A 71,909-nucleotide genomic window follows, 5' to 3' on the forward strand; every position below is an offset into this window, starting at 1 on the left:
TTATTAACGAAAACTTCTGCCGTTCACTTCGAAAAGTTACCACCCCATCTTCTGGACTCTCCCTCCGTACAGCTAGCGCCGAGCCCGTTGTTCCTTCTGCCGCTTGCACAGCACGTGTCGTCATCGCCGATGTTTTATATGTTGTCGAATTTTTAGTCCTCCGTGCAAGCTCCCATGACGTCATCCTTGGCTGGGACTTTCTATCCCGCCATAGCGCCGTCATTGACTGTGCCCGTGCGCAGGTCGTCTTTTCTCCGCTTTGTGATGCACTCTTCGACGAACCTCCGATTCGCTGTGATGATAAGCTTGTTGTTGCCGAGGACACCGATATTCCCCCTGAGAGTGCTGTGCTCGTCCCTGTGTGCGCCGCCTCTGTTTCTGACGCCACCGTTCTCTTCAAGCCTTCCCCCCTCCTTGCCTCTCGCCGACTTCTCTCTCTTCCTTTCGCCGTCATCGACATTCACCACGGTGCTGCCGCAATCCTCGTCTCTAACACCTCATTCTCTGCGTTTGCCCTGCTTCGTGGCGAGTGCCTTGGTCATTTTGAACCCGCTGACTTCATCTCTTCCTTCGACACCGATGTGCCCTCCTCCAGTCTTGACCTCGCTGCCCTCACCCCACGTCGCGCTACTCCCGATCACCCACTGCCTTCGGACATTTTCGACCGCTCTATTGATCCTGCCCTCGACACAGCTCAACACGCGCAGCTTCTTGTCCTGCTCGACCAGTTTCGCTCATCGTTTGACCACCAGTCCTCTTCTTTGGGCCATGCGACCACTGTCGAGCACCACATTGAAACCGGTACCCATACTCCTCTCCGTCAGCGCCCCTACCGTGTGTCACTTCCTGAACGCCGTCTCATCGCTGAGCAAGTGGACGACAACGCGGCGTTATTCAGCCATCTGCAAGTCCTTGGTCCTCCCCAGTTGTCCTGGTCAAAAAGAAGGATGGCTCGATACGATTTTGCGTGGACTATCGCCGGCTCAACAAAATTACGCGCAAAGACGTCTACCCGCTACCCCGTATTGACGACGCCCTTGACTGCTTGCAAGGCACCGAGTTCTTCTCATCTCTGGATCTCCGTTCCGGCTATTGGCCAGTCCCGATGTCTGAGTCCCACCGTCCTAAAACGGCATTCGTTACCCCTGACGGCCTATACGAATTCACCGTAATGCCATTCGGTCTGTGTAACGCTCCCGCCTCGTTCGAACAAATGATGGACAACATCTTGCGCGGCCTCAAGTGGAACATTTGTCTCTGCTATTTAGATGATGTTGTTGTGTTTTCGCCCGATTTTCCGACGCATCTCCAGCGCTTGCGCCAGATGTTGAGCTGCCTCACCCGTGCTGGCCTCCAACTTAACCTCAAGAAATGTCACTTTGGCGCCCGGCAACTGACAATACTCGGCCACCTCGTATCCAAAGATGGTGTCCTACCTGATCCTGACAAACTCCGTGCTGTGGCTGACTTCCCTAAACCGATCTCTACGAAACAGCTGCGCCGATTTGTGGGCCTCTGCTCCTATTTTCGGCGCTTTGTCCCTAATTTCGCCTCTATCGTCGCGCCCCTTACGAAACTCCTCAATGGTCCCGCCGACCTGTCTACGTGGGACTCTGCCTGCGATGAAGCTTTTGCTGCGCTCCGTCGCCTTCTTACTTCACCCCCTATTCGTCGGCACTATGACCCCAGTGCTCCTACTGAGGTGCACACCGACGCAAGCGGAATTGGCCTCGGTGCTGTCCTTGCCCAGCGCAAGCCCGAATTTTCTGAATACGTTGTTGCGTACGCCAGCCGTGCTCTCACCAAAGCCGAGTCGAACTACACCGTGACTGAAAAGGAGTGCCTGGCCGTAGTGTGGGCTCTCACGAAATTTCGCCCATACTTATATGGCCGCCCGTTCACCGTCGTTACTGATCACCACGCCTTGTGCTGGTTGGCCTCCCTCAAAGATCCCTCAGGACGCCTTGGCCGCTGGGCGCTCCGTCTTCAGGAATTCGATATTACCGTAGTCTACCGGTCGGGCCGCAAGCACTCCGACGCTGACGCCTTGTCACGCTCGCCACTGCCCTCTCCTGCGCCTTCTTCCCCCTTATCTGATTCCCTACTCGCAGCGCTCACTACTACGGACATGCCCAATCAACAACGCCAGGATCCATGGATTTCATCCTTGCTCGATGTCCTTCGTGCACACTCTACGTCCTCCTTCCCTCGGGCCCTTCGTCGCCAAGCTTCCCATTTTGCCATCCGCGACGATCTCCTATACCGCCGCAACTATCGTCCGGACGGCCGAAAGTGGCTCCTCGTGATTCCCCGACACCTTCGGTCTGAGATCTGTGCGCACTACCATGCCGACCCTCAGAGCGCTCACGCTGGATCGCTAAAAACCTACGAGCGCCTACGGCAGAGGTACTACTGGCGGGGCATGTACACCTTCGTTCGTCGCTACGTTCGCTCCTGCACAGCCTGTCAGCAGCGGAAGTCGCCACCTCGACCATCGACTGCCCCGTTACAGCCATTACCATGCCCGGCTCGCCCTTTCGATCGTGTGGGCATCGACCTATATGGGCCGCTCCCCTTCACGACCGCCGGGAATCGATGGATTATCGTTGCCGTGGACCACCTCACTCGGTATGCTGAGACCGCTGCCCTACCTGCGGCTACTGCTCGCGACGTCGCCTTCTTCTTTCTTCATCACTTCGTCCTGCGTCACGGCGCTCCGCGCGAACTTCTCAGTGACCGCGGCCGTGTCTTCTTGTCTGAAGTTGTTAGAGAGCTTCTCGATGCGTGCCACTCAGTTCACCGTACCACTACTGCTTACCACCCCCAAACCAACGGCCTCACCGAACGATTCAACCGGACTCTTGGGGACATGATTGCCATGTACATTAGCTCCGACAGCTCTAATTGGGATCAAGTCCTTCCGTTTGTGACCTATGCATATAACACCGCATCTCAGGCAACCACCGGCTTTTCCCCATTCTTTCTTTTATTCGGGCGCGAGCCTTCCTGTCTCCTGGACACAATCCTTCCCTACAACCCCGACAGCTCGGAATATACTTCCCTTTCTGACATTACCCGCCATGCTGAGCAGTGCCGCCGGTTGGCTCGCTCCTTCACCGCCGAACGTCAAGGACTCAGCAAACATGAGTCCGATCAACACACGCCCGCTGCCCAATTCTCCACTGGATCACTGGTCTGGCTCTCTGTTCCGGCTGCGTCCAAATTTTCGGCCAAGCACATTGGTCCTTACCGTATCTTAGAGCGTACGTCACCTGTGAACTATATCATCGAACCGGTGACACCTTCTTTGGACCATCGCCGCCGGGGTCGCGACGTCGTTCATGTCAGCCGCTTGAAGCCTTATTACAGCCCTCTCGTCGTCTCCTCGCCTTGAGTCGCCAGGATGGCTCCCTCTTTCCGCGGGGGCAGTTGGAATGAAGATGATGATACAGTACTACCAACGACGACGAAGCGCTAGCGCCGAGGTGAAGAAGAAGAAGTCCGTAGAAGGCTCGTGCTGGAGAACTGCCGCTTGTGTGCCGGTCCCTCGCCTCGCTGGTTCCCGGACTTCTTGCGCCAGGGTCTTTATCGCTGGTGCTTCAACGTGTCAATAAACCGCTCTACAGGCCATATAATACAATATGATCAAGAGCAGAGGCTAAAGGCGGCATACATAGCTTGCCTCCAGACGAGGCCTACACCGCTTAGGCCTGCATCCCAAAGTTTCCAATAAGCATGTTTCCAATAAGAAGAAAATCAGCGCTATTTTTGACGGGAACACAGACGAACCCACGCGACATAGATTAACACATTACATCTGTTTTTGCGGCTGTCCGAAAAAAACAGCGCTGCGTTACTTCTAACTGAAAACACTTTTAGGTGTGACTAATATTAATTACAAGCAAAAACAATTAAGCGCCCTAATACACTTTATTCCGTATATTGAAGTTGCAGAATGCCTAGAAAGGCACTCTTGTGCCTTTATGTGCAAGACCGATAGTCAGCGCACAGAGGGAACGGCTCGGCTTGCGGGTAGCGGGTGAACTGCATCTGGGGGCAGCCCAATATCTGGCGAGGTCTGCTCTGCGATACTCCGCTCCCGTCCTTGCAGTTTGTGCCGCCGGACGGGCAGTCGTCGTCGCAGTCGTAGCACGTCTTGAAGAGTAGCGTGGCTGCACTGATGCACAGACTCGAGGTGTCGTAAATCTTGTATACCACACGATTGCTCTGAGACGGGAGTGCTGCAAAATTGAAAACCCGTGCGCATTATTTGCGAATCGTGCAGCGGCACAAGTAAAAGAGACAAAAATAAGGCCGAAAACATGTTAGCCCCTGTCAATGTCCGTCAAGGGCCATGTGCATTGCAGTAGGCTCGTGGACTATAAAGTGCACGGCGTGGATGGAACAGTACGCGAGAGGGCACGCGTGTTGTGTTTTTCCCGAGGTATGTAGCTGTTACCTTCACCGCCTAGAAGTCTGAACCACTGCATTAATAAGACTATTCAATGCATGAAATGCTTAGCATCCAGGCAGGTATTGATGAACACCGATCTCTGAGGCAATCAAGTGAAGCTGTCGCTGCTGTCGCCGGGTGGGGATAAGAAAGTGGGGTAGGACCCAAAGAAATACATTTAAACAAAAGTTTGTGATGCAGTTCTCTGGTGTCACAGCGCACATATGAGGTCGTCCTTCCCTTACCAAAAGCCGACCAACTCCCCAGGTCAGAAGGTGTAAGTATGAAATGTCATTTCATAGCCAATGTACTTTTAAAACACCTCAAAATGTACGCGCCGGAGTTAGCTCTGCATGGGGCTACCGGGCGGAAGTGCGGCCTATAGACATCGATGCGAACAAAATTTAAAAAAAATCTTATTTCAGATGAGGCCCGTTCGTTAGCCGCCGGCATGTGCTTTGAAGAAGAGTATTGAAAAGTATGAAATGTCAATTCGAAGCGGTTGCCTCTTTTAGAACATCCCGATAAATGTGTAACAACAGCAATGTGTGTTGAGATGCTGTACGTACAGTCTTTGCCAAAAGTAACCTGGCACAGGTGGTTCGATTGCTAGCCGCGTGGCGAAGCACTCATTACAGCCCTTAAGCTCGTATTCTGTGTAAAGAAAGGTGAGACCTTGTCCTTACACTATGGCACCGTTCGGTCTTTAGGGCTGCTGTAAATGCTCCGTTATACGTTTGAGAAGCAAAAACCTGTTGCTCGGTTACTTTTAGCAAAGGGTACCTCCGGCGCTTAATCAGCTGGCTGCATCAAGGAATCGCACAAGCTTATAGCGCAGTTCGACATGCTGCCTCATGCGCTACACTTGCTCACATGTACTGTCGTTCAAAAAAGACAGCCTAGACAGCCCTAAAAGAAGGCAGTATTCAAATGGCGCGATATGCGAGCCGTGCACAGTAGCAGACGATGCCGCAGGCGATACCCCTGCCGCCTCCGGAGTCCGCGAGGAGCCCTATGTTTCCAGACATGATGTTAGTGTGCAAACAATAATGCCATTTTTTTTTACATTCAACTCCATTTTTTATCGTCCATCGCGCACACTGCCCCCTTCAAGCGACAACCGGGACATAACGTTTCATGAGTGTTTTGCGGTATGAGGAAAATCATCAAAATAGAATCGCCCTTTTACTGCGCCACCTCATACCTTTCTATCAATTATTCTTGTCCGCCATAGCCATCGACGTGTTTCAGCGATAGCGGCGGTGTGGCCCCGTTTAAGTGAAAGGCAGAATTCGAAAGGAATATAATAGAGTGCAATTGAAAGAGGGTAGTTTTGTTTCCATGGTCCTGATCTGCTGGTTGTCTAGTGCACTAAATTTGCGTGCATTAAGCACCGACCAGGATGTTTAGGACTGACCTCAGTAATCAGGAGGATCAGGAGGATCAGTAATCAGGAGCTACTGGTTAAGATTTGTAGAACATTGCGAGGTTAGAACTAGAGTGTGGCTTCACCGTGCGTAACTAAATAAATCGAGAACACTCTTCTGCACACTGACTAAACTTGAAAGCTATTATTTAGCGAGGCTATTTCTCTTTCAGATAAGTTACACATGGAAACAGAGCTGTTGCTAGTTAAAATATTGTTCTTCTTTACTAGTACATTATCGCTGTCCGCGTGATTCGCAGAAGCTCGTTGTTCAGTTCAGTTAGAGTGAACCATGTGTTGTCCTTGCATTGGGCACAGACTGCTCGCTGATCTCAGTCGCATAATTTCTAGTATTTCGTAATAGGCAAAAAAAGGAAGAATATTCACTATATTCCCATGTGTCAGTATTCAAGTAGACTCTCATCAAAATTTACTTACTGAGTTTCAGGTAATAAGCTTCACCGTTGTATGGTGGCAATAAAACTTCCAAATTTTCTGGCAGCTCTGCAATGTTAAACAATAAATACCGTCAAACAAATCGCACGAAAAAGTACTCGATCCTTTCTATAGGCATTCAATAACCCAGAATTCCATATCGTTCGTAGTTTTCTTCTTTTATAATTTTTTTCTTCCTCGCACGTAGCTTAAACGTTCTATCTAGTTCTACTATGGAAAAATAGTGATGAAAAGTTCTCCGCATTTTTTACAGACCTATGGCTCCATGATCACCTTCATGTTTACAGTAATTTTTTGTCAAGAAACTAGCACAAGCATGAGTACACCTCTAGTGCTCCCGAAATATCGGGTGAGAATAAAGCTTTGCTGCTGTATATGCAATGCTCGTTAATTATACCTGCTCTTCCACGCGACAATTAAGCCAGCAGCGCCATAATCTTTCTTGGTTTAGTCTAATATATTCAGCCATCGACTCAAAATATGTGATATAAAGGACTGAAGAAATAAAAATACATCAAAGTTCTGCCAACAGGCAAGAACTTTATGAAGTAGCTTGGCAATTAATTATATTCACTTAGGCTCTCGTAAGCGTGGCTCGTCTCATACCTGATGAGGGCTAGTTTTGTTAGTTTAGCTGCTTACCAGTAAACTGTTTTAAAGCCAAATAGCAGGTGCAAGAATTTATCTACCAACGGATGTTTTATTGTCTTCATAAAAGACAGTAATTTTCAGGAAGAATGCGTGACGCGCCGATCATTTTCCTTTCTTCAAATGCATTATAGCTAACTGATCCATTTTTCTCTGTCATTAAACTCCAAATTAGTTCTCTATATACTTTTTTTTTACTCCACGCAGCATTACGAGCCGGCAAAGAAATAGAGCAATTTCTAAAAAGCGAGCCTTCAGTGAATGCGTCAAGAATGTATTACTCGAGGATGTAATAATAGTAATAATAACTTTATTCACATCATGCATACATGATGCCGGAGGCCAGCGGAAAAAGCTGTCACAATGGCAGCTTGACAAGGCCACAGGCCCCCGCACTGGCAACATCACACAGTGGTCAGCAAAATATATAACTAAAAACAGAAATTCGCACTAGTTATTCTGAGCAGAGAGAGGGGGAAAAAAACAAAACGACGGCATTCAACGTTTCAGAAAACCGCGTTACAGGTCAAGAACTACAAGTTACATGCATTGAGATTCCACCAAATATCGGAAAAAAATAAATAAAAGTCAGCATTCACAATCAACAAAACACAAGTTATTACATTGAAACAGATAACCTATACAAAGCACCATTAGGAAAGAGAGCATAAAATTCCGACAAGTTTTTATCGCCGGAAATGAAACTACAACCAGAAAACTAGCGATATTAAGTTTTTTTTTTTAATTACTAAAGTGATCACGAAGTTTCTTGAAAGTAATGTTCTCGGGTTCTATATTGTCCTTATTCAGTGCGTTTAACAATCTTGGAAACCGGTTTTTTAGCATTTGCAAACCATACGTAGTCCTGCACGTGCCAACTTGTCATCGCTCAAACTTTCGCGTGTTATATGTAGTGGAGATAGTGTTTAGGTTTACTAGGTGGCTAAAAAACACGTATTATTCTTCACCTCCTTTTTATATTGTTTGCTGAGGCGATAACCATATGTCTTAGTAACAGGTAATACATTATATACTGCAAATAAGGGTCCAGAGGGATAGCACATAGCAAACTTTAAAACAGTACGTAGGAACCTTTTTTGCAGAATATGAATTTCATGAAGATTTTCTTGTGTTGTAGAGGCCCAAACTAAATGGCAGTAGTTAAGTCTTGAACAAAATAATGCTTTATACAGTAACATCATTGCATTACAGGGTAGTATACTTTTGTTTCGGTATATCAGTCCAACTACTTGAGATGTAATGTAACACTTACATGCGAATCTTTATTTTAGTTGCCATGGTGTAGCATTACCGTCAACCAAATAATCACCTGAGAGAAATGCGCTTAGAATAGAAGCTTACCACTGTTCAATAGTTTTCCAACCCCCGATGTTGGGTCGTACTCCGTGGTAAGGTTTCCTCTACAAGACACAAATGTTTAGGTTTTAGTTGCTTCATGAGGAAAGAATTTCGTACTACAAAGCACACTGTAGATCTACTTCGAACATGAGTACGTAAAGAATGGGTATTGCACAATATCTTACTTGAAGCTACACAACGCTCACAAGGTACGACGGATGCGGCTTCTAACATCTTACATGTGTATCGAAGGCGCAATGACAGCATACTGATTTGTTATGGGTGGTAATTTGAACCTTTGTGAAATGTTAATTACATAATTTTCTAGACTATAATCACACCTCATGTTTTATAATGGTTTGGTTACCAAAGCAACATGTCGTGAAAGTGCGTTGTGTTCATCTGCTACGATCGCAACGTTTATTATCTCATTTGACAGACTTCTTACGCTATCGGTTTTATGAAATATGATATAGAATGATTTATCTCATCTATAATATGCTAGACCTACCGTTTGGAAAGAAGGAACTTCGGGCGTGTCCGTCTGCAAACATTGGTCATCACGCATCGAGGTGTAACAGCACTACTACCCTCAACAAGAAGGCCTTTCTCGTTTCTCCGCACTGTCAATAAGGGTTCGAATTTTTCAACCATAATTTCCAAGCTCGTTGTCATGGGGTCCAAGAAACCAATCACCCACGGTTTGAATGCGTAGCGTGAATACTACGTCAAGCATGTGGTAGTACATAAGACTGGACATAGCTACTACTGCATGCCCAGCTTTTTTTTTAGCATCAGCAACTTGCTGCATGTGTACGGTGCCAACAGCGAACGCGGAGTGGTTGAATAGGATTATTTTCATTTGTTATCGAGGGATAACGAAACCCTCAGGTGAAATAGTGCGCGAACACGGTAACACTGATGGCCTAATCTTCCTTGTGGACTGCTGAATCTGATTTATACAATGTTTTCTGCACTCGAACCAAAGAGTTATTACGGTTTTTGGTGCTCATCGCCGCGCAGCAGCTAATGGCACCCACACTAACTAGCAGCGCTTCTCCGTAATCGATCGCAAGAAGTATTGCTTAAAAGTGCACACGCACAGCCTGTAAGCCAGTCTAGTCTGCGTGCACTATCAGCGAAATATACGGCCTATGTAATGCATTAAACCGCATGTCCATCAAAATGCGCCCAATTAAGTTACGGCGGCTCCTTTACGAGCAGAAAAACTGCTTTCGCATTCTTTTTTCTGAGCCACCTGGCCTTATGTAGCGCTCTGCGCACAGTCAGTTTTACTTGATGTTGCTAAGTGCTACTCTAAGCAACGACTCTACTCCGTTTCCTGAACATAAATCACGATGGGCGTGGTAGCAACATTGTTCTTTTAAAGTTATTCACGAGTGAAATGATAATACTTCTACGTCTTACCCTGTTCATAGCAGTATTGGTAATGCGTTTGTGTATGTCACAGCCCATCATTTTCCAATCTAAAAGCACAGCAGAATATTTTGTGTCTCCCCTACAGGTTTTCGGCAATATATCTACCCATGAACTTTTATTAAGAACAGAAATATTTGCTTCAAGGAGACAACTTTTGCAGTTATTCTAGAAAACCACTAAATACTACAGAAAAGTATTACAGAAAAAGCATACACTACTACAAAAGAATGTTACAGAACACCAAAAACCTGTCGTTATGACAATACGAGAAAACATTTTCACCGGATTCTGCACTTATTTGTTCCCGCTGGAGTCTACCGCATTCAACGAGAACATTAGTGTATTTCCTATACCGGTGGACTCCAAGCGTGTACTCACTTCTCATAGCTGTCAAACTTCCCCCGTGTTTCATACCACGTGGTGCCGAATACCTTGTTGTTCTTCGGCTTGGTGCCGTCCCATAGGATGGCGAAATTGACGGCGTTCTCCGGTTCAATTGTTACTCCCGTCCGGTAGCACTCGTACGTCATCAACGGCTGCCGCTGCACCAGCTACAGGGGGCGGGGATGACCTCAAGCTCATCAAAAACATATAAATAATAAAAACAAAAATAAAGTGAAAAATAAAAATATGTACACCGTACTTTACAGTGCCCTCATCTGAGAGAAACCGAGGATATTCTCAGTTAATTTAAATATGTGGTGAACACTCCGCATTGGCCAACTCAATTAATCTGTAGGGCAGAAAATATTCGCACAAGAAACAAAGGCCTTTAAGCCATTTGGTAGATATGCGAATTCACGTACCGTAACAGCAACAAAAGAAAGAATTTAAAAGTTAAAGCACTTTATCCGTTAATCTCATCATCAACTTAACAGAATGATTTTTGTCATGGGCCTGGAGCTGTGTGCATTTGTTCCTACCGCAAACCTTTGAAAAGCGCCCTCTGCTTGCCCGTCTTCAAGTAAAAAAATTCTCTGCAGGTAGTGCCGCCTGAAGGCAAGTTATATACACGGTGTTTCATTTAACTATTTACACAGTTTTTTATAACAATGCTTTAAATATCCCCAGGTGGCCGAAATTATACTAGAGCCTTCCCCTACGGCTCCCCTTTCTCTCTTTCTTCTTTTACTACCACTTTCCTCCCTTCCCTTACGGGGTGGTTCGGGTGTCCATCGAGATGTGAGACAATTGCTGCGTCATTTTTGTTCCTCAAAAAAACAATTACTTCACAAGAAGCAAGCAAAAGCGCTCCCATGTTGGAAAAAATTGTCCGGCGTCGGCGGCCAGCGGTCAGAACAACCTGCCGCTTCGACAACCTAGGTGTCCCAGCTGGGTCACGTGACCTTGTGGCATCGTCACAGCCTTCCGACTTGATTGTGAGCGAGCTGACTGCAGTCGCAGGTGGCCGTTAAATTAATGATTAGCCACGCGATGTTGCTCCGGAAGAGGGACGTGGGTCTTATAAGCCCCACCACTGGCAGCTCCTACCATTGCAAGGCAGTGGCGCATCGCTTAACCGCGGCACCACTGCGCCCCGAGTTGTATGATGACTCTCAGGGACCTATGAATGGAATGTCGAGAGTCACAGATTATGCGAATCAATCCATTAACACCATCGCGTAATACCTTTAAGGGGGAGCGTAAGTGTACCCTCCATTTTTTTTATGTGTTCCTTCACCAAGTGTTCAAGACTAAATCCCGGTTAATACAAGCCTGATGGGACGCCAAAATTAGTATAGTACTCACCTCATAAAATGCTTTGGTGTAGCTCGCCTCCACAGCCGAGAGCGTGAGGATGGCAAAGACAGCACGAAGCAAGGACAGCGGCTCCAACTTTTTTCTTATCATCGCAATGATTGCAGGCCTGAAGATACACATGTTACATTTAATATGCACAAAGTTTATGCACGTAACTATCTATACATGAACAATCTAAGCGAAATTTGTTTGTTTTTTCTTAGCGTGGCATTGTTTTTTCCTTCTCTTGTGCTGCATTTTCCAAACGTTTCCAGCGCCTGGATTTTGTAACACGCTAGAAAAATCTCTTGCATTAATTACCGATTGGCTTAGGCACAGTTCTGCTAGTGGCAACCGGAGCGATGACATGCAGGTAAACTCACAATCTAAACTGCCGTAAACTCAATGGTAAAAAAAAATTTTTACTCGTACCAAGAGCTGGAAAGTGACCTCGTCTTTTCAGTCTCATAAAAATTGGGTTTCAATTCAAAGGCTGAGTGCATTCTTTGAAAATGCAAGGTCCAACTGAGCTCAAGGCGTAAAATATGAGAGCTTGTTTGTTAGAAAAATGCTTCACTCAGAGAAATTTTCCTCATTCATATTTTCGGGTTGTAGGCTGAAATCATGGCACAGTAAAAACGGAGTTTAATTTACCAAGTCGTGACAATTCGTTGCATAAGTTTGCTTTAAGGACACTACATGAAAATGATTAATGAACGAATTTAAGCGAACTACTCTCATCTTATTATAGTGCCGTGACTTCGGCTGCTAAGACACCGCTCTAAATAAACCCAGGCAGCATATTCTAAATAGTTACAAGGTAACTGCACAGCACTTGCCTAATGTTGTTAGCAGATGAAACGACTGGCAGGCGGCGTGAATCGCCTGCGGCGGATGCCGTTTTGTAGCTCTTATTGAGGACGCTTGGCATTGCGATAACTAGTTCACAGCAGTTGTAGCCCTTTTGCTCGTTTTTTACATCTAGGTCACAAAAATACCATCCAAACTCTATGAAAATATAAAAATCAGTTCGTCCTTCTGATCATGACCGAGCTGAAGATGCTCGAAGCAAGAGTAGAAAGAGTTATATGCGCAGAAAAGTTTTGGAAAAGCTGCGGGGCGTTGAAACGTATATTAGGAACGGCAAACGCGAGGAACAACTGTGCCAAGGCACGCTATAACCATTGTAATATAGAGCGCCAGTCGGGAAAGTAGCATTTTTTCAGGCACTGCCGTTCAGTTCCCTGTACTTCCCTCAATGTGCCCGTGTTCAGAACGCATGCTGGCCAAAGCTCCTCAATAAATGTTTCAGTTGCCATCTATAGGGGAATAAGAAGGAGCTTTGAAGAAAGCACTAGACCTCAAGCTTAGCTTCACTTCTCACACTTCGTATTATTATTTTTTTGTATATAGAAATTGCAAAACTTCAAGACGTTGTCATGTCGAAACGGTGACAGCCGGTCACGTAGCAACCAATGCACAGAAGAGGACGCCTTTTTTTTTTTTTTTTGAGCGACTGGTGTGGATAGTGAGAGAAGGTAGTGGGGCGTTCAGTCGTGCACTTAGCAGGCGGCGCCAGCGTAATCGTTAATAGCGCTAAACGCTGTAAATTCTCGTATGAGTGGTCATGGCCTCCCGCCCCCTTGTGGAGGTCGGTTAATTTGTACTTAATTTCAATCGTTTAAGAAAGAGCGAATAATAAAACACTCACTAGAATAAATCTATGGGGTGCATTCCCTAAAAAGGAGTCAGAACTTCCGAAAGGCGGCTGTACGGTTGACCGTTTTTTTGAGCCACGTACGTTGAAGCGATGCTTAGGCTTCCTATAGCGCAGGGCGCCTCGTTAATTTCACCACCCGTGTTCTTCGGCATGCGCCAAAATTCCAGTAAACAAATCATGGGCGCTATGCCGGAAGGCCCGAGTTTGGCGCTCGCCCGAGTTTCATCCGAGTTTGCGATGACGGCAGTCAGTGAACGAAGATAGCGCGGAACGTGCGCAGGCAGCGGACAATAAAATGTAGAGATAAAGCCACCTAAAGGCGATACAAGCGCACCCTGCGCGCCTGTTTCACACTTCAAACACAATACACTGCGCAATACCAGGCCGCAGCGCTACCTGAAGTTATCAGCGCCATATCAGCAATCGCGAAATCGTGACTTCTCTGCTATCTATCTGCACACTCGCCGCTAGCTGTTTGACACGCCTTTTCGGGCGCGTCAAAGGCGTGTCTTCTCTTTCAGGCTCTCTCTGTCTCTCCATTTCCGAAGACAAACAGTGCGCACTAGGTGCACTCTTGTATCAACCCTTTCTCTTCTCTCGAATACGTTAAAAGGCAACAGATAATATTATGAACATTTTGTTCATTTCCAAATGTATTTTAAAATCTGAATCCAATGAAGCGTTGTTGAAAAGCATAGCTTTAGGAAATTAACAAAGATTTGACACTTTCTGCCGCTAGAGGCGATAGTGAGGCCGTTACTTGCAGCGTGGCTTGCATACGAACTAGAGCGGCAGCCCACCGTGCCGAAAAAGAGAGAGCTCCTGCGCTGACACGCCGCCGGTAGCGCTGCCTTCGACTGGAAAGACTGGGCAACCACTACACGCTGAATCGTTCTTATTTTTCGGCCATTGCGATAATATATTTTATTGTGTCGTATATCAAAATATAAGTCATGCATCTTCTGGCTTACATAATAAACAAAAGCAAGAAACTGAACTTCACTGCACCCCCGCGTCACTGCTTCTCTCTGCAGTGACCTCAGGTGGAGCTCTCCGCTGCTACGGCCGCTGCCGCACCCCGCTATGGCCAACCATTGCTTTTAGTGCGCTCATGGTGAATCTCAGCAGTAGAAATTGGCCGTGCGAGCGGCTGTGATGCGGTGTGAGAAAAAAAAATGCTGTTTGGCTGTATTCAATGATTCATTACGTATGCCTGTTGTGCGTGACGCCTCTTTAGTGCACTGCGGATGCGAAGAGCGTGCTACCCAGCGACACAACTCATCCTATGTCATCAGACGCTGACTAAAAGCTGTGAAGGGGGTGGCGCGCGTATCTGCGTAGTATTTGTTAACGTCGCGCACTTCAAGGTTTTGCGGACTGGTTTGGTCACTAACGTCGATCGCCGTTCTATACCGCAGGGACATCGCATTAATATCATTCGGGCAGGTGAGGGATCCTGTTTGTAATAATGCAATCTGACTTATAACAGAGAAAGGTGTTACGGTTGTGAAGTACGCAGTGCTTGCGTGCTGGAAATTACAAACACTTTATTGCACTGGGTCTGGAGCAGCGATCGTTTGTCGATCCCAGATGTGTTTGACACATTCATGCTGCGCTTCATCACCGATGAAAGGAAGGCCAAGCCAAACACCTGTGATGCGATGTTGTTGGAGTAGGACGTGCTCCAAGCACCGGTTCGTCGTCGTGCTCCGTGTTTGACGCCTTGCAAGCAGGTGTGACGCTCCTTCAGCGTTGTGCTGTGTCTTACATGGTTGCAACAGGCTATAGTGTTGTGCAATCATGGTATGCGAGCGAAGAAATCGGCGGCTTTCGCCACGTTGCGTGTCCTTCGCAGAGGTGCTTAGATTTATCAGCGATGACGTCCGTTTTGCCTGTTATATTTCGATGGTCAACATCGTCGATGTCTGTCAGCAATCAGCACAGCCGCGCAGCATACCTGTAGCCGGCAGGGATGTTGGGAGTGGCCCACCCATAGCGCGTACGCCTATAATTTATGTACGGCACGCCGGGGGCGTGACCAATGGTTTTGATTGACAGGTGAACTCGGAGCTAAACTCGTGAACGGTGAAGTGCCCCGAATTCATCTCGGGACTGTCATGGCGGCAGCAGCAGCAGCCTGGGTAATCGCTTCCTCTGAGGGCAAATGTCAGTACGGCCGGCTGGACCCGTTTACTGCCATGGCCGACGACGAATTCCAGCGACATTTTCGCCTCTCCAAAAAATCGGTACGATGGTTGTGTAAACAGTTAGGCGACGACCCACGCCTGCGGAGAGTGCGTACCGGGCCTCATTCGCTTTCGGTCGAAGAGCAAGTCCTCTGCGCCCTTCGGTTCTTCGCGGCCGGGAGCTTCCAGGGGAGCGTCGGCGCAGACTGCTTTATTGGACGCCAATAAAGCACTGTGAGCCGCTGTGTGAGGGACGTCTCCGACGCGCTTATCGACGCGGCTGTGCAGAAGCGGTGGCTCGCTTTGCCCACGACTGCGGCCGAGCGTGCGTATGTTGAGCGTTTCCTTCTGCGCGGCGGCATCACAGACGTCGTGGGATGCGTCTACGGGACCTACATTGGCGTAAAGGCCCCTTCGAAGTTCATCCCTGACATGGTGAAGGCCAACTATTTCACGAGGAAGGCACATTATGCATTGAACATTGCAATCAGTAAAAAGTAATTGTTCTCGCCAAGTCCTTTGGGCTACTCTACAGCACAGTGCCAAAGTCGATCACAGACTCTTTTGGCGAAGACTGGATCAGCCGCTAACCGGCTCCACAGAACAATTCATAACATGCCAGGTGCCTTAAGAGAGGCCCACAAAAAAAAGTGGGCTCCTCGGCAACGGCGAAATCGAAAGTTGCAGATGGCCACTTGTTAATCAGGCCACTGCAGAGCACTCACCACTGTGCTAATTAATTAAATACGACGAATGAATGTCATCTTTCGCACAAACCTCTCACTTGCATCTAAAAAGTATAGTCACAAAGCTGCAGAATCGGGAAGATAACCGCCACTGCTGACCAAAAGCCGGTGCGAGCTCATTGACAACGAATTTCGGACAGCTCACATTAACGCGGTATGCATGAAATGAACAGATGCATGCAGTTCATTTCAGAACACGGCATAATATTCAAGCGATTCTGAACAAAACGAGTTTTCTCATTCAAGTCACGCGAAATTCAACTTGCGATGAAAAAAAAATGTGAGATAAATAAGTTTCACCATGCGGGATTTGAACTCACGCGCTCCCATTGCCTGTCTACTCTCCGGAGCGACGCGTTAGACCCCACGGACACAGAACAACGCGGAGTGATACACCTCTCTTTATTTTTTTTGCGGACTACTTCCGTAGCCTTCACAGCGTTGCAGATGTACCTCGTCGCCATTGGCGGTCAGCTGATGACGGGCGTTGGTAGCGTTCCCTCGCGGTACAAAGCAAAATTTAATAATGCATAAATCACTCCAAAGCGCTTTAAATCCAAATCCTGCACACTACAATATGCTTATAAAGGTGTATTAAGTGCATTATAAAATTCAACAAACCTCGTTTGTCTAATTGCACACGCAGTGCACTTGGTGGAGCGACACACAAATGAAAAGTGCACCGGTGGTTGGCTCACGTGACCCGTTCTTTGTAGACCGCCCAAGAAGCCGATGAGGTGGCGCCGATGTGATGATAAAGCACGGAATATATCCAGATAACCCAATGAAGTTGGAGGCGTGACGAGGGTGGGATTTTGTCTTGCTACCATTAGTTCACTCATCTGAGGGCGTCGCCAGAGCTCGGGAAGATTCCGAGTTTCAGCAAACTCGGACCTTCCAGCATAGCGCCCCATTATGCATTTTACCTGGATAGAAATGTGACTACCATTTTTGGAATCAAATACGAGGTCTCGTGGAGCCGTGTGGATTTATGAAGAGTCTCACCGACATTCGATGATCCCCATTGCACCTGAAACAGGCTTTCGGGTACTCGTATTGTTCACACGCTCAATGGCAGGAAGGTCATTCACGGAATTAGGGATAATGTCTCGGTGTTTTGTGGTATTTATATCTCGGTTCTCTTTCTGAAAGACGCGCACACGCAGACTTTTAGCTTCTTCTGCCTAGCGAGGGGCGATCAGACATCTGTGGAATTGCACTGCCCTACGTTGCCGCTGCCTGAAAAACAAGTCTAGGAGAGAAGCCGCATTGTTTTTAACGGCACCAGTTTGGTAATTATAAGTAAATTAAAGGCAAGTTTATGAAATTCAAAGTAAATTGAGGAGCGACATCGATGCAACAGATTCTGCAACGCTGGAGATGGCGGAGAAAAGTTCAGCTGAGGAAACGAAGACAGGAAGGGAAAGCTGGAAAGGATGCCTAATAATACGGCAAATGATCGTGATGCAATTTGCAATAAGGTTGTATACTGAGCTGGGGTCGGAAGTTAATAAGGAAATGTTGAAAGCTATGCAGCAACTCTTTCAAATTAAGCAGGTATTAGAAGACTTGCTGCGTGGTATATTAAATACACCGTAGAAAAGTAAAGGCGAGAAAGACAGCATTGACTCTTACAGATAGATTGCAGTAACTTCGGTCGTACATAAGTTTGCGATGCCGCTTATCAAAAGAGAACTGCTAAAATGTATAGAGTAAAATGGAACGCTTGGAACTGAAAAATGCTTTTATTCAGGGCATACGTTTCGAGGACAGTCGTTTTTACGCAACGCAGTCCACTGAAATAGCTATTTGGCAAAAGTGGCGTATATGGCTGGGTTTTCTCGACAAAAGCTATGTGGGACTTTCTAACTGAACCAGGACTAGATGCCAACATAATAGAGCCTCTTGTCGCCACTGTTGTTCCCATTTTTTTATGTCAAGGAGGCAACCCGCGGTTCAGAAGGACAGATTGTACAGTCGACGAACTAAAAGTAGCCCAAGGTCTTCTGTCTTCTGTGTTTAGTGTACGTGGATGATGTGGTACTTTTGCAAATAGCCAAAGCTATCTAATACTCCTTTCAGATAACTCTGGGGAAAAGTCGGGCATTTTGGTATTCAGCCTTAGCAGAACTGGAACAGAGTCATGCAAGGACGTAAAGTACCGCGCGTAGAATTACAAACATCTAGAGGCTGTGAACTGATGAAAGAACATATCGAAAAAAATTCAGAGGTCACTTAAGGCTGCTTACGTAATGTGAAGGCGAAAGCATTAGTGCGTCATCGGGAGCGTTCTCTTTCGACGCAGGTCCCGCACTCAGAAATGAAACGAGGACGCGTCTCCGAACGATACCATAAGCGCTGAATACACAGTCGTCCAAGTGAAGCATTCGGACGCTAGGTTCGAATATCTGTGGTGGGCTAACCTTCAATGCGACTAAGAAACGCTTGCTATATGGAACGAGAAATAGAATGACACCTCCCACAATGGCGTACGTCAAGGGACTTCGTCACAGTTTTATGTTAGTTGCGTTTTGAGAAAAAATAAATAGCGAAGCAACAGTCTCACATCTCGGGGGAGACCTCAATCACGCCTTAAGGGGAGAGGTAAAGTCTGCTAAGGCATGCAATTCAAGTTGCATATGTCATCGAATAAAATCCTTTTCACAAGCTAGCCTCTCACTTGACTAGCGTGTAAGCTATATGCAAAAAGAAATGGTATGCACCCGGAACGCTGTACGACAAACAGTTGCTCACAGTTTTGTTACGAATATAGTCAGGAGTACTGGCGCCACATTGAGATCAGCCAGCGGGGGGTATGTAAGACGATCCAAATCTGTATGATTGCCTGAAACTACGCCGCTCGGCTTGCTGTGTGTGTCCTACGGTCGCTTGAATGCGCCCTGTTTCTCTTACCATCAGTAGGATTTTCTGTACCATCTGCAAGTACACACACTAACGTACGCTGCTGTCACTGTTCATAATGTGACTATTAAGGCTTTCTCCGTAAAACTTATGAAAATGCAACGCGGCCATTCTGAATCATAGAGCCCAATAAGGGTACAGTGAATACGTAGTAATACGAGGTCTCTGTAAGGGTGTAATGGTTTCGGGCCCGACTTTTGCGAATGTGGTACAATACCTAAAATCAGATGCGGTACAAAGACTAGAGATGGTATAAAGTCTAAGAGTCGTGGTCAGATTAGCTACAGAGTTCCACTGAAAGAAAATAAGCGCTGCTTTACAGGGAGCATGGGTTTATCGTCCTTTGAGGCACGGGCAGCACGCCGCGAGATATCGTTTAAGAAGAGGCCAAAAGAAATGGATGAGAAGAACTGGGCAGCCAAAGGCTTGAGATATTTGCGCACTAATAACGCGGACATGCGATGGAAGAAAAGGGCTAGAAGCGTGCGACAGGCTACGCAGGCAACAACATGGAGAAGGAAGTTAACACGAACGTGAAAAAGATAGACTGCGAAACCGACACGGCCAAATGAAAAAAAAATAATGATAACAGAAGAACCATTGCCCAAATACGGAGCTGGAAAGAGCGCAGTCCAGAAGGAAACGCTGCATGATAATTCCAGACGCCATCCAACCTACTTCAAGCTGCTGCATTGTGCCTCAGAACCAGGCAATATAGAATCAAGCATGCTTGTACAGGGGGAGGAACAGTATTGACTGGGAGATCAACATAATCTGGCACACTGCAAAGCTATTCATTAAGCCACAAAAGAGGAAACGGTGACAATATCGGTAATTTTGTGTGTTAAAGACAGTGAAAACAAAATTAACTCCTCAGCAGTAATGCCTGCAAGAGAACACAGAGTGCATGTGGCGTAAAAGCACAAGGACTCCCAGAATTCATATATAGCCTAGAATGAAATAAATAGTCATGAATGTGAAAAAAATAAGCAGAACAGTAGTGCAAGTAAAGTAAATGACGCAAAAGTACGAAATCAATAAAGTAATCACCCTTATTTATTAGGAAATGCGTAACTCGTCGCCACCGTGATAGAAAGGGTATGGCAATAATTATATTTCTATTATAGCAAAAAAGCTACAACCAACTTTGAACCAGTGCTACCGAACATATTACTGATGAAGACAACCGCAACGTCGCCGCCTTAATACCGCGAGCAGAGTAGTCCCGACAGCTCGCCCAGCTGCGCATAAAAGACCACCGTCGCGTTTCGACGGAGGCGGAACGCAAAAGGCGCCACCGAGATACGTGAGACATACTGCGCCATTTCCTTCCCTCAAAAACCGATTTACCAATTTTACCTATTTCAGACGCGACCTCATACGACGGTACGGCGCAAAATATAATTCTGGTGATGGCATGTGGATGTAGACACAAATATGTCGTACAGCGAAAGAAGCGGCTCTGTAGGGGTGAGAAGCTTCCACGTTTTATATGACGAAATCATTAGATGGCTCATCGACACGAAAACATGGCGTCGCCCAAAAAGTGAAAAGTGGTTGCGCTAAACAACTGGCCATTGGTCGAATCGGCGGGAAGTCATCGAAAGCAGGAAAATACCAATCGTTAACGAGTAATAGTCAGTGCTAATACTCACAACTGCACGAACTACAAAGGAATATATTAAAATTAGACTACCATTGATATAGAATTTGAAAAGAATTTCAGTTCAGTTCAGTTCCGTTTTTTTCAGTCATGTACAATGGCTGAGGAGAAACGAAAGAAAAAGAGCCGTGCACGCGGCTTGAGAAAGCTCCCATCTCTCGTAGCGGTTCGACAGGGCGATGACAGATAACTAAGAACAAAAACAAGAAAATACATGAAATAACAAACATGTACAATTCCTTCAAATAGATCACCAGAATAGTCTCTGTACTCTTATACAGAGGCAAAGAATAGCAGATTAATCACATCACATAGATAATTTGTATATTTCACGGTTGGATACTACTCATTGTTTTGTATGAACATATTTCTGGTACTGTTACATGAAACGGAGAGAATGAATGGATCAGTGAAAATGTATCTGTTCAGGAACGATGATAATACATATCTTAGTATTTCAAGTCCATAATTTGTGCGTGGATAAGGTATATACCACTGTTCCTTCGTAGAATCGCCATGCTTTCTCATTACTCGCGCGGAAATTACTTCAGTGAACCGCGGACACCTTTGCGGATCCCACAAAGTCCTTCGACGACTGAGTGAGTGGGACTACGCAATCTCCGATTGACCGACAGCATCCCAGCAGCTGAGTGCACGCTCGGAAATGGTTTAATATGTCTTGCGCTAATGAATGGTAGTGTCATTATTAGTTGTGATTTTCATTTTTAGGCGGGCGACGTAATGCTTTGTGGTACAAAAATCTGAACGGTGCTTATTGAAAAGAAGGGTAACACTGCTTAGTTTTGTACGTTGTCTCGCTGATGTTCTTCGCTGAAAGCCACCGGCGCTCAGCCTTACCAGATTTTCACAAGGGAGGTCACCAGATTTCTATGGAGTAATAGTAGCTAACCTCAACTGTTTCGAAGATGTTCCAGACAGTGTTAGTCTCTTTTAGCCCCTGATACAAAAACCTTGCAGTCATATTCAGATTGAGTACGGCCTAACGCCATAATTCCTGATCTTCGACCACCACTGAGACCAGTTGCTGGTATAGCCGCCGTCGAGTCTCCTGTTTGTTTGCATATCTAGGTTTACCCGATAAAAAGTTGGATTTTAACGCCTATCTTCTGTCTACCATTCACATCCATACCCGTCCAGTAATTACAACCACCCGAGAATGTTACGGGGCGTAAAGGTACACTTTTTGAAAGATACCGTTGTGCTCTTAGAAATAAACTTCAAGTGGTTTTGTAACTGTAACAGAAGCTGATCGCGTAAAGTAATTCTGGCTATTCCGTGCTAGTGAATGAATTTCGTGCCAAAGAACGAGCTTGCTAACCTATGATATGTTTATTTCATTTTCCCCATTTTTCTACCCGGCGTGCGTGACAACTGTTGCTCCCTTTACTCACAACAAGTACGACCTGCCGCTTCTAGGACAAGGATGCCCGTCGTAACTATATACAGATAGAGCACTGCGGACCGCAGCACACTTGTCTACTGTTTCATCAACAGAAAGCCAAAATCGTGGATTGCCAAATGAAAGATTGTGTATGATTTTAACTGTGCCAGACTTAAAAAACCTGCTTCCGTGGGGAAAAAACACCTTGCTGAGCTCTGCCTGAAGAGTAGCCGTTAGTACCAATGACATGGTGAAAACGGCCGTCTTTGTAGCACGTGTTATCTAGAAATATAACTACAGAATTCTTGTCCAGCCATTTCAGCGCAAAAAAATTTTTTTTTTGCACTAGACAGTTGTACTAACTCAGTCAGGGAATGACACAATATAGTCGATACAAAATCGAAGGTACTGTTTCAGACAGAACAGAATAAAGCCCTTTGACATGCTTGCACGTAGTGTTTTATGCCTCTAACTAACTGAAAGTCAGAGGCCGACTACTTGGAATGTGCTATTCGGGAGCAAACTTGAATTTAGGCGGCGCTCCGATGTGTCACTACGTTGTGCAAGATGGCACGCTTATGTGGGTCCATGCGTAGCTCTCCGATGGAGAAGATAACGCTGTTCCTGGCGTGTTGGGAAGCTAGAGGTTTTTTCTTGATTGTAATCACATTTTTTACAGCGGCCACGCAATTCTGTCAGGTTTTCAAATTGCCGTTGGCAATCAGACCGAAGTTGTGCCATGTTTGGCATGACAGATCCGCCTGAGAACCCTGTCTTACTGACGAACGTTTTTACGGAGTCTAGATTAGAAGAACCGAGATGTGCCTGCGTCCCAGGTGTCTCATCATGTAACCTCTTCGCTGGTTACCAGAGGTTACAACCTCGGCGATTTCGTCATCAATCAGCCTGAGCTTCACAGGAGTGGCCTCCAGTCGTAGCGCTTTATGTGCTGCGTTTGGGGCCGCTAACTTTTTGGTATCATGCTGCTGTAGTTCTGAGTCGACGGTTTATGCGCTCACATCAGCCTATATGAACCTATCTCTAACGAGAGGGCGAGAGGGGGCACCAAAATAATCGGGATATTGTAGTGTGAATCGCGCTCACTGAAATATAAATGAGCAGTGTTTATTCTGCCGGCAGCCAGGAGAATTTGCGGGCTGAAATTCTCCCTGCACACACCTCTTATTGGCCCCATAGGGCATAGAGTCAACAATCTTTCCTTGCTTTTCAGTCTTATTCGCGGCTCTGATTTTCCCGGCAGAGCTAAACTTCACAGCTGTCGGCAGAAGTAACAGAGTACTTGCTTTTGCCAGTGGTCGGCCGCAGCTTTAGAGGGGTTGCTATGTTATTTTTTGCAGCCATTCTTCGCTCAGTACTGAGAGCTTCATACTGATGTGGCTCGACCCAGCCGAAAACAGTGGCAATGAGTGCGAAGTGCGATAAAGTTCAGCCAGCGCCGTTGTGGTTCGCATGTCAGGAGCGGGTGGCAGTCTCAAATTTAACTGAACTCTCTGACGACGCGCATTGTTTCCTTTTCTAGTTTAATCAGTTACACATTTTTATTACTTTTTTAATTTGCATGCATCGTGTGAACTGCACTTCTTTCGGTGTTAAATGTTTGTGTTAAATGAACCACGGTCGGGCTGAAACCAAGATAGGGCTTCTGGAAGAGGCTTATCCAGCACAAAATGGACGTGAATGCTTGCGAAGAATGGTACAGCTCGTCGTAACGACAGGCTTTTTATACGGTACCAAAATAAAACAACAAACCAAGGGATTAGCGGATTAGCATCGAACTCTGGCTTCCTCGTGGTGACCCGGCTTTCAGTGGAAACTACATACAGTCTCCTGTGCCCAGCGTCCTCCCACAGACTGTCTAGTCACACATTTTCCTGTCGCAAGCTCCTTAAATATGTTGTAATTTTATATGTACCACTATCTGTATGTCCAGCCGCCCTTTGCGTTCATTCTCGCGCTGTTTTAATTTACTGGATCCAACCAACTAGCCCAATCGTCCGTCAGCACCCTCTATGTGTCTCTCAGTCGTTTCCAATACTTCGCGCGCTGTTTGAGTAAAGGATTACTAAATTCTAGGGCGCAGCTGGCTCACCGAAGAAAAAGTCCTCGACTTTTTCTTCAGCCTACCTGATCCCTCATAGCCAAATGAGCTAGATGAATATTCTTCATGTGCTGGTGGACGGAAATCCAACGGACAAAAATTCTGGACAAAGAGAGGCATAAATGTAGCCGTTAAATGCATACCTGCATTAAAAAATTGAGAATACATGCAGGCGCACGAACTTTTTATCTTGAGCAATGAAATCTGAAAACAACAGTTTTCCGAGGAATGCGGATCACTATGAAAAACAAAAATATAGACTCACTCGTTTGTCCCTTACAATCGGCAAGTAAGAAATCTTGTGCTATAGATGGGGACACGTAATCGAGTGTGCGTCGGGTTTGCCGCGAGCGAGCCTTCGTTTATTGTTTAAACTGAAGATACGCCACCTCACAATGGTGTGTTGTCTGTCCTAGAAAGACAGGCAGAGGGCGACAGCCGCCAAGCTTCAACGGAGACGTAGCTTCATTACTCATGCGGAGCTGGCACGCCACACGAAAGCACCCTCCGTCCTGTTGTCGCACATAAATTCTTCAAATCAGATGGAAAGCACTTATCCGCAGCCTAAATTTAATGGTACAAGGAATAGCTGATCCGCCCTGCCACGCTTTATTTCGTAAAATGGGATTCTATGCAGCTTAGAAAGGCCCCACTGTGCTTTCAAGTGCAGGAGCGATAGACGGGGCACTGAGGGAACGGCGCGGCTTGCGGGTAGCGGGCGAACTGCATCCGGGGGCAGCCCAGCTCCTTCCGAGGTTTGCATTGGGATATCCCTGCGTCCTTGCTGCCTTTGTCGCAGGATCCGCAGTTGTCATTGCAGTCGTCGTAGCACGTCTTGAAGAGCAGCGTAGCTGCGTGCCAGCACAGCGAGGAAGTGCCGTAAAGCTTGTAAACCACGCGGTTTTTCTGAGACGGGAGTGCTGCAGGAATCAAAACACGCGCTCTTGATTTCCAAGTCGGCCAGTGGCACGATCCGCAAAAACGAAAAAAAAAAACACAGAGGTGGAGCACATATTACCTGCTGTAAAATTCTATCACCTGGCAATGACTGTGCATTGCACAATTCAGCGGTAAGGTTTACATATCATGGTAGCAACAAAAACGGCACACGGGCACTTTGTTCCTCCGGTACTCTATAGCATGTTTCACCCACAACTGTTTCAAACCTGTGGAATATTTGGGCTATTCAATACCTTAAATTATGATGACCTGGGCAGGTATAAAAAGAATCCGATTAGATCAATTTTAATTCGTTTTTATGGCCCACCACCTAGAGTGCGACTTTGTAGAGAAAACGGGGACGTGACATTACCCAGATCATTAGCAGACTGAGGTAAGTAGAATGCAGCGTGAGGTCTTGGAAGAGCGACCTGACCCACACCGCAAAGAACGACCGGGGCGGATTACGAAAAGAAATCAAAATATAATCGCCTTTTTATTTCGCCACCTGATTTCCTCCATTTCCACTCTTTTACACGCAAGAAGCTACCGATGTATTTCAGCGATAGCGGTGGTTGGAGGCTACAGACCCATGTGTCAAATGTATAACAAGAAAAAACATGGCAGGAATTAAAAGTGCTTGGTTTTATTTTCACTGCCCTGCCCTGTTTATTTCTTGGTTGGCTAAATTCGGATTTCCTCAACATAGAGAACTTCCTTGTTTCCTCGTTGACTAAGCTTGAAACTTAGTCGTTTAGTTCTCTTCTATATAAGTTACGCATGATTACGGAGCACTCTCTAAATAAGGTATCCCTGTTATTGTTTAAGGCACTCTTTTCGGCCCAGTAACTCTCTGGGCATCGCTACTCTGCTCAGTAAGCTGTACACAACGTGTTGGTCTTGCTTTTCGCACAGATGCATGTCACTCGCATTTCTGGTGCTTTCTACAAGGCGAGATTATAAAGAAAATATAATGTTTCAACTCCTCAGTATTGAAGAAGACATCAAAATTTACGTACTTATTTTAAAGTAATAAGCTTGGCCGTCGTATGGAGGCAGTACAACTTGCAAGCTTTCTTGCACGCCTGCAGTGTGAAGAAAACAATGACGACAAAGAAATAGCACAATTAAGTAGTGTAGACTGTCTATAATTCTGGATAAGTAGTAATTCATGTTTTTTGTTCAATCTTCCTCATTATTTATCTTACTAGCACATTCTTCAAATGTTCAGTCAAGCACTACTCAAGTGGCGTGATGTAAAGCTTTGCAGCAGATTTTTAACGATCTATGGCTACATAAAGATCGTAATGTTCTTAAATATTTTGTACACAAAAATGACACAAGCATGAGCATGACCATCACTGTCCAAAGCAAGTCGTCACTGTGCGCAACTGTTCATCCTCTGAGGCCAACCCGTTCTTGATTGAGTCTAATATATGCGTGGAGTACAACAATGACAAAGAATAACAACAAATAGCATCACCGTACGTAAAAAATAAATCAAGATTTTTAATGTGGTTTAGAAAAATAGAACTGTCGGACAGCGATTGAATTTCGGTTGGGTAAGAATTTCATGACGTTATGCCGGTGAATATTGCGGAGAATCTCCTATAATAAGTACGTAGGTTTGAAGGAGTACATTAACACGCTCAGAAAACCTGGTTTGATTAGTATTTTTAAAATTATGGTTAGGGAATGTTTCATGCTCTACGCCACGATGAATGACCTGATTAACAATGACTGATAATTTCAGTGTAATTGGCTAAGAGGTCGACTGTTTCGATTGGAATAGAGTAGAAGGGAATGGAACCCAAATGGGCTTTTTTTGACTAGTGTTAAGCTCTTTGTTTTGGAGATGTTGCAAGGGATACAGATGAGTGGAATATGTGTTGCCTCAAGAAGAAATACAGTAACAAAGGTGGCTGTGAATGCACGAACAATATATTTTGTAGGAAAGATTGGACATGACATTGAAACTAATGGTTATCTAAAACGACGCCCTGGAAGTTAACTCTGTCAGAAAGAGGTATTAAATTATTACCGATTTTTCCTGATTCAGGCATAGTAATACTGCCTTGGGGGGAATGAGCTACTACGTATGCTGTTTCTTGCAAGTTTAAGCGCAGCAAGTTTTTTTTGTCCACCATGCCTGAATATTTTTTAGATCGGTATTAAGTTGGGCGTGATGTTTATCAGTAGATTTATGCATCTCTTAAATATTGTTGCGATCCCCCTATAAAAAGCACTGAGTGTTAGAAAGCGGTTTAGGTAAGTCGTTAATGTTCAACAAAAAAGTAAAGGGCCCAAAATAGATCCCTGAGAGACTCCTTCATTCCCAACTTTAGTCTATGAAACGCTGGTGTTCATTTCTACTACTTGGGTCGGTTAGTCATGTACCTGCGAATAAATTCAAGTGCCGACCCACACATCCCTTAAGGATTTAATACAGCTGAAATAATATAGTGGATGGAGTCAAAGGCTTTACTGAGATCAATAACTAGGCCTCCGAGTAGTCAACCTTCACGAATGGTGTTTTTAACCGTTTCCGTGAAACTTATAGGCGCCAATTCAGTAGAAAAAATTTGCCAGGCGCCGAACTAGTGAGGATAAAGTAAGTTAAATTTTGTTAGGTAGCTCATCAACACCTTAAGGAAGATTTTTCGGAAACTTTGCTTAAGAAAAGAAGGATACAATTGGGACTATAATTACTGATATAGTTGTCGCCTCCTTTAAAAACAGGAACTACCTTAGTAATCAGTAGTGAGTTAGAGAACGCGCCTGCATTGGATTTTGCTAATTAGACCTGCAATAATGAGTGATACAATGCCAGAAACCGAATTTGCTTTCGAGGGCTATGGGGGCTAAGCCTGCACCAGTCACTTTAACTGACACAATAAAAAGCGCGTACTTCAGCTGCAGTTGTAGGAAATTAATAAAAAGAATGAGGCAGCGTGTCAGATTATTCGAAAGGACGTCAGCTCGAAGGCTTCCGGATGCACTAAAATAGTTATCGAAAGCGTCAGCAATGTCAGCAAAATTAGTGTATGTGTTCGTGCCACTTGTTATTGGTGAGAGTGAAAGATGAGGAGCATCTTTACTTAGAAAATGTTTAATCAACTGCCACTTTCGCTTGGTGTCAATCCCACTGTATTCATTTCGCATATCGTAAGCGTTCCTCATCATATAATTATATGAGTGCCAGATTTACGAGCTTAGCAGCCCATCAACAAACCGTTTTAGAGTCCTTTAACATTAAATTATTTATCTACCCACGCATAGCTATTGTTCGCCTAAATGATAGGCAATTCAGAGACAAAATTTATGAAGACCAGATTTTTTTCTCGTATTGAAATGTTCCATAGCTAACTAATCCCTTATAGTGTCTCATCAAATTCAAAACAGATTTAAGTAGGTTGTCTGATTCTGCAACGCATTAGCAGCCGGAAAAAATGCAGCCAAACTAAGAAAAGAAGAGTTTCTCAGCGATGTGTAGAGTCGATAAAATGTCTTCATCATGAATAAAGTATTATAGTTGCTACTGCAGTGCATTAATGTCGACTGAGCAATCACCCTGGTGAAAACTTTTAAAATGTATCAAAAAGCATACCATTGGTCATTCCTTTTATAATATCTACTGACGGGTCATACTCAGCCGTGAAGTTTCTCCTGCAAGACATCAACGTCCAAGACATATTTCAATCAATCAATCGATCAATCAATCAATAAAAATCAGTTTTATTCAAACGGTTAGTAAAAAGAATACATGCGAATCATCTGGGCCCCTAGCCTTCTCGGCTAGACTTGGGCCCATGCAGGAAGTGCAAAAAAATATTATAGCAAGACAACTCAGTATTATACAGCAGTTATGCGACAGTTATATACAAATAAGAGCAAAATACTCAAGAAATTAGACAATAGTTAGGAGGACAAAAACAAAAAATAAAATAATGAATGCATCCAAGAGAAACACTGATTTATAGTGGAGTCGAACATTGCTGGCTCTGAAAAACTTCTTTATTTCGGTGATTGACAATTGACCTATTTTTAAGTTAGTTGGCACTTGGTTCTAAATATTAGCACTGGCATAGGCAATAGTTCTTTTACCGTACACATTATTCACAACTGGAAGGCTGAAACGACCGCTGAAAAAATTTCTAGTTGGAGGAGATTCATAAACAAAAACAGATGATGACAGTGGGATGTTATGGTTTATTATATGCATAACCAGATAAGCTAGTTTGAAATTCTGCATAGCACAGAAAGGTTTAATGTCTAGGTCACGAAAGAGCGGAGCGGATCTATCTATGCGTTTACTATGTGTTATTATACGAAGGGCTCTTCTTTGTAAATTCGGTATGTGATTTAAGTAAGTGTTAAATGTAAGTCCCCAGAACTCTGTACAGTAAGTCATATTGTTTTGAAAAAGGCAGTAATACAAATTTTTAATCTGCGAAGCGAGAAGAACTTTCTAGCTTTTATTAAAACAAAGCAAGCCCGTCTCAATTTACTGCCTACACGAATCATGTGAGGATTAAAACTGAAAGCTGAATCTAGAGTTACACCAAGATATACCTGTTTATCGATTCGTTCGAGGGGGTTTGCGCCTATTCGTAACTCATTTAAGCTATTTGAGCTTCTATATGGACTGTAGAAGACAATGTATTTAGTCTTTGAGGTGTGAATTGTTCATTTATTGTGTAGAAACCACTGGCATATCAGAGAAAGATCCCTATTAGCGTGCGTTTCGACCATATTAGGTTCATGGCTAGAGAACAGAAGGGCTGTATCATCAGCGTACATAATAGTTTGGGCGTAATTCAGAGCACCTGGCAGATCATTAATGTACAAAGAAAAGAGTAATGGTCCCAACACCGAACCCTGAGGCACGCCTCATAGGATGGAATGAACGCTTGATACGGATTTGTCGATTTTCACACACTGCTTGTGACCAGAAAGATAGCTTTCGAAAAACTGCTTTGATTGACCTCTGAATCCATACCAATGTAATTTTAATAGTTGTATATCGTGGTTCACTGTGTCACACGATTTTTTAATATCAATAAAAATGCCAACTACATACCCTTCGTTATTTAATGCTTTGTTGATAAATTCACTTAAACACTGTTCAGCCGTGGAAGTACATCTGTTTTTCCTGAATCCATGCTGGTTGTCTACTAGTACTTTCTATTTATCTAAAAAATGTGTAAAACGTTTAATCAATAACTTTTCAAATACTGTGTTAAGGGCGCTAAATATTGATACTGGTTGAGAGTTCTGGATGTCATCCTTACTACCCGACTTGCATATGGAAGTGACTTGCGCTATTTTAAATGCGTCTGGATATGGTCGTGTAGAAGGAAGCATTAAATAATTGTTTAAATGCTCACTCAGTTCCTCAATGTGCTGTTTAATGACGAGTAAGGTGATCTTATCTTTACCTGGTGTTCTTCTTCCAGTCATTGTTTTAACAGTACAAATGATTTCATCACGAGTAATGTCATCAAAAACAAAAGAATTAAGTACAGGAGTTGGGAGCTCGGGGGCTTCGTGCATATTTAGTTGTTTCGCAAGAGTTGAACCTATATTACAAAAGTATTGATTAAAGTCTTCCGCAAGACTTTCTGTGGCTCTAGTTGGTGGGATAATTTCTGTCACTATATGATCCTTCTCTCGAACTGTAATGACTGAGTTAACTATTTCTCACATATTATGCGCAGCATGCCGGTTGCTTTATATAAGAGTTGTATGATACTTCCTTTTGGAATTTCTATGTAAGGCTAGAGCTTTATTTCTATGTATTTTATAATGTATTAGATAGTATTCATTGGCTTTGACCTCCTTTTGCTTTCTATACCATTTATCTTAGTTCGTATTCAACAGGATAGATAAGCGGGCGAGTTGGTGATACATAATGCGAAAAAAGAGCGCGAACAAACGGGGACTAGACGAACAATACACAGGAACAAGCGCTGCTTGTTCCTGTGTATTCTTCGTCTAGTCCCCGTTTGTTCGCGCTGTTTTTTTGCATTAGTTTGTATAGCGGCTAAGACCTCAGTGGTTACCCAAGGACATATTCGGTCAGAATAATAAGGTTTGGCATCAATAATTGTTTCTTTAAAGCAAGATGATATAACATTTATGAAGTGGTCGAATTCTTTATTATTATTTGTACTGTTCTCAACATTTGTCTCTAGAGTGCGTATACGGGAACTTGAAAGTGAGCTTAAAGCATGCAGGGACAGTTTCGTACCTTAAAGCTCACTATGGAATTAGCTAGATCTTGAGTACTTTCAGAATACATATCGAACAACACCTCACTTTAAAATGCATAAAATTTACACGCTACGGGTGATACCGCTGCTAATATTCCATATTTGTATCGAGTGCATAGTGGCACAGAAACCTCATTGTTTTTGAGCGCTCATTTAAAGCTTTGTGTAAATGTTTATTAATTATTTTTCTAGGCCACAATCCAAAATCTGAAATAGAAACGAATCGTCACGAGACTGAAGCCTTCTTTTCTCGGAGACCGATTGCAGCAGCATGCATTTAGGCGCTGGATTGGTCAATTTTTTTAACAGTCGTCCAGGAAAACTTCAAATTGGCAAGAATTCTTGCCAGTTTTATTCGAAAACTACGAAAAATTGAGAACACATAACATTCATTTTCAAATATATTGAAAATGTGCGTTCTTTTTCAGCGACTGGAATAGCGAAGTATTGAATTCACTACAGCAAGATTTCAAATATTTCGACGGCTCTAATTAAAGGATATGACTGCCAAACTGCGGCCAGTTAATATATTCGCGCGCCTTAACGACCAATGTCTGCATTCGGTTTCTTTTTTTCATCTACCTGACCTTCTCTATTTCCGTACGCACGCTCGATTTCACATAATCGAATACGTGCTACCGCATACGGGCTACCGCAAACAAAAGCTAGCACGAGCTTTCGGGCTGGTTGGTATTGCATCCTTTTCAGCAGCGTGTAGAAGTACGTAGACAGAGCACAGAAAGACACGAAGTCAAAGTGCAGAACTTCCACTTTAATTTCGAAAATCACCACACTAATCACCAAACCATGAGTTCATATTTTTGGTAACTATGGTGGACGTTTCTTTTCAGCGGGTGTATATTCTATTTTTTGGAGATTTTGAATCAAAGCTGAAGTTAAGCGCTTGGTTGCCTTTGTGTTTTTCTGTGCTCTGTTCTCGTGCTGCTATGCATTGCTGAAGACGACCCTAACGGAAGCCCCTGCCCTTTTCTGACTTGAAATAACTGTGGGCCTTGAAGAAACATTAGTCGGAATAAAGTTATTTATTTCTTTATTTATCACCATACCCACAGCGCCATTGTCTGGCATTACAGGGAGGGGGGGGGGGGGGGGGCGGTGAAACAGAAGCAGTATACAAATGCCACCACGTGCAGGTGGTCACAAAAAATATAACATTGAGATAGAAAGAACACGGAATTATTATACATAAAAAATGCCACAGCATGGAAGAAAATAAATCATTTGATAATATGGACACTACTTCCTTAGGCAGCTTGTTTCATTCCGAAATCGTTTCGTGGAAAAAAGTCATTTTGAAAAGGTAAGTCCGGCATCTGTATTTTTTAATTTAAAGTGAATGACCTCTATGTAAAGACACATAATAAGGGTTGACTATATATTTGGTTCTCTCTAGCCAAGTTCTTGAATGAAATATATTGTGAAATAATTTTAAACGCAGAACATTCCTACGTTTCTGAAGTGTGTCCCTACCCAAACCTTTCTTCGCGCTCGTTGCACTAAAATATAGCCCATAGTTATTGAAAACAAAATGAACGGCCAAATTCTGAACTCTTTCTAACTTTTGAATGTCAAGAAAGAATTTCGGATTCCAGGGTGTGCAAGCATACTCAATTATACTTATAACATTTGTATCATACAGCAGTTCTTTATTCTTTAAAGGGAAAAATTTAGCTACGTCGCAGAAAGCCCAAGACACGACAGGCTTTGGCAGTAACGAAATTCACGTGAAAATGCGAGACATTGAACTGGTTAAATTTAAATTCCAACACTGAAAGTAGTCTACTATTATTCATGTTATAAGTGAAATTATGGCGAACCTTCTTTTCAGACAAACACATATGTACAGATTTTTGTAAATTAACGTCCATTCCACAGTTCTCACACATCTCGGCTTGAAGGCTTTCAGTATTTTTCTATACACTTGCCCTGCTTAGAGCAACGATGCTTACGCGAATATGTAGCCACTGCCCTTTATTTCTACAATAATTTATTCCTGCTGCAATTTACCATGTTCACAGCGAACATTAGGGCAGTTCTTTTCCTCGTTAGACTCCAAGCGCACGCATGTACTCACATCACATAGCTGTCAGGCTTTCCACGTGTTTCAAGCCAACTCGGGCCGGTGACCTTGTTGTTCTTGGGCTTAGTGCCGTCCCATAGGGCGGCCGAGTTCACGGAGTCCTCCGGTTCAAGTGTTACATCCGACCGGTAGCATAGGTACATCATCAACGGTTGCCTCTGCGTCCGCTGCAGCGGGTGAGTGCGATTACTTAAATAATGCGTGAACCTTGAGTGGGAGTGGAGCAATCTGAGGGGAAGGCGGGATATGCTCGGTAAATAGAAATATTTGGTGATTACCCCGTTCTGACGAATGGCGGCTATATCAATCATTTCGTCGAACACGAAACAATAGCGCAAGAAACGCAGCCCATAAGCCATTTAATAAATCTGTGTGCTGTAGCACTGCATTAGCAGCAGAAGAAAAAAGGTAAAGTGAAAGAACCTTCTCCGTAAGAGGGCAAATACGGGCTGGTTGGTACATGTTTTACGAATAGGAAAAAACAGTGCAATGAAAGACGACACAAGAGAAGGACAAAACACCAGCGCTGCAGAAATTTTTGACGTGTTCTGTTATGAACTTAATGACCTCCAATTGCCTTCAGAGCTCCCCTCTAATAATAGGCTCAAGTTTTTAGACACGGAACTGACAATTTCTAACAACCATATTTGTTGGGCATACTCGCCGCGGTCCAGGAAGAGCCTTCTCCCTTTCCGGTCAGCTCACTCTAAGATTGTTAAGCGTGGTATCGCCAAGGCATGCCTAAGAGCCGCACTGCAAAGATCAAGTCTGCATCAGAAAAAGACAGTTTCTACGCACAGGTGAAAAGCCTATCTGCAGCAGGGTACCCCAAGAAGATGGTGTCAAATGTTGCTGAGTCCCTGCTTGCTGAATGTAGTCTACGAAAGACCAAGCGCACCGATGCAGGTCAGGCAGAAAGAAAGAGAACAGTGTGCATCCCGTATGTGCACAAAGTTTCGCACAATCTAAAGAAGATAGTGAGCAAAGAAGGCGTTAGGCTGATTTTTTCAGCCAGGAATAAACTTAGCGGATTGTGCAAACGTGTTAATGAGTATGGAAGCAAAAAAGGCTGCCAGAAGAAGCATAAGCGGAAGTTTGTTCAGTGTCGTGTTGGTGTCGTTTACAAGATCCCGACCTCTTGTGGCAGTTTCTACATCGGTGAGACGGGACGATGCATCAACGATAGACTACGTGAACATACAAAAGATGTAGAAAACAAGTCTCGCAGAAACCATCTTGCTGTGCGCTGTGTTGAGTGTGAAGATTGCGAAGCGCATCTCAACCGGACCACTACCATCGCCCGTTATAAAGATGAGACCACGAGGCTCAATTCGGAGGCTTGCCATATCAAAAAGCTAGGTAACACATGTATCAGCAGCCCATCGACAAATCTACTACCTAAGGAACTTGCATACCTTAATCAGTGACGTGCCTTTTTTCAGTCAAGTTGTGTCATTGTGCGGTATCTTTCTGTCATGCTTATTTTGTGTTTTTACTCGTGCCATTTCATTTATTTGCTGCCTCACCTGTAGCAATAAACCAGTTGGTTGTTAGTAAACGCTGGTGTTTTGTCCTTCCCATGTGTTGTCTTTCATTGCGCTGTTTTATCCTATTTGTAAAACCTTCTCCGTTCATTTCAGAGCAATGAGGAACCAACAATAGCTATTAATTGGGTTGAATATGCATAAATATTTAGTCCTTTTGCGAAAATCGATAGTCGATGCCAGGCCTGCTGAGCTTTATTGAAAACTTTAAATCAATAGTGCGCAATTTTGCGCAAGCTTTCTAACAACGAGCTTCATTAAAAGCGTTCCCTGGTCGCTTATTTTGAGCTAAATAATTTTCTTCGGGAATCGCTGCTTCAAGGAATGCTAGGTCTACCATTTCATGCAGTTAATTTGTGCAAGACTGAGAGGTTCCTTTCTTATAGCGCTGGAAAAGAAAAGTTCCTGTTTGAGTGGACTATCGTAATCACTTTGGAATCCCAAAAAGTCGCAATTCGTATATAACCTGTATAACATTGACAGTTGTTCAGAAGACTGAAACTCGGAAGATAGTGAGAATTCTCCATTATGGTTCAAGCGGAACCTAGTCGCGTACGCAAGAGATGTCTTACTGCATCTTCTCAGCAGTTTTACAGTGTGATTGTTCTGAAACCCTAAATCTCTACTTAAAAAAAAAATCTTCCTCCACATCCCAAGAATTCAGGGCGTATGTGGTGAGTCAGTTTTAACGTACCAAAGGTGCAGATTAGCTTTCAGATACGTCTCGTCATAGTGGAGGGCTTGGAATTAACTTCGACCAATTTCAGATTTTTTAATGGGCACTGACATCACACATCGCATGAGAGCTTTTGGATTTCGGTATCTGGATTTGTTGCCACGGCCTTTGGTTAGCTGGCCGAACGCTATAGACACTCGACCGCCACAGCAGGCCACAGTCGAAAATTCTGCTTTTCAGCATATCAGCACCAACTATTTGGTTACAATGGGCTAATGTCGAAAGATCTGCTTTTTTCTCCTAGCGGTGAGACAGCTTTGAGGGCCGTGCAGCTTTACCGGACCATTGCACACTTTGTCAGAAAAAATATTAAAAAAAAATGCAAGTCTTTACTCGACAATACACCGCTGACGACAGCCTACTCCCATAACCTCGATAAAGAAGGAAATCATTATTGGCTTCAATGCAAACCGCTAACAGTTGAATGGAAAGAGTACTAACGGAAGGCAATGCTCTGTAGCAGACTGCAAGGATTGCGGAATAAGCCAGAATAAGTGAGTGGTGAAGACTGAGCATAAACGCTCTATTGCAGACAAATATGCTTTAAAACGTAAGACTGCACGCATGCAGATGCAGGTAATAGCAACGCACAAAAAAAATGAAGTAAAGAAACGTGCACTACGTTAGTATGCCTTTGATACAATATAACCTTATGCAACTAAAGAACCGCAATATCCCATTTTGTATATATCCGTTCCACCAATGCATTCAGATATTTCAGGCAACATACGTTTCCTTAGAGCTGCAGTTAAGGGTGCCTGAAAAGCACTCAAAAGTGCTTTATTTCTTTTCTGCGCCTCTTCAGCAACTGTTCACGCAACAGAACCAATAGAAAGCTACAGCAACCAGGCATTTAGAAAGCTGTGTGCTATAGGACTGAATAAACTTTAAAATCAAAGCGATACTCACCTCATAAAACGCTCTGGTGTAACTTGCTTCCGCTGCCGAGAATACGAGGACGGCGAAGACGGCGAAAAGCAACGAGAGCTGCGCTAACTTCTTTGCAGTCATCGCAGAGATGGCAGGTCTGAAATTACACATGTTGCTTGCATATACAGAGATTTCATGCACGAAAAACAAATGGGACCAGCGCTACCATTCGTAGCTTTTCTTATCTTTATGTAGCACACTTATTTGTTATATCTATTGGGCATTCCGGTGCGCGGAGAGTAAGTGTGAGAGGAAAAAGCTCTCTCATCACTGATCTACGGGCATTCGCCTCATTCTGCTGGCGGTAACCTGATCAGAGGCATGCTTGTCAATTAATAATATAAACTGCCGTTGACTCATTCATAACTAAACATTTACTAGTCACTGCGCCTGAAAAAGCGACTTTGCGTTTTCACTGCCTTAGCAAAATCGAGTTTCATTTAAAATTCATGGCAAATCATTCCTGGCACACAAGAAAGAGGCGTAGATAGACATAAAATACACCACAAACCGGGAATCATTTGCTATGCGTAACCTACTAGCCCACCAGTTCATCCTGAGCAATTCACGGTTAATAAGAAACGGCGTCACGTACGAGTCTTCCTTATCCCTGGTTCTTCGTTTTAGTAGCCGCGTTGCGTTTTTTCGGAAAAGAAGCTAGATCTGCCGAGGTGGGACAATATCAGCTTAAGTTTGCTTTAAAGATACTGCAGAAACATAATTAACGCAGTTCAGCCACTAACTGCCCTTTCATTATATCGCCGTCACTGAGGAATTAACGCACACTCCGTAGAAGCCCAACTAGAATATACTACCTTGTTTAACAAAGCGCTGCCCAGCACTTGCCGAATGTGGTTAGCAAGTCACAATACTCGTAGGCTTAGGGATGTGCGGGGTGCGGGGGCCGCTTTATAGCCCATATTGAGGACACTTGGCTTTGCAGTAAGTAGTTCACAGTCGCACGAGGCCCTGATCTCGTTTTTTACATCTAGGTTACAAAAGTAGAGCCAAAATCTCACAAATTGCAAATAGAAGCTGTTGATTATTACCTTCATTTAACTTATACTCCGTTTCATACATAGCAGTATACGCAGCCAAGGCTGCGGCGCCTGTTCGCGCTCCTCGTCCGCATCGTAATGTAGTGCGTCAAAAGTAAAAATCGTAATGACCTCAGAATTAAAGTAAATGTTGGTTGATATTGTGGTATAATGATAACAGTGTTTTATTTTGCAAAAAGATTGCTTTTTCTTTTATTTTCTACAAAACAGAGTGCCTTGGTTCTGGGGGTTTTTTACCGGTCCTTCCTGTATCAGGTTTTCGCAGCTAGGCCGGCCGCGCAGGCCGGCCGGTCATGTCGTCTGCTTGAGTGGTTCACCTGAAGCATTTCCTTCCTCCGAGACCTGGTGCGCTGTTCTTTTTTGTTTAAAAATCACCGACCGTACAACCGCTGTATGCCACTCACATGATAAGCGTAGCAAATGTTATATATATCATTCCTTAACCTACAGCACAAGTTTCAACACTCTTGTGAGTTGTGGCAGCAGTGAAAAACAACGATAGTAGAATACGATCGAGCAAATGGACAACTTTAGTTACAAAGATGATATTTACAAAGATTAAAAACATCAGAGCGGATGTCAACAATAAAATGCCAGCCACAACGTTCACTCACGCTGCGCTTACATCTCATTGGTGCGTAAGAAGCCCGAATTTTTACTCGTTTATATTGTTACCGCGAGAGGACGATGACGAACCTCTTTGTGCGCCCTATTCAGACACCACGGAACCTCGTCGTCAGCTTCTCACGATAACAATGCCAACTGCAGCGGCAAGTGCGCTAATATACGACACCACTTGTTGCGTTCGATGACCTGCGCAGCGGAATCTCTGCTCACGGCCCAAATACACAGCTTTCAACTATCCCCATCTCACCGCACTAGCTCACACCCATAACACACCGAATCCGACATCTAATACAAAACATTACTACGAACGGAAGCACATCAAAGAATTTTCCTTGTGACAACAGCTCAAAAGTGGAGACTTCCCGAATCAGACGCCGCTCACTTTAGAGCCGCTGAGTACGCCGATCAATGCCGGGTTGCCGCTAGCCGAGGCTGCTCGGAATAATCGACTCCGCACTGAATTCTATCACCACACAATTTATGATTCATTGCGTGCCGCATGTAAAAGAGTGACTGATCGCCCGAGAACAGCACTTCGCAATCACGTCCGTCGCCAATACACTACACTGCTTTTTCCCTTCGACACAAGTAGGCAGCGCAAGTAAAGAGCGCAGTGTTTTTCAAAGTAGGCATTAGAGTTTGACAGTTTCGACTTTCTGTGAAAGCCTCCAAGGCACTGCTAAGCTTCTTTCGGACTTCTGGCCTGCACGATAGGTTGTGACTTCAACAAACGCTGACTTTTTAGAGTGTCTTCAATTTTCTGTTAATCCCCTTTCTCTTTCATTTTTTTAACCCCTCACCTCCTTCCCCCAGTGTAGGGTAGCAAACCGATTATTATTCAGGTTAATCTCCCTGCCTTTCCTCTTCTACCTAATCATCCATCATCATTCGACTTTCTACCTAATGATAATTATAAGAAAAATAAAAAAGAAATAAAAAAAACGAGCCAAGCCGGGAGTCGAACCCAGGCCCTTTGTAAAATGAACACACAGGCGCGCGCTTCGTACCACTCAGCCACGACGCTTTTTTTTTTCTTTATTGCCTGGCTTTGACACAAAGAACTGGACAACACAAACAACAAAAGACAATAACTATGTACACACGACTTGTGGTCAGCCAGCATAAATCTGGCTTCGTCCAATTAAAATTCACGCAACGTACAGAGCGGCTCTAGTCTTGAGAGCCACTCCGGAGGCTCCGCAGCGGCTTTCTGAATGGCCAGAAACATCTCCATACTTTCGCGAAAGTAAATTCTGGCAGGTCTTGCGTCACTGTCACAATGCCAGCCTGCCATTCTGGAGCGCCATATACAGTGGAGGCCTGTCAGCATTATTAAATCGAAAGGCACCCCATCCTCATTTTCAACGCATAAGAACCGGATGCCATACGGGTCTAGTGGAAATTCTTTCTTTAATGTTCGCTGCAATACATCCCAAAAATAAACCCCTTCCCAACAGTGTAAAAATACATGGTCTATTGTTTCCGGCTTTCTGCAAATTAAACAGTGAGATCCCCAGGGTAAAAACAATTCCTTTCCCTCTAAAAATTTTTTAACCGGTAAGGTCCCGGTGTGCAACTTAAAAAAGAAGGTTTTTGTTCCAGGCGGCACCTGCATTTTTTTAACTCTCTTTAAAACATCTTTGCCTGGGCCTCCACTGTACAAGGCCCTGTACAAGGGCTCGGGGAAAACTACATCGCACAAGGCACGGTACAGTTTCTTTCGTTTCACACTGGACAGAAAGTCATTGGAAAATCGCGCGGAAAGAAACCTTACACTGGCTACGACTTCCCGGTAAAAACCGGTGACCCTACTATACACCTCAGCAGTTCCCACTATGTACTCTGGAAGTAGATGCCGCAGCCTAACTTGGCATACGGTACGCAAAAAAGGGTCTCTTGTGTCCCTAAAAAACAAAAAACGATTGACCAGCTGTCGCAAAAACAAATGGCCCAATCCCAACCCGCCGTCTTGTACCCGTCGGAACAGGTTGGTCCGGCTGCAGCGCTCCCATTCAGACGACCAGATAAAGACGGCGAAAATTCGGTGTAGCTTTTGAATACTTAACCGTGAACAGTGCAACACCTGCATTACGTACCAGAGCCTGCTGATAAAGAACAGGTTGCAAACAGTGGCTCTGGCGAAAATCGACAAGGCCATTCCTTTCCACTTATCAGCTCTCTCCCGTGTCTCTTTGACCTGTCCTGTCCAATAATGTTCACTGTCACGGTAAGCATCGAGCGGAACGCCCAAGTACTTATCTGGTGTGTTCGTCCACGGCACACTAGCAAACCTTTCAGGCGTAGATGCCCACCTTCCATGCCAAAGCCCGAGGCACTTCGACCAGTTAACCCCGCTGCCTGTAGCTTGGCTGAAATCGCGTACACATTGAACAGCCTCGCTTATGCCTCCCTCGTCAACGGCAAACACAGCAATGTCATCAGCGTACGCCAAGAGCTTCACTTCGGCTGCTTGTAATCTGAATCCGGTAATACTCCTGTTTTTCAGTATCTTTAAACAAAGGGTCTCCACATAAATACAAAATAAAAGGGGGCTGAGGGGACAGCCCTGGCGCACCGAACGCTGCACGCTAATGGGGGCCCCCAGACTCTTGTTAACGATCAATCTCGTCGTGCAGTTCCGGTATGCCAGGGCCACACCCTCGCGAATAACAGAACCAACGTTAACATGGCCTAATACTGCAAACAAAAGTTCATGGGCAACGCAGTCAAAAGCCTTTTCTAAATCTATCTGGAGTATAGCAACCTGATCATTAGTGTCATCACAGCATTCTAATACACTGCGCGCAACGTGGATATTTGTAAAAATGGACCGCCCTTTAATCCCGCAGGTCTGATGCGGACCAACTAATAAATGGATCACGGTCTGCAACCTTCGTGCCAAAACCTTCATGTAAATTTTGTACTCGACGTTAGTGAGTGCTATGGGTCGATATGCTGATACCAGTCGTAATCTGTCTGTGTCGTCCGTTTTCGGAATCAGCACAGTATGGGAAGAGCCATAGGACGGAGGCAGTGATTTTAGTTTAAAGGCTTCATTAAAGATGACTGTCAAGACCGGGGAAATTACATGCTTAAATTCTTTGTAGAATGCCGCGCTGAACCCGTCCGGTCCAGGCGACTTACCAGGGTTTAAGCTGTCTATTGCTTGCTCAACTTCCGATTGAGTTATCGCCTGCTCTAATCTGTCTTTAGTTTCGTCGTCCAGGCGCGGCATCTCGGCCAGAAACGCCTCCTTAAAAGTGACAACGTCTACCGGATGCAATGCGAAGAGCGCCTGGTAATGCTCGAAAAAAGCTGCTTTGATATGATCGATGTCCGTTTTAGAAACACCTCCCCATTCTATTTCGTTTATGTGGTTTCTTTCGGCACGGGCTTTTTCTAAACCAAGCGCTCGTTTCGTTGGCGCTTCCCCTGCGGCCATGTCTTCTGCCCTTGCCCTCACCAGCGCTCCCCGATAACGTTCTTCTTCAATAAGCTGTAACTTTTGTTTGGTTTTCCTTATGTCTTCTATCCATTTACCAGGCGCTCGGCATTCCTGATTTATCATCTTCTGAAGCAGTGCCTTTAGCTCCATTTCCTCTTTTTTTGCTTCATGACGTATACAGGTGGCTCTATCTATTGCTTTTAATTTTAAAGTTTCTTTAGTGAGCTCCCACTGCTGCCAAATCCTCATGTTACTACTAAATAGAACCACTCAGCCACGACGCTTTTTTTTTCTTCAATATCGTATTTATTACAGTGATGTAATGTTCTGTGTACATGAACTATATACAAGCCATTATGAAAACAGTGTTAAACAATACATATTGAAAAGACCATGCGCTAGAAAAGGGGCAATGCAGAGCACATCACTAATAGTGAGTGCCACTCCGGTTGGTACTCAGCCAAGGCATACACGTCTGTTAGATGAACAACCTGTAAGGGATCGGTAGTGTACGCGGGGTCATCGGAACGCGGCTGGGGGCGCTCAAAGCGAAGCGTCTCCTTTCTTGGAACGCGGCCGCTCGCGAACGCGCCGGGAACTACGGGTGTCCCCCCTCCCCGCGGTACCGATTCGCGCACGTGCTGGCACGAATTTGTATTTGTGTTTGTTTTTACTTTTAGTTTGCAATGGAAAGGGCGTTTTGCCCTACGGAAGCTGGGGTTCTGGGCTAAGGTGAGATGGTATGCATCGTAGGCTACGCCGAGTAGGGGCCTCCCCTAGTGTTAGCCAGTTCCGCCTTTTTGTTGGTTGTCCTTTTTGCCGCTTAATATGTCTCGAGTGCCTAAACTTGTATATGCAATGTAAATAGCTGTATATAAATTTTCAAGTATTCGCCTTACCCCTGCGTGTCAACTGATCACAAGACCGCCTCTGACGGGGCACCCCTGGTGCGAAGATCAAGCTTCAGTCTTCGAGTTAAACCAACCGTCTCGGGCGAGGCACCCCTGGTGCAAGGAAAGGAGAAGAACCTGAAATTTACTGGCGCAGTCGACAGGATTCTGCGGCCATCAGAAGACGGCGCAGGAAGAAGACTGAAGGCAGGGACAAAGGCGAAGATCAGGCAACAGCAGCGTTCGAGAACGGAACCAACATTAGAACTGTTCTTTTTTCTCCAGGAGGATTGGTATGGTGCAGTTCACTTAAAGCTACGAAGTCCTTATACATGCCCTTGGGTTTTTCCACTTACAAGGTGTTTTGTGTGGCGACGTCCTGTCTGTCGTAGTGTTGTAGTACTGAGCTGTGATGGAGCCGTCTTAGTATTCTTTGCATAACTATCACAACATTCGCTTGATTTCAAAATACGCTTTGGTTTTTTAGGTCACGGTACATTATAGCTATTAAAACCTGCTCAGAGACACCGAATTTTTATCTTGAAATATGAAATCTGAAAGCAAGTTTTTTGATCTAGGCGCGCCTCAGCGAAAAACAGGATATATGGCCTCACTTGTCAGCCTCTTTTGATTCACACTTGTTGAGCACAGGTATGAAAAATAACACGTGATCCGAAGAGCATACGAGTTTGTCTCAAGCATTTGGTTATGGTCTCAACTGGAGGTGGTCGCTTCACAATAGTATGGTGCCTTTCCTCGATAGCTGGGCGGTGGCCAACGGCATCCACGCTTAATAAACATGCAGCATACCTACTCATTCACTGCTGGTGCTTCGCGGGAAGGTGCCGTCCGTCTTGCTGCTGCATATCAAGTTTGCAACTTTCCCATGAAGTGCTTTTGACGACACTTTTATGTGGGGCTAAAGTTTTATAGTCATAAGTATAGCTGAACCACCCTACCCTTTATTATTTTGGGATCTAAAGTTTCAGACAGCTCAAAAAGGCACAGCTGCGCTTTCAAGGGCAGCAGCGATACACGGCGCACAGACGGAACGTCTCGGCTCGCGGGAAGCGGCTGAACTGCCTCTGGGAGCAGTCCAGCTCTTTGCGAATCTTGCTCGTGATATCCCCTCGTCCTTGCAACCTCTGGCACAGGAGTGGAAGTCATCGTCATCGTAGCGAGTCTTACAGAGCACCGAAGCTGCGTTTAGGCACATCGTCGAAGTGTCGTAAATTTGGTACACCATGCGGTTTTTCTGAGACGTGATGGCTGCAGGAGTAAAAACACGCGGTCTTAATTTGCGAGCCCACCAGTAGGACAGCCCGAAGAAACAAACAGAACTTTCAACACATGTTACCCAGTGTCAAGGTGCGCCGAGTTCCAGGTGTATTGCAATCGACTATTCATCGGTAAGGGTTATACCGCAAGGAAGAGGCAGGATGCGAGTATGTGTGGGTAGGCACGCCTGGTGTTTGTCCCGTGCTGTATAACCGTATATTTCACGAGCATATAGTCGTAACCACTAATATAATGAGACTATTCGATATCTCAGATGCTGAGGACCTGGAAAAATATCCGAGAGCTTCACAAAGTATTTTTTATTCCATATTTATGGCCCATCGCTTAGAGTGGCACATTCCAGGGACAACGGACAGAAACACCGGCTGTCTAGCCCCACATTTTCTTGTCGCAAGCTCCTTAAAAATGTTATAATTTTATATGTATCACTATCTTTGTGCCCTGCAGTCTTCTGCGTTCATTCTCGCGCTGTTTTCATTTACTGGGTCCAACCACCTGGCCCAAGCGTCCGTCAGCACGCTCAGTGTGCCCATCAGGCGTTTCCTTATCTTCGCGCGCTGTGTGAGTAAATAATAGCTCATTTCTACGGCCGAGCAGGCTCACCGAAGAAAAAGCCCTCGAGTTTTAGTTCGGCCTACCTGATTGCTCAGAGCCAATTCAGCCGGATGAATATTCTTCATGTATTGATAGAAGTAAATCCAACGGACAAATTTTGTGGACAAAGAGAGACACAAATGTAGCCGTTAAATACATTCCTGCATTTATAACAAAAAAAAATGAAAATACATGTATGCACACAAACTTTTTTACCTTGAACTATTAAATCTGAAAAACGAAATTATTTAACCCATGTGCATCACAATGAAAAACAAAAATGTAGACTCACTTGTCAGTCTCTTCCAAACGGCAAGTAAAAAATCCTGAGATATAGATGGAAACACGAAATAAAGTGTGCGCCGGGGGTATCCGCGGGCGAGCCTTCGTTTATTGTTTGAACGAAAGGTACGCCACCTCACGATGGTGTGTCATCTGTCCCAGAAAGACAGGCTGAGGGCGAAAGCCGCCAAGCTTCAACGGACACGTAGCGTCATTACTCATGCGGAGCAGGCGCGCCACACGAAAGCACCCTCCGCCCAGTTGTCGCACATAAATTCTTCAAATCACTAGGAAAGGGCTTTTAAACATATTTATCCGAATAGGTGATTCTCCCTGCCATGCTTTATTTCGTAAAATGGGATTGCATGCACCTCAGAAAGGCGCTGCTGTACTTTCAAGTACAAGAGCGATAGACGGGGCACTGAGGGAACGGCGCGGCTTGCGGGTAGCGGGCGAACTGCATCTGGGGGCAGCCCAGCTCCTTCCGAGGTTTGCATTGGGATATCCCATCGTCCTTCCTGCCTTTGTCGCAGGATCCGCAGTTGTCATTGCAGTCGTCGTAGCACGTCTTGAATAGCAGCGTAGCTGCGTGCCAGCACAGCGACGAAGTGCCGTAAATCTTGTAAACCACGCGGTTTTTCTGAGACGGGAGTGCTGCAGGAATAAAAACACCCGCTCTTGATTTCCGAGTCGCCCAATGGCGCGAACCGCAAAAAAGAAGAAACACAGAGGTGGAACACATATTAGCTGCTGTAAAGTTCTATCGCCTGGAAATGGCTTTGCATTGCACAATTCAGCGGTAAGGTTTAGATATCACAGTACCAATAAAAATGGGCACGGGAGCTCTTTGTTCCCCCCGTGCTGTACAGCCTAATGTTTCACCCACAACTAGTTAAAACGTATGGAATATTGGGGCTATTTAATATCTTAATTTATGATAACCTGGGAAGGTATAAAAAAGAATCCGATTACATCCATTTTAATTCGTTTTTATTATCCACCACCTAAAGTTGGATATTGTAGAGACAACGGGGATGTGACATTACCCAGATCATTAGCAGATTGAGGTAAGTAGCACCTCACCTCACCTCGTCGCCAGACGTACCACCGACCGAGCAAAGCAAAACAAATGCGCCTTTAGAGAGCCTGGGGCACCGAGAGAGCTGCGCTCAAATTTCGGATTAGGGAGAATTGCAATCTTTTTTAGAATTTTTGACAAGTTGGCACAAGACGCACTCACGCAAACACTCACTAATCTGCTTATCTTTTCCACTTCGATGATTAGTCGTGTACGCTTGTCCGTTCCCGGCTAAAGAAACGCTTCTTAAGGTGTGGCTTACAGCTTTTACAGGTGTTGCAATGTTTGGCAAGCTGTCCATCACGTTCATTCTTATTTTTTATTTTGGAATTACGCTCCCGAAGGCGGCCGTCAAGCCAACGACTGGTTTGACCCGCGTAGTGTTGTTCGCGCGAGAGTGGAATTTCATGCCCAACATCTAGTTTCCATTCAATAAACGGAACTTGATGCTTCTTTTTGCATTCATTAGGCACATTACGGTCAGGTCTACTTAACTTGCACAGCTTTTTAAGGGACTGAGGAAATAATCTGTAACTCTGTCCGTTCTGCGGTTTACTCCAGATTATGGTTTATGGGGGTTTAACGACTCAGGCTGAGGGACGCCATAGTGAAGGGCTCAGGAAATTTCGACCAACTGGGGTTCTTTTAACGTGGACTGACATCGCACTGTAAACGGGCCTCCAGAATTTCGCCCCCATCAAAATTAGACCGCCGCGGCCGGGATCGAACCCGCGTCTTTCGGGTCAGCAGCCGAGAGCCATAACCGCTGAGGCACCGCGGCTGCTAACTGAGGTTATGAGAGATACTCTGCGTATAAGGAATCACTGCAAGTGATTTCTATTTTTGAGAGGACGGACGGGCACATGCTTTATCGGGGGGTTAAATTTTTTAACAATATTTCTGCAATAAAGACGTTTATAATTAAAATGTCAACAGGATTGTTGAGGGCGTTATGAAACCAAAAAGATTTGCAATTTCTCCCTTCCCTACTTTGAAATGAGCTCAATTGAAGGGTAACAATGCTTACTATTGCGTGGTTCATAGGACCAAGAGGTTGGACCAAGCCGAAAGATGAAGATAATGACCAGAAATCGGAGCCTGTTGTTAGAAGTTAGTTAGAATTTTAAAACAAGCGGCTTAAAGCTTTGTTTGAGCACGGCAAGTGTATTAAAAGCACTGCATTCAAAAGAATACTGGCCACTGTCAATAAAAATTGGGAAGTCATCAATCTATCTAAATTTCTAGCTGCATTAAAACACGCTGTGCGTGTTAAATACGTCTGGCCGTAACGTGGTGCCTAATGAATGCAAAAAGAAGCATCAAGTTTGGTTTATTGAATGAAGACAAGGTGCCGTGTATGAAATTCCACTCTCGTGCGGACAATACTATGTGTGCCAAAAATGTCGTTGTGTTAATGACTTCTTCGAGAGCATATTCATAATGTAACATATAAGAATGAACAAGATGGGCCGCTTGAAAACATTGCAACACTATTTAAGGTTGTAGGCCACTCTTTAATACGTGTTTCTTATTCAGGAAGAGTAAAGACAAGCGCACACGAGACATCATCAAGGCGGAAAAGATAGCAAGACTACGAAGTGTTTGCGTGAGCACTCCTTTATTCAATTTGTCAACAAAATATTTTGATGACCTCCTTTTCAACTGATCACGCGCATGACATTTGGTGTCGTGGAAATGTAATATGTGTAAATAGCGGTGGCTTTTCCAGATAAAGTTGTTGGAAGTTAGCCCTGCGTGTCAATCCTTGCTCTCCGTCCTTGTCCTTTCACCATAACTCGGAACTCTAACGAAGCCCAACCAACGTATTCTAACCAGTTCAACCAGCAATGCACCGCACTTACCTAATGTGGTTTGCAGGGGAAATGGCTTGCAAGATACATGAATTTCTTGTAGCGGCTGCCGTTTTATAGCCCTTATTGAGGACACTTGGCATTGCAATAACGAGGTCACAGCAGTTCGAGGACTTGTTCTCGTTTTCATACATTTATATTACAAAATATAGAATCCAAAATCACGAAATATAAAAATCGGTTGCCCTCCTTATCTTTATCGAGCTGAGGATGCTCGAAACAAGTGCAGAAAGAGCTAAAGGTGCAGAAAATTTTTGGAACAGCTCTGGGGCGTTGTAGATATATTAAGAACGACAAACTCGGTGAAGAACTCTGCCAAGGCACGGTATAAGCATTACAATAAAGAGCGCCAGGCGTGTTCTACCATTTTCTTGCAGGTACTGCCATTTGTTTCCCTGTACTTCCCGGAACACGCGCGTGTGCAGAACGTTTGTTGGCCACACCGCTTCAGTAAAGGTTTCGTTTCTCATCTTTAGAGGAGTAAGAAGGAACTTTGAAGAAAACACGAGACCTCGAGCTTACCTTTCCTTCTCGCACTTCGTATTATTTTTTTCTATATATAAATTATGTAACATCAAGACGTTGTCATGTGGTAGAGGCGACAGTCAATCACGCAGCCAGGGATGCATAGAAGAGGCCGCCTTTTTATTGCATGACCGCGCGATACATTGCATAGTGGGAGGACTGAGTAGGGGGAGCAATCGCGCACTTGGCAGGCGGCACCTGCATATTTGTGAATAGTATTAAGCACTGCAACTTTTCGCATGAGTGATAATCACACCCCGCTCATTATTGGAGCTGATTTGTACTAAATCTAATTTGCACTCGATTGCACTAAATTTAATTTGTAATAACTCATTTGTACCAAATAAATTCAAATCGGTGAGGAAAGTACACATCACAAAGCCACCCACTGTAATAAGTCTATTTGAGGCACGCCGTAAAAAATGAATCAGAACATCTTAATGGCACCTATATAGCTAGCTATTTTGTCTCAGCCGTAGAAGCTACATCCGTAGAGGCGACCTTAGGCTTCCATAGTATAGCACGCTTGCTAAATTTGACCATCTGGATTCTTCGGCGCCCACCGATATTCCAGTAAACAAATCTGTTTAAACTTCACCCTCCTTAGAAATGCGACCGTCGATTTTGAATCGAACCCGAGGCCCGTCCTCGGAATCGAACCCGAGGGCCTCGTCCTCGGGCCATAGCCGCTCAGTCACTGCGTCGGACGTTGTGGATGCATGAAAGGACTCGCCCAGAACCGGTGTTCTCCATTGCACTCAAAACAGACTTTCGGGTATTCATACTATTCCCAGGTGCAGAGACAACCATTATGCACGTATTTTTTATATTGCCTAGGAGGTTTGTGGTATTCATATATTGATGTTATTGGCTAGAAGCCACATCCACACGAAATTTTCTCTTTTTGGTCAAGTGAGAGAAGATCAGATTTCTCAGAGAATTATTGTATCGCCTTATGTTGTCTTGGGAAATTTTTCTACACCGTTCTGCACTCAGCCGCGATTTCGAGCTGTTGCGCGTGCTGACGCCACCATCTTTTCTTGGATGTCGACGCTGGTGCCACAGCTTGCCATACCAAGCGGTGGAGGCAGCCGAGCGTGCTCACACTAGCAATGAAAAGCTGAACATAGAAAAATTACTGTTGGCGGAGTATTCCTGAGGCGATCGTAGCAACGATATATTTAAGTCCCATCTTAGATTATGCTGGGCCTTTTCTGAAACACATTTATTGCTTCACCTGCTCTGGACGACGGGATAGACCGTGAGTTCACATTCTAAGACTTATAACTCCTGCATCAAACACAACGAGCGCCCTCCATAGAGGGAAGCCTGAAGGACGAAAAAATGTCACTTTGGCGAGCGAGTTCGCGTGGGCTGTGGGTGACACAGATAGAAGCCAGCAGGCAGCAACAGCTGGTGACAGCTAGCCTTCTCGGTTGATCCTTTTGCAACCTTTGCACTTTAGATTTATATCCTGGATTGCAAATTTATACGCAGGAAAGGGGGCAAAAGGAATATTTTTGTAAGCCTGACTTAATATGGACATACAATGGTTGTCTATGCAAAACCATTAAAAATCCATGCCCTGGCGAACAACAATTTGTCATTTTTACCCAAAAAACTATTGTATGTTCAAGCTTTGTCGGGTTGACTAAAATTCTTGTCATTTCCTAAGCGCCTTAGAGGGCAAAAAGCATGCCTTCTTTAACAATTAAAATAAGTGGCGCTAAGCACCTGTCTGTTATAAGCGTTTTCTCCTTCTCTCCTCCCAAGCGAAGCTTTTCTTAATATCCGTCATGAACGTACAAAGATCATATCTAAATTCATATCGAACCCTTGAGGTTTATACTAATCATTTTTATATATTTCACTAAGAAATTAGGTACACCTAATCATAAAACCCCTTTATTAAACACGAACATTATGGTATACGTGGTCATGCCCTTAGCCATATGAAATCATATGCAATCGCGCCTAGTTAATATAGACACTTCGGTTGCCGAGCAAAACTGTCCGTGAAGCAAGTCGAACAGATAGCGAGTCGTGAAGGAACAACAAAAAATTCGATACAACACTTACTGATCAAGGTGTGCTTAGTGCATAGCAGTGCGCAGTGGAGTGGATATTACAATGTTTTGAAACTGGAGGTGCATAGTTCCGACCTCTATTATCTTAGAACGCGTAGGGAAGTTTGAAGCCCCGAGCGGTGTACGTACAAGGCATGGCGCTATGACACCCTTCCTACCCAGCCGGCTTACAGTGGATAAACATCACTTTAAGCGGAGCATAAACTTCGCTGCTCGAGAGAAAGTTTTTTTTTTCCGGAGCCATTCGTGCAACACGATAAATGGAAAGGCGTGCCAACGAGGCCTCTTTGCCCAATAAAGCATGAAACCAGCAAATATGCCCAATAAAGCATGAAACCAGAAAATAAAACCAAAAAAGGCCGATACTGAGTCAGTTGAATTTTCTCGCTCTCTTTGGCGAGAACACGCGATACACTAGTCATGCGGGTAGAGGCCTCACCACATTCTGCCCTTGTCTGGTATCTTGCACTTAAAACCCAGGAGAAGAAACATCAGACTGGGATAGACGTAGTCCTCGCCGCTGTAAATATTACCGCGCCAAAAATACATGCGCCCCAATGGACACCTTGCATTTTCATCCTGTCCCTTGCCGCAACCGTGAGCTTCGATATTACTGAGCCGTATATGCATTGGAACTGATTTGGGTCCAGAAAAATGGTTCATGTGTCGTCCACATAAAAGAGAGTTGTATTAACGGGGCACGACTGCATCTGCTCACTATCACAATATTTTGCATCGGATATTTTGAAATGCAATTTCGTACATATTACAAATTGGTCTGCCGCACTGTAGTGTTTTCGGTCGTATGCTTCTCAACCTATAGAGTAGGGCTCACTTATAAAGAACCTGACGGTGCCGCGCATTGCGTTCGCTCTATCACAAGTTCGTAGTAAGTAGACTGTCCAATTGTCGCAAAATAATAAAGCCAGAGGAAGGTGGCGTTAGTATGTTAAAAATATCATTGTGCGCGTCTGTTTCTTTGAAGCAGACCTAATCAGTCCGCTTTATAAACAGATGAAAAATATTCTGGAACGCCTCAGGCCTTCCTATAATAATTTTTGAACGCGTATAATCCTTTCTTTGCTTGTTTCAATCCTTCTGCATAATCATGTTAAGAAAGAAACGCTTGTTTTTATATTTTCACTGCGTTTTGCTTGCATATTTTTCAACCTAGATGTAAAAAACGGGAACAATGTCCCGTACGACTGTCACTTTTTATAGTAATGCCAGGCGTCCTCAATATGGCCTATAAATCATATTATGATGGGACAACCGTACTGATTTCAGTTCTTAATTAGGAATAGTTCAAGAAATAGTAAAGAACACTTGTTGAACAGGCACAGAAAAGAAAAAAAGAAACTTTTATGTGCTTTTATTAAATTTATAACAGACCACAAGGAAAAGTGACACTCGAAGCGCGCAAATGGCTTCATGGCACTGATTAGAAGGACGTATTATGGGTCTCAAGTCACATAAGGCCATATTTGCTCAAATGCATTTTAACCTCGGTAGCTGGAGTTATTATTTTACAGTGCTTTACTAACGCCTAGCCATAGGGGCATGCAGTTTCTTGTTTGCAAGCATCTTTGTTTGTATTCTCTACCACTCACATATTTCAACTTCGGAATTTCCTTAAGAGCATCGCCTCCCATGTTGCTCTTTGACCAAATTCTTCTCCGATGCGTGATCTTTTAAAGATAATAGTCCCTCTTCCGTCATGGTGGTGCCAGTTAACTTTAGTAAGCAGAATGTTGTCGCCGAAATGCTCTGAATGTTTAGTTAGTGAACGTTTAGTAGTGAATGTTTAGTTAGCTGAATGTTTAGTGTTTAGTTTAGTTAGTTACTTTACTTAACACTCCCTTTAACGATATAGGAAAACTGCGGCGCTCACAGGTACCGTTCCGCCAAGGCATAAAGAAAACAATTTCAGCTGTTACGCGCCAGGCTGGCCTAGTGGCGATTGCAATCCGCTTGCTCACCCAAGGTCATGGGATGAAATGCGGACCGCTTAAACAAAACACTCATGCACTGTGCGATGTAAGCGCAGATGAAACAACCTCGAGTGACCGAAATATATCTCAGCCCCCTCTACGATGTCTGTCATAGCACATCTGCATCTTTGGGATGTTACCCCCTACTCAGAACACATCCACATATTTTTTTTAAATATATTTATCATCAGTACCTCCAGTGCCCTAGAAATGGCGTATTACATGAGGGATGGGCTGACTGTTCATTTGAATTATGATTCGATGGCGGTCATGCATGAATTGAGATGGACTGGAGTCGCGCACAAAGTCCTTTCGCAGACGTTTCCAGTCCCGAGAAGTTTTCACAAAGAACGAGCGATGAGCTGTTAAGCTGCAGTCTGTGCTGTAGGAGGGTAGACGGCTTTAGGATGGCTAACGCGGCTTGATAAGCGATGAGCTGACAAGATGACTTAAACATCAAGTGCTGAATGACAAAATTCGTGAATAAGGCAAAGCCTAAAGATGCATCGTCTCAATTCGAGATTACTGAGGTGAGCCAGTGATTTAAGAGCATTTATGATGAAATGATAACAGTAGCCTGAAAAAAATAAATATTGCCGCATGATTTCGAACTGATTCAAGGATGTTGCAAAGGTTAGATTGATGAGGGCCCCAGACTGAGCATAGGTATTCTAGCTTAGGTCGAACAAATGTGAGCTAGGTTAACGTTTTCACCCAGGCAGGGGCGAGGCGCAAGCATCTATGGAAGTAACCAAGAGTGCAGTTGTCTTCGTTACAAATGTTCGTAGTATGGTCGGGTTTGGTTTCTGAGGTTTTAACATTCCAAAGTGACTCAGGCTGTGAGGGATGCTGGGCTCCGAATAATTTCGACTACCTGGGGTTTTTTAACTTGCACTGACATCTCACAGTACACGGGCCGCTAGAATTTCGCCTCCATCGAAATGCTACCACCGCGGCCGGGATCGAACCCGCATTATTCGAGTCAGCAGCCGAGCACCATAAACAATGAGCTACCGCGGTGGCTGTTAGAAAGGTGAGGCCAAAATATTTATATGACAGGACAGATGAAATTTTGGAGCCGCAGATAGCATACCTGGAGGGTTGATAGTGCTGGCGTTGATGAAAAGAGAGTGATGACGTTTTATTAATGTTTGAGGGCATTAACCGTTTGTCGCACCAGGTTTCCACACATTTAAGGTCGTTTTGAAGTATGCAAAAGTCAGAACTGTTATGAATGGGCGGTAGATGACTCAACCACCTGCAAAAAGGTGGAAGTGGGAAACAATATTATTAGGCAGCTCATTAATGCAGATGAGAAAGAGCAAGGGTGTATGTACAGTGTGTTGGGGAACACAGCATAGTACTGGATAGCAAGCGGATTAGTGTTTGTTAGTGTTCACAAATTGCTTTCGGTTGGAAAAAAAATTGCATACCCAGTCAAATACAATAGGGTTAATGTGTAATAGTGAATGTTTAAGAAGAAGTGGTTTTGAGGAGTTTTGTCAAAAGCCTTTCAAACTCCAAAAAGAGGGCGTCTACAGGTATATTTCAATCCAGTCAAGAAGTCATGTTGTCTCATGAGAGTCCTTTGCGAAATCAGTTTTGATTGGGTTGAAAAAATGCTATAGTCATTAGGAATTTTACTATGTGAGAGTACAGCGCATACACCATTAGCTTTGAACAAACGCTTCTTAGTAAATTACGATGATGACTAGAACATGAGAATTTAGGACCTTTTCCCACATACGGAACAACCCTATTTTCCAGTCTTCCGGCACTGCTCCCGATGAACCCCATTGCTTGAAAATAAGGCATACAATCTCACAGCACTTTTTGCGTGTTTAGAACTTTTAAGTTAATGCCCTCGACACCTGATGAGGATATCAACTTTACTGACTCAATGATTCTCGCGCTATCGAAAAGAGTAAAGCTCATATCAGGCATGACCAGGGATGGCAACTAGAAAAATATACTCTAGCGTTAGCCGGACCTCGCGTAAATACACAGCTGAGTGTGTGGATAAGTTCATCGGCTAAATCACGGTTATGAACTGGACTGTTTTGGTGAACGTACAATTGTAATGGTTGCGAGCGTTTAGGGCAAATAATACTCAAAAATATTTAAGGGTTGTTTTTATCATTGTTGGAAGTACAGATGAAACCCCTATGTAATACCCTCGTGAAGAGGGCCTTTAGGGGTATCTTGAAATAAATAAATAAATAAATAAATAAATAAATAAATAAATAAATAAATAAATAAATAAATAAATAAATAAATAAATAAATAAATAAATAAATAAATAAATAAATAAATAAATAAATAAATAAATAGAAAAAAAAACGATTTTTTAGCAAATGATTCATGCATTTTTTTTCGCAGCGTAATACCATGAACATTGGTTGTTAGTTCGTTTAGCTGAACGAAGAGACTTTTCTGTTTGTTATTAAAACGTTTCAGTGTCGGTCAAATCTTTAGGGGAATCCCCCAAGGTGGAGTAAATTCGTAATAAGGGAGTAATTGCTCATTGGCATCCACCCAAGCGCAGCCATACGGCTACAAAGGAAAGCTATACAGCTTTCTCAGAAATTTCGTAGTTAAAGAAAAATTCGTCCTGGTCCGGACGAATCAACATGGTGTTGAACCATGATGACGACTGTTTGTCTGTTAGAGTAACAGTCAGTATGTGCGCCAGTACTAACTCGTGCGTTTTGTTCTTGAAAAGCAACCACTTAATTTCAATGGAACGTTTTGAAAAGTCCTGAAGAAACAAGATGTCAAATACTTCGAATATTATGCTAATTTCGATTTAGTTCACTTTATCATATAGTGTTATTGTTTTCGTTATTTCTGATGCACGCCGCAGTTGACAGTAGAAAAACCTGCGCAGAATGGAAGGGTCACCCTATCCTCGGCGTGTGAAGTCAACGTGAATGAGGGTTAAACACCCTCATGAGTGCTGGCCGTCGTGATAGTGCCTATATCTGTTCATGACACGCTTGCGCTACACGTGAATGTGTCTTTCATCTGCTGCGGTCAAGCAATTCTGCAACTCGCTGATGACTGCCTTTGAAAAAAGTCTGGAAAACAGCCTGTGCGCCTAGTTAGATGTACAATTGTGTTTATTTGGCCTGGAATGAAGAAGATGATACAGTACTACCAACGACGACGAAGCGCTAGCGCCGAGGTGAAGAAGAAGAAGAAGTCCGTAGAAGGCTCGTGCTGGAGAACTGCCGCTTGTGTGCCGGTCCCTCGCCTCGCTGGTTCCCGGACTTCTTGCGCCAGGGTCTTTATCGCTGGTGCTTCAACGTGTCAATAAACCGCTCTACATTTGGTGGAGGTTGCGGCGGTCACCTTTCCCCATCACCGTGGACCTTCGCAGTCGCACCATCCCGATGTCCAAGGCCGGTCAGCAGCCCCCCAGTCAACAGCCAGCCCCTCCGCCTGAGCCAGTCATCTGCTCCGGTGCCGTCCGGCAGCGGGACCCCGCTGTTTTCAGCGGCCACAGCGACCAGGATGTGGAAGAGTGGCTGGAGTCGTATGAACGGGTGAGCCGCCATAACAACTGGGGCGACCGCGTCAAACTCACCAATGTGATTTTCTACCTCAGCGACGTTGCGAACCTGTGGTTCCGGAACCACGAGGCCGACATTCCCACCTGGGCCGTTCTGAAGAGCACACTCGCGGAGGTTTTCGGTCGTCCCGCCGTGCGGAAACTGCGCGCTGAGCAAAGCCTGCGTGTCCGAGCTCAGCACACTAACGAGACTTTCACGAGCTACATTGAGGATGTAGTGGACCTTTGTAAGCGTGTTGACCCGGCTATGACCGAGGCTGACAAGATAAAGCATATCCTGAAAGGCATCGACGACGACGCCTTTCAGATGTTGTTGGCGAAGAGCCCCACCACCGTTGCCTCGGTGTACACCCTGTGCCAAGGTTTCGACGAGTTGCGGAAACGCCTTTGTGCTCGTCGCTCTCCCCCACCTGCCGACTCCATCTCCGGCCTGGGCATCAACAATGACTTACTCGCTACCATCAAAGACTTCGTGCGGGACGAGGTCGCCAGGCAACTCTCGCTCCTTTCTCACCAACACTCGTCTCCGCCCCTCCTCAGCCCTGAGATCCGGCACGCCATCACGCAGGAGGCCGCCGATGCACTTCCTTGTCTTCGGCAACCGGCACCCTTGGCTCCCCAGGCCGGTCTTTTCCCAATCCAGCCCAACCCTGTTGCCGCCCCGTTGAGCTACGATCGTGCAGTAACCGTGCCGCCTGCGCCCGCACCTGTGCCTCTCACCTATGCCGACGCTGTCAGAAGACCACCGCGGCAGCAGGCCTATGCATACGCTCCTCCTGCGGTGTCTGCGCCTGCTGCTCCACGACACCGTTTCGCGCCCGCTGCCTACAATCCTTGGCGCACGGCTGATAACAGACCTATCTGCTACGCCTGCGGTATTCCAGGCCACGTCGCGCGCCTCTGTCGACGTACTATGCCTGCGCCTCTGCACCCCCTGCCGGACTACCCCGGTACGGATCGCACCTTCCGCCCACCTTTCGAACCACCCCATCGGGGCACCTCGCCTGATCGCGCGCTTGGTCGCCAGCCCTACGTTTCACACCGCTCGCCCTCCCCTCGCCGCCGCTCCTTGTCGCCCATGAGGCGTCGCACCGCCACCGCCGATTCGGAAAACTAGCAGCCGCAGTTCCTGGGGCACGAACTGCGCTCTCATCGCCCTGCTCAAGTCCTCGCCTTTCACCGCCGAATCTTCTTGACGTGTTTGTAGACGGCGTCCCGACACTTGCGCTTGTGGACACTGGGGCCACCGTTTCTGTTATTAACGAAAACTTCTGCCGTTCACTTCGAAAAGTTATCACCCCATCTTCTGGACTCTCCCTCCGTACAGCTAGCGCCGAGCCCGTTGTTCCTTCTGCCGCTTGCACAGCACGCGTCGTCATCGCCAATGTTTTATATGTTGTCGAATTTTTAGTCCTCCGTGCAAGCTCCCATGACGTCATCCTTGGCTCGGACTTTCTATCCCGCCATAGCGCCGTCATTAACTGTGCCCGTGCGCAGGTCGTCTTTTCTCCGCTTTGTGATGCACTCTTCGACGAACCTCCGATTCGCTGTGATGATAAGCTTGTTGTTGCCGAGGACACCGATATTCCCCCTGAGAGTGCTGTGCTCGTCCCTGTGTGCGCCGCCTCTGTTTCTGACGCCACCGTTCTCTTCAAGCCTTCCCCCCTCCTTGCCTCTCGCCGACTTCTCTCTCTTCCTTTCGCCGTCATCGACATTCACCACGGTGCTGCCGCAATCCTCGTCTCTAACACCTCATTCTCTGCGTTTGCCCTGCTTCGTGGCGAGTGCCTTGGTCATTTTGAACCCGCTGACTTCATCTCTTCCTTCGACACCGATGTGCCCTCCTCCAGTCTTGACCTCGCTGCCCTCACCCCACGTCGCGCTACTCCCGATCACCCACTGCCTTCGGACATTTTCGACCGCTCTATTGATCCTGCCCTCGACACAGCTCAACACGCGCAGCTTCTTGTCCTGCTCGACCAGTTTCGCTCATCGTTTGACCACCAGTCCTCTTATTTGGGCCATGCGACCACTGTCGAGCACCACATTGAAACCGGTACCCATACTCCTCTCCGTCAGCGCCCCTACCGTGTGTCACTTCCTGAACGCCGTCTCATCGCTGAGCAAGTGGACGACAACGCGGCGTTATTCAGCCATCTGCAAGTCCTTGGTCCTCCCCAGTTGTCCTGGTCAAAAAGAAGGATGGCTCGATACGATTTTGCGTGGACTATCGCCGGCTCAACAAAATTACGCGCAAAGACGTCTACCCGCTACCCCGTATTGACGACGCCCTTGACTGCTTGCAAGGCACCGAGTTCTTCTCATCTCTGGATCTCCGTTCCGGCTATTGGCAAGTCCCGATGTCTGAGTCCGACCGTCCTAAAACGGCATTCGTTACCCCTGACGGCCTATACGAATTCACCGTAATGCCATTCGGTCTGTGTAACGCTCCCGCCTCGTTCGAACGAATGATGGACAACATCTTGCGCGGCCTCAAGTGGAACATTTGTCTCTGCTATTTAGATGATGTTGTTGTGTTTTCGCCCGATTTTCCGACGCATCTCCAGCGCTTGCGCCAGATGTTGAGCTGCCTCACCCGTGCTGGCCTCCAACTTAACCTCAAGAAATGTCACTTTGGCGCCCGGCAACTGACAATACTCGGCCACCTCGTATCCAAATATGGCGTCCTACCTGATCCTGACAAACTCCGTGCTGTGGCTGACTTCCCTAAACCGATCTCTACGAAACAGCTGCGCCGATTTGTGGGCCTCTGCTCCTATTTTCGGCGCTTTGTCCCTAATTTCGCCTCTATCGTCGCGCCCCTTACGAAACTCCTCAATGGTCCCGCCGACCTGTCTACGTGGGACTCTGCCTGCGATGAAGCTTTTGCTGCGCTCCGTCGCCTTCTTACTTCACCCCCTATTCGTCGGCACTATGACCCCAGTGCTCCTACTGAGGTGCACACCGACGCAAGCGGAATTGGCCTCGGTGCTGTCCTTGCCCAGCGGAAGCCCGAATTTTCTGAATACGTTGTTGCGTACGCCAGCCGTGCTCTCACCAAAGCCGAGTCGAACTACACTGTGACTGAAAAGGAGTGCCTGGCCGTAGTGTGGGCTCTCACGAAATTTCGCCCATACTTATATGGCCGCCCGTTCACCGTCGTTACTGATCACCACGCCTTGTGCTGGTTGGCCTCCCTCAAAGATCCCTCAGGACGCCTTGGCCGCTGGGCGCTCCGTCTTCAGGAATTCGATATTACCGTAGTCTACCGGTCGGGCCGCAAGCACTCCGACGCTGACGCCTTGTCACGCTCGCCACTGCCCTCTCCTGCGCCTTCTTCCCCCTTATCTGATTCCCTACTCGCAGCGCTCACTACTACGGACATGCCCAATCAACAACGCCAGGATCCATGGATTTCATCCTTGCTCGATGTCCTTCGTGCACACTCTACGTCCTCCTTCCCTCGGGCCCTTCGTCGCCAAGCTTCCCATTTTGCCATCCGCGACGATCTCCTATACCGCCGCAACTATCGTCCGGACGGCCGAAAGTGGCTCCTCGTGATTCCCCGACACCTTCGGTCTGAGATCTGTGCGCACTACCATGCCGACCCTCAGAGCGCTCACGCTGGATCGCTAAAAACCTACGAGCGCCTACGGCAGAGGTACTACTGGCGGGGCATGTACACCTTCGTTCGTCGCTACGTTCGCTCCTGCACAGCCTGTCAGCAGCGGAAGTCGCCACCTCGACCATCGACTGCCCCGTTACAGCCATTACCATGCCCGGCTCGCCCTTTCGATCGTGTGGGCATCGACCTATATGGGCCGCTCCCCTTCACGACCGCCGGGAATCGATGGATTATCGTTGCCGTGGACCACCTCACTCGGTATGCTGAGACCGCTGCCCTACCTGCGGCTACTGCTCGCGACGTCGCCTTCTTCCTTCTTCATCACTTCGTCCTGCGTCACGGCGCTCCGCGCGAACTTCTCAGTGACCGCGGCCGTGTCTTCTTGTCTGAAGTTGTTAGAGAGCTTCTCGATGCGTGCCACTCAGTTCACCGTACCACTACTGCTTACCACCCCCAAACCAACGGCCTCACCGAACGATTCAACCGGACTCTTGGGGACATGATCGCCATGTACATTAGCTCCGACAGCTCTAATTGGGATCAAGTCCTTCCGTTTGTGACCTATGCATATAACACCGCATCTCAGGCAACCACCGGCTTTTCCCCATTCTTTCTTTTATTCGGGCGCGAGCCTTCCTGTCTCCTGGACACAATCCTTCCCTACAACCCCGACAGCTCGGAATATACTTCCCTTTCTGACATTACCCGCCATGCTGAGCAGTGCCGCCGGTTGGCTCGCTCCTTCACCGCCGAACGTCAAGGACTCAGCAAACATGAGTCCGATCAACACACGCCCGCTGCCCAATTCTCCACTGGATCACTGGTCTGGCTCTCTGTTCCGGCTGCGTCCAAATTTTCGGCCAAGCACATTGGTCCTTACCGTATCTTAGAGCGTACGTCACCTGTGAACTATATCATCGAACCGGTGACACCTTCTTTGGACCATCGCCGCCGTGGTCGCGACGTCGTTCATGTCAGCCGCTTGAAGCCTTATTACAGCCCTCTCGTCGTCTCCTCGCCTTGAGTCGCCAGGATGGCTCCCTCTTTCCGCGGGGGCAGTTGGAATGAAGAAGATGATACAGTACTACCAACGACGACGAAGCGCTAGCGCCGAGGTGAAGAAGAAGAAGTCCGTAGAAGGCTCGTGCTGGAGAACTGCCGCTTGTGTGCCGGTCCCTCGCCTTGCTGGTTCCCGGACTTCTTGCGCCAGGGTCTTTATCGCTGGTGCTTCAACGTGTCAATAAACCGCTCTACAGGCCATATAATACAATATGATCAAGAGCAGAGGCTAAAGGCGGCATACATAGCTTGCCTCCAGACGAGGCCTACACCGCTTAGGCCTACATCCCAAAGTTTCCAATAAGCATGTTTCCAATAAAAAGAAAATCAGCGCTATTTTTAATAAGGGAGTAATTACTCATTGGCATCCACCCAAGCGCAGCCATACGGCTACAAAGGAAAGCTATACAGCTTTCTCAGAAACTTCGTAGTTAAAGAAAAATTCGTCCTGGTCCGGGGTTCGAACCCGGAACCACCGCCACACCGGAGCAGTCGCTCTACCAATTGAGCTAACCGGGACGGCAAGCTTATGGTAGGGCGAGAGCGAATTGATCAGTAACTCGAAGTGGGAAGAGTGTTGGTCAAATGTTTAGGGGAATCCCCCAAGGTGGAGTAGATTTCTAATAAGGGAGTAATTACTCATTGGCATCCACCCAAGCGCAGCCATACGGCTACAAAGGAAAGCTATACAGCTTTCTCAGAAACTTCGTAGTTAAAGAAAAATTCGTCCTGGTCCGGGGTTCGAACCCGGAACCACCGCCACACCGGAGCAGTCGCTCTACCAATTGAGCTAACCGGGACGGCAAGCTTATGGTAGGGCGAGAGCGAATTGATCAGTAACTCGAAGTGGGAAGAGTGTTGGTCAAATGTTTAGGGGAATCCCCCAAGGTGGAGTAGATTTCTAATAAGGGAGTAATTACTCATTGGCATCCACCCAAGCGCAGCCATACGGCTACAAAGGAAAGCTATACAGCTTTCTCAGAAACTTCGTAGTTAAAGAAAAATTCGTCCTGGTCCGGGGTTCGAACCCGGAACCACCGCCACACCGGAGCAGTCGCTCTACCAATTGAGCTAACCGGGACGGCAAGCTTATGGTAGGGCGAGAGCGAATTGATCAGTAACTCGAAGTGGGAAGAGTGTTGGTCAAATGTTTAGGGGAATCCCCCAAGGTGGAGTAGATTTCTAATAAGGGAGTAATTACTCATTGGCATCCACCCAAGCGCAGCCATACGGCTACAAAGGAAAGCTATACAGCTTTCTCAGAAACTTCGTAGTTAAAGAAAAATTCGTCCTGGTCCGGGGTTCGAACCCGGAACCACCGCCACACCGGAGCAGTCGCTCTACCAATTGAGCTAACCGGGACGGCAAGCTTATGGTAGGGCGAGAGCGAATTGATCAGTAACTCGAAGTGGGAAGAGTGTTGGTCAAATGTTTAGGGGAATCCCCCAAGGTGGAGTAGATTTCTAATAAGGGAGTAATTACTCATTGGCATCCACCCAAGCGCAGCCATACGGCTACAAAGGAAAGCTATACAGCTTTCTCAGAAACTTCGTAGTTAAAGAAAAATTCGTCCTGGTCCGGGGTTCGAACCCGGAACCACCGCCACACCGGAGCAGTCGCTCTACCAATTGAGCTAACCGGGACGGCAAGCTTATGGTAGGGCGAGAGCGAATTGATCAGTAACTCGAAGTGGGAAGAGTGTTGGTCAAATGTTTAGGGGAATCCCCCAAGGTGGAGTAGATTTCTAATAAGGGAGTAATTACTCATTGGCATCCACCCAAGCGCAGCCATACGGCTACAAAGGAAAGCTATACAGCTTTCTCAGAAACTTCGTAGTTAAAGAAAAATTCGTCCTGGTCCGGGGTTCGAACCCGGAACCACCGCCACACCGGAGCAGTCGCTCTACCAATTGAGCTAACCGGGACGGCAAGCTTATGGTAGGGCGAGAGCGAATTGATCAGTAACTCGAAGTGGGAAGAGTGTTGGTCAAATGTTTAGGGGAATCCCCCAAGGTGGAGTAGATTTCTAATAAGGGAGTAATTACTCATTGGCATCCACCCAAGCGCAGCCATACGGCTACAAAGGAAAGCTATACAGCTTTCTCAGAAACTTCGTAGTTAAAGAAAAATTCGTCCTGGTCCGGGGTTCGAACCCGGAACCACCGCCACACCGGAGCAGTCGCTCTACCAATTGAGCTAACCGGGACGGCAAGCTTATGGTAGGGCGAGAGCGAATTGATCAGTAACTCGAAGTGGGAAGAGTGTTGGTCAAATGTTTAGGGGAATCCCCCAAGGTGGAGTAGATTTCTAATAAGGGAGTAATTACTCATTGGCATCCACCCAAGCGCAGCCATACGGCTACAAAGGAAAGCTATACAGCTTTCTCAGAAACTTCGTAGTTAAAGAAAAATTCGTCCTGGTCCGGGGTTCGAACCCGGAACCACCGCCACACCGGAGCAGTCGCTCTACCAATTGAGCTAACCGGGACGGCAAGCTTATGGTAGGGCGAGAGCGAATTGATCAGTAACTCGAAGTGGGAAGAGTGTTGGTCAAATGTTTAGGGGAATCCCCCAAGGTGGAGTAGATTTCTAATAAGGGAGTAATTACTCATTGGCATCCACCCAAGCGCAGCCATACGGCTACAAAGGAAAGCTATACAGCTTTCTCAGAAACTTCGTAGTTAAAGAAAAATTCGTCCTGGTCCGGGGTTCGAACCCGGAACCACCGCCACACCGGAGCAGTCGCTCTACCAATTGAGCTAACCGGGACGGCAAGCTTATGGTAGGGCGAGAGCGAATTGATCAGTAACTCGAAGTGGGAAGAGTGTTGGTCAAATGTTTAGGGGAATCCCCCAAGGTGGAGTAGATTTCTAATAAGGGAGTAATTACTCATTGGCATCCACCCAAGCGCAGCCATACGGCTACAAAGGAAAGCTATACAGCTTTCTCAGAAACTTCGTAGTTAAAGAAAAATTCGTCCTGGTCCGGGGTTCGAACCCGGAACCACCGCCACACCGGAGCAGTCGCTCTACCAATTGAGCTAACCGGGACGGCAAGCTTATGGTAGGGCGAGAGCGAATTGATCAGTAACTCGAAGTGGGAAGAGTGTTGGTCAAATGTTTAGGGGAATCCCCCAAGGTGGAGTAGATTTCTAATAAGGGAGTAATTACTCATTGGCATCCACCCAAGCGCAGCCATACGGCTACAAAGGAAAGCTATACAGCTTTCTCAGAAACTTCGTAGTTAAAGAAAAATTCGTCCTGGTCCGGGGTTCGAACCCGGAACCACCGCCACACCGGAGCAGTCGCTCTACCAATTGAGCTAACCGGGACGGCAAGCTTATGGTAGGGCGAGAGCGAATTGATCAGTAACTCGAAGTGGGAAGAGTGTTGGTCAAATGTTTAGGGGAATCCCCCAAGGTGGAGTAGATTTCTAATAAGGGAGTAATTACTCATTGGCATCCACCCAAGCGCAGCCATACGGCTACAAAGGAAAGCTATACAGCTTTCTCAGAAACTTCGTAGTTAAAGAAAAATTCGTCCTGGTCCGGGGTTCGAACCCGGAACCACCGCCACACCGGAGCAGTCGCTCTACCAATTGAGCTAACCGGGACGGCAAGCTTATGGTAGGGCGAGAGCGAATTGATCAGTAACTCGAAGTGGGAAGAGTGTTGGTCAAATGTTTAGGGGAATCCCCCAAGGTGGAGTAGATTTCTAATAAGGGAGTAATTACTCATTGGCATCCACCCAAGCGCAGCCATACGGCTACAAAGGAAAGCTATACAGCTTTCTCAGAAACTTCGTAGTTAAAGAAAAATTCGTCCTGGTCCGGGGTTCGAACCCGGAACCACCGCCACACCGGAGCAGTCGCTCTACCAATTGAGCTAACCGGGACGGCAAGCTTATGGTAGGGCGAGAGCGAATTGATCAGTAACTCGAAGTGGGAAGAGTGTTGGTCAAATGTTTAGGGGAATCCCCCAAGGTGGAGTAGATTTCTAATAAGGGAGTAATTACTCATTGGCATCCACCCAAGCGCAGCCATACGGCTACAAAGGAAAGCTATACAGCTTTCTCAGAAACTTCGTAGTTAAAGAAAAATTCGTCCTGGTCCGGGGTTCGAACCCGGAACCACCGCCACACCGGAGCAGTCGCTCTACCAATTGAGCTAACCGGGACGGCAAGCTTATGGTAGGGCGAGAGCGAATTGATCAGTAACTCGAAGTGGGAAGAGTGTTGGTCAAATGTTTAGGGGAATCCCCCAAGGTGGAGTAGATTTCTAATAAGGGAGTAATTACTCATTGGCATCCACCCAAGCGCAGCCATACGGCTACAAAGGAAAGCTATACAGCTTTCTCAGAAACTTCGTAGTTAAAGAAAAATTCGTCCTGGTCCGGGGTTCGAACCCGGAACCACCGCCACACCGGAGCAGTCGCTCTACCAATTGAGCTAACCGGGACGGCAAGCTTATGGTAGGGCGAGAGCGAATTGATCAGTAACTCGAAGTGGGAAGAGTGTTGGTCAAATGTTTAGGGGAATCCCCCAAGGTGGAGTAGATTTCTAATAAGGGAGTAATTACTCATTGGCATCCACCCAAGCGCAGCCATACGGCTACAAAGGAAAGCTATACAGCTTTCTCAGAAACTTCGTAGTTAAAGAAAAATTCGTCCTGGTCCGGGGTTCGAACCCGGAACCACCGCCACACCGGAGCAGTCGCTCTACCAATTGAGCTAACCGGGACGGCAAGCTTATGGTAGGGCGAGAGCGAATTGATCAGTAACTCGAAGTGGGAAGAGTGTTGGTCAAATGTTTAGGGGAATCCCCCAAGGTGGAGTAGATTTCTAATAAGGGAGTAATTACTCATTGGCATCCACCCAAGCGCAGCCATACGGCTACAAAGGAAAGCTATACAGCTTTCTCAGAAACTTCGTAGTTAAAGAAAAATTCGTCCTGGTCCGGGGTTCGAACCCGGAACCACCGCCACACCGGAGCAGTCGCTCTACCAATTGAGCTAACCGGGACGGCAAGCTTATGGTAGGGCGAGAGCGAATTGATCAGTAACTCGAAGTGGGAAGAGTGTTGGTCAAATGTTTAGGGGAATCCCCCAAGGTGGAGTAGATTTCTAATAAGGGAGTAATTACTCATTGGCATCCACCCAAGCGCAGCCATACGGCTACAAAGGAAAGCTATACAGCTTTCTCAGAAACTTCGTAGTTAAAGAAAAATTCGTCCTGGTCCGGGGTTCGAACCCGGAACCACCGCCACACCGGAGCAGTCGCTCTACCAATTGAGCTAACCGGGACGGCAAGCTTATGGTAGGGCGAGAGCGAATTGATCAGTAACTCGAAGTGGGAAGAGTGTTGGTCAAATGTTTAGGGGAATCCCCCAAGGTGGAGTAGATTTCTAATAAGGGAGTAATTACTCATTGGCATCCACCCAAGCGCAGCCATACGGCTACAAAGGAAAGCTATACAGCTTTCTCAGAAACTTCGTAGTTAAAGAAAAATTCGTCCTGGTCCGGGGTTCGAACCCGGAACCACCGCCACACCGGAGCAGTCGCTCTACCAATTGAGCTAACCGGGACGGCAAGCTTATGGTAGGGCGAGAGCGAATTGATCAGTAACTCGAAGTGGGAAGAGTGTTGGTCAAATGTTTAGGGGAATCCCCCAAGGTGGAGTAGATTTCTAATAAGGGAGTAATTACTCATTGGCATCCACCCAAGCGCAGCCATACGGCTACAAAGGAAAGCTATACAGCTTTCTCAGAAACTTCGTAGTTAAAGAAAAATTCGTCCTGGTCCGGGGTTCGAACCCGGAACCACCGCCACACCGGAGCAGTCGCTCTACCAATTGAGCTAACCGGGACGGCAAGCTTATGGTAGGGCGAGAGCGAATTGATCAGTAACTCGAAGTGGGAAGAGTGTTGGTCAAATGTTTAGGGGAATCCCCCAAGGTGGAGTAGATTTCTAATAAGGGAGTAATTACTCATTGGCATCCACCCAAGCGCAGCCATACGGCTACAAAGGAAAGCTATACAGCTTTCTCAGAAACTTCGTAGTTAAAGAAAAATTCGTCCTGGTCCGGGGTTCGAACCCGGAACCACCGCCACACCGGAGCAGTCGCTCTACCAATTGAGCTAACCGGGACGGCAAGCTTATGGTAGGGCGAGAGCGAATTGATCAGTAACTCGAAGTGGGAAGAGTGTTGGTCAAATGTTTAGGGGAATCCCCCAAGGTGGAGTAGATTTCTAATAAGGGAGTAATTACTCATTGGCATCCACCCAAGCGCAGCCATACGGCTACAAAGGAAAGCTATACAGCTTTCTCAGAAACTTCGTAGTTAAAGAAAAATTCGTCCTGGTCCGGGGTTCGAACCCGGAACCACCGCCACACCGGAGCAGTCGCTCTACCAATTGAGCTAACCGGGACGGCAAGCTTATGGTAGGGCGAGAGCGAATTGATCAGTAACTCGAAGTGGGAAGAGTGTTGGTCAAATGTTTAGGGGAATCCCCCAAGGTGGAGTAGATTTCTAATAAGGGAGTAATTACTCATTGGCATCCACCCAAGCGCAGCCATACGGCTACAAAGGAAAGCTATACAGCTTTCTCAGAAACTTCGTAGTTAAAGAAAAATTCGTCCTGGTCCGGGGTTCGAACCCGGAACCACCGCCACACCGGAGCAGTCGCTCTACCAATTGAGCTAACCGGGACGGCAAGCTTATGGTAGGGCGAGAGCGAATTGATCAGTAACTCGAAGTGGGAAGAGTGTTGGTCAAATGTTTAGGGGAATCCCCCAAGGTGGAGTAGATTTCTAATAAGGGAGTAATTACTCATTGGCATCCACCCAAGCGCAGCCATACGGCTACAAAGGAAAGCTATACAGCTTTCTCAGAAACTTCGTAGTTAAAGAAAAATTCGTCCTTTGTAGCCGTATGGCTGCGCTTGGGTGGATGCCAATGAGTAATTACTCCCTTATTAGAAATCTACTCCACCTTGGGGGATTCCCCTAAACATTTGACCAACACTCTTCCCACTTCGAGTTACTGATCAATTCGCTCTCGCCCTACCATAAGCTTGCCGTCCCGGTTAGCTCAATTGGTAGAGCGACTGCTCCGGTGTGGCGGTGGTTCCGGGTTCGAACCCCGGACCAGGACGAATTTTTCTTTAACTACGAAGTTTCTGAGAAAGCTGTATAGCTTTCCTTTGTAGCCGTATGGCTGCGCTTGGGTGGATGCCAATGAGTAATTACTCCCTTATTAGAAATCTACTCCACCTTGGGGGATTCCCCTAAACATTTGACCAGCGCTATTTTTGACGGGAACACAGACGAACCCACACGACATAGATTAACACATTACATCTGTTTTTGCGGCTGTCCGAAAAAAACAGCGCTGCGTTACTTCTAACTGAAAACACTTTTAGGTGTGACTAATATTAATTACAAGCAAAAACAATTAAGCGCCCTAATACACTTTATTCCGTATATTGAAGTTGCAGAATGCCTAGAAAGGCACTCTTGTGCCTTTATGTGCAAGACCGATAGTCAGCGCACAGAGGGAACGGCTCGGCTTGCGGGTAGCGGGTGAACTGCATCTGGGGGCAGCCCAATATCTGGCGAGGTCTGCTCTGCGATACTCCGCTCCCGTCCTTGCAGTTTGTGCCGCCGGACGGGCAGTCGTCGTCGCAGTCGTAGCACGTCTTGAAGAGTAGCGTGGCTGCACTGATGCACAGACTCGAGGTGTCGTAAATCTTGTATACCACACGATTGCTCTGAGACGGGAGTGCTGCAAAATTGAAAACCCGTGCGCATTATTTGCGAATCGTGCAGCGGCACAAGTAAAAGAGACAAAAATAAGGCCGAAAACATGTTAGCCCCTCTCAATGTCCGTCAAGGGCCATGTGCATTGCAGTAGGCTCGTGGACTATAAAGTGCACGGCGTGGATGGAACAGTACGCGAGAGGGCACGCGTTTTGTGTTTTTCCCGAGGTATGTAGCTGTTACCTTCACCGCCTAGAAGTCTGAACCACTGCATTAATAAGACTATTCAATGCATGAAATGCTCAGCATCCAGGCAGGTATTGATCCACACCGATATCTGAGGCAATCAAAATAAGCTTTCGCTGCTGTCGCCGGGTGGTGATAAGAGAGCAGGGTAAGACCTAAAGAAATACATGTAAACAAAAGTTTGTGATGCAGTTCTGTGGTCTCACAGCGCACATATGAGGTCGTCTTTCCGTTACCAAAAGCCGACCTATTCCCCAGGTAACAAGGTGTAAGTATGAAAGGTCGTTTCATAGCCAATGTACTTTTAAAACGCCACAAAATGTGCGCGCCGGAGTTAGCTCTGCATGGGGCTACCGGACAGAAGTGCGGCCTATAGACAATGATGTGAACATAATTAAAAAAAAAACTTATTTCAGATGAGGCCCGTTCTATAGCAGCCGGCGTATGCTTTGAAGAAGAGTATTAAAAAGTTTAAAATGTCAGTTCGATGCTGATGTCTCTTTTAGAACGTCCCGATAAATGTGTCGCCACAGCAATGTGTGTTGAGATGCTGGACGTACCTCACGGCGCTTAATCAGCTTGCTGCTACTAGGAATCGCACAAGCTTCTCACGCAGTTCTACATGCTGTCTCGTGCGCTACACTTGCTCGTATATACTGTCGTTCAAAAAAGACCGCCCAGACAGCCCTACATAAAAGGCAGTATTCAAATGGCCCGATATGCGACCCGGGCACAGTAGCAGACGACGGCGCAGACGATACCCCTGCCGCCTCCGGAGTCCGCGAGGAGCCCTATGTTTCTAGACATGATGTTAGTGTACAAACAATAATGCCTTTTTATGCGAAGCATACTACTTTAGCTACCACTTCAGCCCTTCACCGTGGCTATGCGCCTCCAAATCACGTGATACATGACGTCACACCACGTGACACGATGACGTCACGACAGTAGAGAAACGGGGGCCCACCTCGCGCCGTCGCTGTGGTTGTGCGCCTCCAAATCACGTGACACGATGACGCCACGGCAGTGGAGAAACGGGGGCCCACCTCGCGCCGTCGCTGTGGTTGTGCGCCTCCAAATCACGTGACACATGACGTCACACTACGTGACACGATGACGTCACGACAGTGGAGAAACGGGGTCCACCTCGCGCCGTCACTGTGGTTGTGCGCCTCCAAATCACGTGATACATGACGTCACACCACGTGACACGATGACGTCACGACAGTGGAGAAATGGGGGCCCACCCCGCGCCGTCGCTGTGGTTGTGCGCCCCCAAATTACGCGACACGATGATGCTTCGCATTCTCAAGGCTTAACCAAGTTAAGCCTCAGCCGTTTTTTTATTTTCAACTCCATTTTTGCCGTCCATCGCGCACACTGCCCCCTTCAAGCGACAACCGGGATATAACGTTTCATGAGATTTTAGCTATATGAGGAAAATGATCAAAATAGAATCGCCCTTTTACTGCGCCCCCTCATACCTTTCTATCAATTATTTTTGTCCGCCATAGCCATCGACGTGTTTCAGCGATAGCGGCGGTGTGGCCCCGTTTGAGTGAAGGGCAGAATTCGAAAGGAATAAAATATAGTGCGATTGTAAGAGGGTAGTTTTATTTCCTTGGTCCTGATCTGTTGGTTGTCTAGTGCACTAAATTTGCATGCATTAAGCACCGACCAGGATGTTTAGGACTGACCACAGTAATCAGGAGGATTTGCATGCATTGTATAAGCTACAGGTTAAGATTTGTAGAACATTGCGAGGTTAGAACTAGAGTGTGGCTTCACCGTTGGTAACTAAATAAATCGAGAACGCTCTTCTGCACACTGACTAAACTTGAAAGCCAATATTTAGCGTGGTTATTTCTCTCTCAGATGAGTTACACATGGAAATAGAGCAGTTGCTAGTTAAAATATTCTCCTTCTTTACTAGTACATTATCGCTGTCCGTGTGATTCGCAGAAGCTCGTTGTTCAGTTCAGTTAGAGTGAACCATGTGTTGTCCTTGCATTGAGCACAGTCTGCTTGCTTATCTCAGTCGCATAATTTTCAGCATTTCGTAATAGGCAAGAAAATGAAGAATATTCACTATATTCCCATGTGTCAGTATTCAAATAGACTCTGATCAAAATTTACTTACTGAGTTTCAGGTAATAAGCTTCATCGTTGTATGGTGGCAATAAAACTTTCAAATTTTCTGGCAGGTCTGCAATGTTTAACAATAAATGCCATCAAACAAATCGAAGGAAAAGTACTCGATCCTTTCCATAGGTATTCAATAACGCAGCATTTCATATAGTTCGTAGTTTTCTTCTTTTCTATTTTTTTTTCTTCCTCGCACGTAGCTTAAACGTTCTATCTAGTTCTGCTATGGAAAAATGGTGATGAAAAGTTCTCCGCATTTTTTACAGATCTATGGCTCCATGATCACCTTAATGTTTACAGCAATTTTTTGTCAAGAAACTAGCAGAAGCATGAGTACACACCTAGTGTTCCCGAAATATCGGCCAAGAATAAAGCTTTGCTGCTGTATGTGCAAGACCCGTTAATTACACCCGTTCTTCCACGCGACAATTAAGCCAGCGGCGCCACATTCTTTCTTGGTTCAGCCTAATATATCCATCCATCGACTCAAAATATGTGATAAAAAGGACTGAATAAATAAAAATACATCAATGTTCTGCCAACAGGCAGGAACTTTATGAAGTAGCTCGGAAGTTAATTGTATTCACTTAGGCTTTCGTAAGCGTGGCTCGTCCCATACCTGAAAGAATGAAATGAGGGTTAGTTTTTTTAGTTGAGCTGCTTACCAGTAAACTGTTTTAAAAACCAATAGCAAGTACAATCATTTATCTACAAACGGATGTTTTATTGTCCTCATAAAAGACAGCAATTTTCAGGAAGAATGCGTGACGCACCGATTGTTTTCCTTTCTTAAAATTAATTATAGCTATCCATTTTGGTCTTTCATCAAACTCCAAACTAGTTCTCCATATTCTGTAGTGACTCCACGCAGCATTACGAACCGGCAAAGAAATAGAGCAATTTCTAAAAAGCGATCCTTCAGTGAATACTTCAAGAGTGTATTACTCGAGGATGTAACACTTAC

The 71,909-nt window shown here is 45.8% G+C and overlaps 3 protein-coding genes across 3 annotated transcripts in view; all 3 read right to left on the reverse strand.

The window, feature by feature from the left end:
- Positions 1-3,981: 3,981 nt before the first annotated feature.
- Positions 3,982-10,327, reverse strand: LOC149340072 (uncharacterized). The gene is made up of 4 exons (XM_089550644.1): positions 10,161-10,327; positions 8,346-8,404; positions 6,318-6,383; positions 3,982-4,241 (listed from the first exon to the last, which is right to left on the reverse strand). Exons 1-4 carry the CDS (start codon positions 10,310-10,312, stop codon positions 3,982-3,984), a joined length of 537 nt encoding a protein of 178 aa, XP_089406770.1. The 5' UTR covers positions 10,313-10,327.
- Positions 10,328-24,940: 14,613 nt separating this feature from the next.
- Positions 24,941-36,883, reverse strand: LOC149340073 (uncharacterized). Its single transcript, XM_089550645.1, has 5 exons — positions 36,782-36,883; positions 33,587-33,759; positions 28,827-28,885; positions 26,239-26,304; positions 24,941-25,200 (listed from the first exon to the last, which is right to left on the reverse strand). Exons 1-5 carry the CDS (start codon positions 36,881-36,883, stop codon positions 24,941-24,943), a joined length of 660 nt encoding a protein of 219 aa, XP_089406771.1.
- A 31,436-nt stretch (positions 36,884-68,319) lies between these two features.
- The window catches only part of LOC149340074 (uncharacterized), a 6,962-nt gene continuing 3,372 nt past the window's right edge, over positions 68,320-71,909 (reverse strand). The window contains exons 4-5 of the mRNA XM_089550647.1: positions 70,941-71,006; positions 68,320-68,579 (exon numbers count right to left, since the gene is read on the reverse strand). Of these exons, the coding sequence (XP_089406773.1) occupies positions 68,320-68,579; positions 70,941-71,006 (326 nt within the window). The remainder of the gene's footprint in view (positions 68,580-70,940; positions 71,007-71,909) is intronic.

Source organism: Amblyomma mixtum, chromosome 6, assembly GCF_055824585.1.
Source record: "Amblyomma mixtum isolate Tamu chromosome 6, ASM5582458v1, whole genome shotgun sequence".
Classification (NCBI taxonomy): domain Eukaryota; kingdom Metazoa; phylum Arthropoda; class Arachnida; order Ixodida; family Ixodidae; genus Amblyomma; species Amblyomma mixtum.

Coding starts and splice junctions, on each gene's coding strand:
- LOC149340072 (XM_089550644.1), bottom strand. CDS start 10,312: ATGACGTACGAGTGCTACCGGACGGGAGTAACAATTGAACCGGAGAAC. Junction 6,384..8,345: donor TGGAAAACTATTGAACAGTG/GTAAGCTTCTAT, acceptor TTAACATTGCAG/AGCTGCCAGAAAATTTGGAA. Junction 4,242..6,317: donor AGCTTATTACCTGAAACTCA/GTAAGTAAATTT, acceptor TCAATTTTGCAG/CACTCCCGTCTCAGAGCAAT.
- LOC149340073 (XM_089550645.1), bottom strand. CDS start 36,883: ATGACTGCAAAGAAGTTAGCGCAGCTCTCGTTGCTTTTCGCCGTCTTC. Junction 33,760..36,781: donor ACACCAGAGCGTTTTATGAG/GTGAGTATCGCT, acceptor CACCCGCTGCAG/CGGACGCAGAGGCAACCGTT. Junction 25,201..26,238: donor AGCTTATTACTTTAAAATAA/GTACGTAAATTT, acceptor TGATTCCTGCAG/CACTCCCGTCTCAGAAAAAC.